Raw genomic sequence first — 72,089 nt, forward strand, 5'->3', positions numbered from 1 at the left:
GCAGCCGCGGAGCAGAAGCCAGGGGAGGTTGCAGTGACGTGCCCGTGAGCTCCGCCGGCAGCCAGCTGCGCCAGAGTGACCGAGCCCCAGGCCGAGGGCACCCCACCCCCGAAGTGGCCCGAGCGAGCCCCAGGCTCCAGGCCCCGATAAGCAGCCACCAAGGAGTGAGCCGGTGTGTACCTGGGCGCCCCCGGACACAAAGAACCACCAACGCACCGATGTCTGAGGGCGTCTGCCACTGGCAGGGGAAGTGGTGGGGGGAGATAGGCCTCCATACCTTAGAGGGCCTGAGATGTCCCCAGAGAGGTGGCATCTGATACCCAACCTGACATATAGACACAGACATACAGGCACACACAGATACAAACATCCATTCCCACCCTCATGCTCTCATATGCAATTACTCAACACTCAATCAACGTGGAGACAGACATAGAGAGACACTGTACACACAATCACACTCCCCAAGCGTACTCTAAGAACCGGGTCTAGGTACCCCGACTCCGCAGCAGCAGGGAGGCCCCACACTCCAGACCCCAGTCGAACGGCCAACTCCTCCTCCCGGCCCCCCGCTCCAGCAGGTCGCAGAGAACGGGGGTGTGAGAAGACTCCAAAACCTCCCTCCGCCCGCTCATATGTAGTGTTGATGCATATGTGTTCTAAGGTGCATTTAAAACCCAGGAGGGCATGGAGCTACCTGCCAGAGAGCAGCAGGTAAGCACCCCTCCTGATAGCCCTCAATGTCTACGTGTATTTAAAATTGAGAGGTGGGCAACAACGCCAGGGGTGAGGTGTACACCCTGATGGTCTTTTGGAGTCCGTGTACCGTGCCCACCCCCAAGATCCTATATGTATGTGTTATGAGAGTGTGAGTAATGTGAATATCTAAGTTGTGAGATAAAATTGAGGCACAAGAAGCCAGAAGGGGACAGAAGGGGGGATGCCTCCCTGCACCCTGGTGACACACCTTTACCCCAAGGCCCTGCATGTGTGGGTGATTGTGGTGGAGCGGGAAGAGGGAGGCAGCTGGAGATGGGGAGGGAAGGAAGGGAGGGGCAAGTGACCCCTCCCTGGGGCCAGCTCCCCCGCTGACCCCAGTAGGCACCCCCATACTCCACAACCCGAGGGGTTCCCCGCCAGGGAAAGGGGGCCCAGGCCCATCCGGACCGGGGCCCAGAAAGGCAGCGCCGGCCGGCCCCACAGAGCCCGGGACAGCCCACCCGACCCCACCATAGAGAAAACTGCACCCACCTCGTCATCCACTCATCTTCCAGACTACACTAGACAATAGATGCCCAGGCTGAGATCTTCCTCCACCTCTCCTGTATCTCCCCCTCCTGCAGAGTGAGTTCCTGAAGAGAGGAGAGCTCATGCAAGGTGTAACAACCCCCCCCCCACCAGGTGGCTCGATGCAGTGGCGGCACCCTGTGCCAGGGCCGGGCCCCCATACACCCACCTGCCCACAACCCCAGCAACATACCAACCAGGACCCAAGCCCCTGAGGCCCAGCCAGGGCCCCAGTCCAGAGACGGAGCACCCCCAGAACCTCACGCCCGTCCCGGACCCACCCAGGGGCAGCCAGGCTACCAGGTCAGTAACCCACGTCCGTCAGCACAGACCCTCCCCTAGCCCCGCTGCACGCAGCCACGAGGAAACCGTCACCTAAGAGCCAACAGAGCCCCTAATGGGCCATGACCGCTACCCCGGGTTGAGCCCCTCAAGGAAGATGCCCCGACGCCCTAAGCCTGTCCCTACCCCCACACCAATCACAACAGCGAAGGTGGGACCAAACTATGACCCCTCATCCCCACTAGGTGATGGAGCTAATCAAAGGAGCCCAGAGCAATTGATCTGATGTGGTGGCAGAGGCTGTATCGAGACTAATGTAATCTAATAGATAATTTCTATATTGGTTAGAATTAAGATTATTTTTATTTTTCCAGTTCACGAGGACTGTTTTCTTGGCTATGCATAGGGCAGTGAAAACCATATGGGCTATATTCTTTTCTGAAGTGACATTATCTAAGCTGCCCAACAAACACACTAAAGGGGAAGTTGGAATGTTACATTTCAGACACTTTGATAAGTCTTCACATATCTCGCGCCAAAACTTCTGAACTGGTGGACAGAACCAAAGAGCGTGGATATAATTGTCTGGTGAATTAGTTTGACAGTGTGAGCAGTTGTTGGTAGACGTAAAGCCCATCTTGAACATCCAATGACCTGTATAATGCACTCTATGTAGTATTTTGTATTGAATTAATTGAAGACTGGGATTTCTAATTAGATGAAAGGTTTTTAAGCAAATCTGAGACCAGAGGTTTAGGTCTAAGTTAACTGATAAATCCGCTTCCCATTTTGCAATAGGAAGTGATATTGATTCATCTGTTTTAGAAAGCATTCTGTATATTTTGGATAGTAATTTGGGGGTTTTAAGAGTAAGAAATTGAACCACACTTGGTGGTGTTTGTAGTTCAACTTGACCCGGTTTAAATTTCTTTTTTACTATGGATTTAATTTGTTGATATTCTAAAAATCTTTTCTTGTTGATCCCATATTGTGTAACTAGTCCGTCAAATGAAATAAATTCTGTTCCTTCTACTATATGTTCTAAATATTTGATTCCTTTACCACTCCAATCTGAAAAGTTTATCATATTATTGTTTTGTAATATGTCAGGGTTGTTCCAGATAGGTGTACGTTTGCATGGGATTAATGAAGACTCCGTCAATTTTAGAAACTCCCACCATGCTGTCAGAGAAGAGCTGATGTTGATGCTTTTAAAGCATTTATGTCGTTGGATGTTTGAGCTGATAAATGGTAGATCTGAAATCTCTAGATTATTGCAAAGTGCTTCCCATACGGTAAAAAAATACATTTTTCCTGGCCAAAATATATTTCAAATATATGGTAAATATATTTTGTATTTGTGATGCTCCAAAAAAATATATTTTTGAAATTGAAAATATATTTCTTTCAAACCAAAATACATTTCAAAACATATTTTAGGGTGAAGAAAATACATTTCCAACCTTACAGTAGAATGTATATCAAAGTATCCTTTATTTAAAATATATTTAGTGCAATAATGATGATAATGATAACAATACTAAAAGTAACATGTTTTATGCACATCTGCAAAAAACAGTTGGATTCAAACAAAACAGAGTCAAAGGTCTATCACGAATTAGGTTGTTTATTCATTTGCTTACAGTATTTCACATTACACAATATCTCACTATAATGTAGCGTTCATTGACTTTGAAATTATCTGTCAGTGATACAGTAAACAAGATACAACAACTGCTATGTACACTTTAGTTTTTGACAATATATACAATTTAGTACTTAAAGGAACACACTCCACTGTTTTGGAAATAGGCTCATTCTCCACCTCCCTCAGAGTTAAAAATGCAGCGTCTTCTTTCTAGATCCGTACGTTAATAGGGCTCTGGAGCGTGATCTTACGGGATGGGGCGTAGCCAGGATTTTTGGTCAAGGCGCCATATTAGCAGGCCAAACAAATGCTTGCTGTGTGGTCGGTTGTAATGTTAGATTGCACTACCGACAAAGGAATAAGCTTGAAAACAGGCTCTCTTTTCATTGTTTCCTCACCTGGAAACATCATGAGGGAGCTTATGTGTTGGATGTTACCAAAAGAAGGCGTCTAGCCTGGATAGCAGCTGCGAGACGAGCTGATATTCAGTTCTCTACCAGCCACAGATATCTGTTGGTGTGCTCCAGTATTTTCATTCAGGTAAGTTCTAAATAAGTTCATATTATTATTTATAGCCTGTTAATTTTATTTTCAATAGCACAAACTTAGAACAAACATGCAGAACTACCTTCTATTTATAGAGTTGCTAATTATTTGGCATTATTGCAACAAACCAGCCTATGAAATGAATGAAACAAATCCTGACTGGGTTCCAACACTACACATGGGGCACTACGAAATCCCTGCTTCAAACTACATGCTACATACCACCATGCCAATCAGATTACTTCTTCCATGTGAGGGTAAAAAGGTGACCTTCCTGGATAAGATGGCAAAGGTTTGCTGCGTTTTGGTGAACATGTGCCCCAGTGTGGTAGTAAAACCAGGGAAAAATGCTCTTGTTAAATACTTTTAAGTCTTGTGCTGTTTATGTAGTGATAAGTTTTCAAAAGAGACAGTAAATTACAGAATGCTAGTAGTGGGTGATATTATACAAATGCTGTCATGATTTTATGTGAACATTTTGTCATTTGTAAACTATACATAACATTTTTTCTACATTGTAACTGATGTGATGTTCGACAAAGTGCTTTTAATTAAAAATAGGCAAACATTTCTTTGTTTCTTTATTCAACTTTTGAACAGTGGTATTTAGTAAGTACATATTCAGTAAATGCAAAGTATTTACATGGCCCCCTAAATTAAAACATTATGGGTTATTCAGAACAGAACTATGCTTGGAAAAATATTGTCCCATCAGTTGATCCAACTCCTCCACAGTAGCAGGTGGAACCTTTCTTTTTTGAGGATGGCTTCTTTTACCTGTCACAACGAATGGTCTGTTTATGTTTTGATCAAGAACCTTTTTTTTGGGCAGCTGAAGAGGAGAAGTCTATCTTATGGCCAACCTCTGGCTGTATCTTGGTCATATTACCCAGCAAAACCCAGTATGCAGGTTCATCTGTAACAGTCCTTGTGCCACAGATCCTCACTGTTGCTTCTACTTTAAACAGAAGAGCAGTGACATGGCTGCAAGTCTCCACGACTCTAGCCATACAGCTGCAGTGGGCGGCTTCAACCTTCCCTGTGATGCTCACAATGACCTGTGGCTGCAATGCTGGTTCATTCAGTCTTTAAGAGTGCAGGACCTAAAACACACACAGACAAAGTTCATTTAAAGACAAGAACTTTAATAAGCCAAGTCCGACACAAATGTGTTTTATTTACTTTCAAATCCATTTATCATAAATGTAACAAATAAAGTGTTTTTATGTATCCATCTATAGAACGCTGCATGTTATATTCTAAATCTGCATGTTTCTTTTTAGAAACCTATCAGCAAAAAATGAATCTAAAGTATGTAATGCAAGGATGTAATCACTTTCAAGAGGGAGAAAACATAAAGTTCGACTTTAAGTGACAACTATGGACACCTAATATGACAAGCAGATTCTGCAGGTCATTAATCAATGTATAAAACTAAAACAGAATGTATTTTTAGTGACACAGGACACAAACAAGGAAGCAAGATGTGTAATTAGGATTATTTATAATAAATATGAATTAATTAGGGCAATTTCTTTAACCATAAAGAATAACTAAATCCTTCAGGACAATGTCACATCAATGCACTGAACTCACTATGTTATCCCTCTAACAGAGCCTCTACATGTTCTCACTGTAATTTCCCCCTCACGAATGAATTTTTGCTAGCACTAATTTGAATGCTGGGGGGAATCAAACGCATTTTACTCGCAGTACTCAAGCTGACTTACCTTTGCTTGAATGACGGCGTACTCACAACGTGGAGGCTTAAAAATAGCCAAATCTTGTACCCAGTCCTTGGTGAATTGGATGTGCGCCTCCAGAGATTTATAATTGCGAAATTGGTGCGCCGTGTATGCTCTGACTCCACAGACAAGGTATGAGAGTAGATCATGCTAAGTCAATAGCGGTTTGGTCTTCAGGGTTTCTACTCCACGGCTATATTTCATACGGGTCCACATTTCAACAATCAAGTACCGTCTCTTTGCATCTGGACAGAATCTGTCTCTATACCGTCATTTTCTTTTGAGCTACGTTTCAGAATGGTTCGTAGCAATCTTGTTTTGATTCGTGACCTGCCAAGATGGTGCTGTGCTCCCACAATGCATTGCGACATTACGTCAACTCCAAAGCCCTTTGCGTGCAGGAGTGTATGCGCATGCGCATTGCCACGGTGGTTTAAAAAATAAAGATATAATGAAAAGTAATTAATAAAAATTAAATATTTAAACATTCCCACAAATGTGCAATGAACGTGCAAAAACTCTCTTTAGTAGTTGTTGCTGTTTCTTTCTTTCTTTCTTTCTTCTTTTTTTTTTTGAAAAATAACGACGTCTCTGAGGCGCGAAATCTGACAGCGAGAGGAACGGCCGGATACAGGAGACGGGAAGAAACAAGCCGATTATGTTCGCGTTAATTAAGTGGTTGGAAGATGTAAAATTCTCAATTCTGCCAACTGAACATATACGAGATTTTAATGAGGATGAATAATTAGCCGGCATGGAGGAAACGGACCTTTATTTCGTGGAGTGGCGACAAGAAGCCAAGGCGGGTGGCCAGTCTAAGAAGCCTCCATCATCAAGCTAGCAGGTGCCTTTTCCCATATAATATTACTTTATTCTCGTGTATTTGGAACGGAAGCGTAGAGCTGCCACCCAGGCAAAAGAGAAATATAAGTATATCACGTTATAACGTGAAAAGTTTATCGTTCTAACAATATACTATCATGTTTGAACAACATGTTTGAACAACATTGTACGAAAAATGTACATAATTATCACGTCCGTACAATATTGTGCGAACGTGACAATTATGTATATTATAATAACGTGATATTATATTATACAAACATGAAAAGCATAATGTTAGAACAATAAACATTTCACGTCATAACGTGATACAGCTCTATTTTTCTTTTGCCTGGGTGGCAGCTCCACGCTTCCATAATTTGGTAATCAAAATATGTAACTTAATTAATTATATTGTGACGTACTTTTGCCTTTTCTTATTATTCTGCCTTCTCAATAACTATCAAAGCCTATTCACATTTAATTTGGCTTTCACAGAAATCCTACCTCTCCTTCTGGCTACAGAGTACTTACCAAGGTTAGAAACAAAGAACAGTTATGCTTTATTAATGTTCGCTAATTACAATGTTCCACATTTCCTTGCTTTTTAAGTCATTTTTAGGCTTTTTAGAGTTTTTGTTTTTTATTTTTTTAGCAGTAATGTTTCTGCCTATTTATTTCAGCCCATGAAATCGAATGCAGATCTTCCTAATGTGAGATTTACATAAATGTAAGTAATTTTGTTTGTCATTGTCATTAATGTTGTTGCTGTTGTTGTTTTTGTGCAGTTTGCAATCATATAAACCTAGCAAGCATCAGTCAGCACAGTGACTAACCTAAACAGATTCTTGCTTTATTCACATATATTATATGTAATTATATATACCTGCACATTGTACCTAGGGTTGCAGCCACTTGGCCCCACCCCATTGTTGTGACAGCCCTGATTGTACTTATACACTGCATCTGAACAGGGAACAGTCTGCCACATTAATGTATTTTTAAGTGACTTGTTTGTAATACATGAATTTGTTTTTTACAGATGTCAAAGTCTCAACCTCATGCTGCCCTCCCCCATCCTCCTAAAGTAAGTATTTGTTGTTGTAGTTTTTTATGCGGTGTCTGTGTCACATGCTAATCATAATTATTGAAATAACTGTTTTCTAACAGATTTTCCAAAACACTAGTTATGTTTGTTGTCATTCAGACCAATACTACTGCTTAGACATTGTTTAGTGGTCATGCATGTTTGACAAGCTCGTTATGATACCAAAACAGTAGGCCTATCACAATAATCGATATATCGACTTAACACACAATACATGTACATGACCTCAATAATTGTTGATGATGTAATTTATCCGCCATTATATTTACAAAAATAAAATATAATGATAACATAACAATAACATTAAATAACATTGTTTTCTATTTGTTAGAAAATTTACTATTTATTCAAGTTTTTAAGGTATCTAATATTTTGATTCCTAATTTCAATGATCTAAATACTTTAAGAATTAGATGTTGGTTTGTCAATTGAAAGTGTGTAGATCTTGCATTATTATGGTGTTATATTATGATTATACATTCAAAGACATAAAATGGTCTTAAAATGACAATGACATAACTTGTCGCAATTGTTTATGGGGCAATATACCGACCAACAAAAAGTCGCTATCGTAACAGGCCTTCAAAACAGACGGTTTTATGATTGATAAATTCAAAAAATAAATACATTTAATTTCTCTGAGATTCTCTAATATTCAGTTACAGTTCACAACACAGTTACCCGTACATGCAGTATTATACTGTAAATATAAATCTCTGCATTTAGCATCCCACTAGAAGCGTCACAGTTACTGCCTCTTTTTTTTTTTTTTTTTTTTTTTTAAATACCTGTACTATCACTAACACATTTACTGTTTTACTTTTAGCCTGTGGATACAAATGCAGATTTCCTTAATGTAAGTTGTGCATTTTAATTACATCATGTTATTTTTATTATTATTTATTTATTTATTTTATTTTACATTCAAATATTTCAAGCTTCTTGGTTAAAGAAGCTTGATTGCTAGTAGGTAAAGAATAGTTCACCTATAATTCATATTCCCAATTAATTTCTCACCTCTGATTGAATGCCTTTGTTTGTTTTCCTTTTGACTATAACAAAACATTTTTGCTGGATATATATGGTGAATTTATATGCATAGATACAGTCGTAGTGCTTGACACATGCAAACAGCAGTAGATGTACTAAAAAGGAAATAATTACAATCATGATGTTGATTGCTGATGTCAGTATATATATTTTAGAGGAATGTTTTGTTTTTCACCCAAAATGAACTATATTGCTTCAGAAGAGATTTATTACCCTATATAAACAGTATCTATATATTGTTCTGTTTTTTGTTTGTTTTTGTTATTTTCAGGTTCAATGGTGCGTGTTCTTCTAATGGCCGCCTTCCCACTGGAGGTTTTGATCCACAGCAATTTAAAAGGTAATCAGCTTTGAAAGTCAGTTCAAATGGTTAGCTAATAGTACTTTAAAAAGCCTACTTCTCTGTCACCAGTTTCTTTACCAAAAAGCATAATATTGTAGTTCAAATGTTTAGATGAACAAAGATCAGATTTTTGGAAATTTAACTAGCCAGACACTCAAATGTTAATGCTTTTTATAGGAGGACACAGCAAAACAGACATCGGCGCAGAGCGAAGAACTGCCCTTGATAAAGAAACCATGACAGCCATATATAGTAAGTGAAGACTGTGTATCTAAAATTGCATACTGCACAAGTAACTCACTTTGCAACAATAAAAATTGCACAGATAGGTGATGAAGCATTGAAGTGGTTGGACTCAGACAAAGAAGGTCAACAGATTGAATGATGGAGAGTAAGGATAGATGACCAAAAGGGGTGTTAGTATTACTGTAATGTGAACTGGATAGACTTTCCATCGAGGGGGAAAAAAAAGGTAAAATTATGTGGAAAATATATCTGTATCTCTATAAACGGAAATATCTGTTTGCTAAATGAAGCTAGCTAATTTAAATCATGTTTTTATTTTAACTCTGATAAAAGTACTAGAACTGTGACTTTTGTTTGTTACAGTGGCGGTAAGGAAGAGGTTCCCCAATGTATCCAGAGGGGCTTTGGGGATTGCAGTCAATTCAAAGCTGGGGGAACTCAGACTGTTGGAAAAGAAAAAAAAAGTTACATTTTAAATATGTTTTATGTTCGTACACACCCACATATATATATATATGTATATATATATATATATATATATATATATATATATATATATATATATGTGTGTGTGTGTGTGTGTGTGTATTCCTCTGCTTGTTATTGTTCAGTAAACATCTTTGAGTGATCACATTTTTATTGTGTTAATAGCAGTTCACATCAAATTCACAGTATCGTTACTTATAAGTGTTTGTTGCAGTTGCATTTTGTATAGTAAAATGTATGTATATATATATATGTGTGTGTGTGTGTGTGTGTGTGTGTGTGTGTGTGTATATATATATATATATATATATATATATATATATATATATATATATATATATATATAATTTTTATTTTTTAAAAATTTTACAATTTTTAAGAATGTTATGAAAATAAAGTTGTATAATGTATGTTCCTAGCTTGATTTATATGCTGTGTTTGTTTTAGATATCAAATAAAGATTTTCAGTTGTTACATGTGAATGTGTTTTCTTCGACTGAAATATATGAAGGGTAAAATATATTTTTGAAAGATTTTTAATTAATTTTCAATTATATTTTGAAATATATTTCAAAATATACAAAAATTGGCCAAAAAATATATGCGCTAAAATACATTTCAAAATATATTTATATATTTTGAAATGTATTTCAAAAAATATATTTTGAAATACATTTCAAAATATACAAAAATTGGCCAAAAAATATATGCGCTAAAATACATTTCAAAATATATAAATATATTTTGAAATGTATTTTAGCGCATATATTTTTTGGCCAATTTTTGTATATTTTGAAATATATTTCAAAATATATTTCAAAATATATTTTTTTACCGTATGGGTTGTTCTATATCTAGCCAAGGTTCATCTAAGAGGGTATGTTTTAGCCATCCTGAGATAAACTGAAGCCTGTTGGCTAAGAAGTAGTGCTGAAAGTTAGGTAGTTCTAATCCTCCTTTATCCTTGGTCTTTTGTAGTGTTTTTAAGCTTATACGTGGGTTTTTTTTTTTCCAAGGAATTTGGACATACATGAATCTAGAGATCTGAACCAATCTTGTGGTGGTTTAGTTGGGATCATTGAGAATAAATAATTTTTTATTTTGGTAAGACCATCATTTTTATAGCGGCAACCCTTCCCATGAGTGATATGGGTAGACATTTCCACCCAGCCAGATCGCCTTCTACCTTCTTTAAAAGTGGGATATGGTTTAATTTAGTTCGATCTGCAAGCTTGGGAGAAACATTAATACCTAAATATTTTATATTTCCCGATTGCAGTGGTGTAGAAGAGGAATTATGGAAGGAGCAATTAATTGGAAGGACTGTAGATTTTGACCAGTTAATTGAGTAATCTGATATTCTTGCAAAAGAGTTTATCAATTCAATCACCACAGATATATTGGTTTGTGAATTTTGGAGAAAGAGTAACACATCATCCGCATAAAGGCTGATTTTATGTTCCACATTCTTGCATTTTATGCCCTTAATTACTGAATTCTGTCTAATTGCTGCTGCTAGTGGTTCAATAAAAATTGCAAACAGTGAAGGGGAGAGTGGGCATCCCTGCCTGGTGCCCCTCAGGAGACAGAAGCTGGAGGATGTCTGGTCATGTGTTCTGACACAAGCTGTTGGGGAATTATATAATATTTTTAACCAGTTAATGAAAGAGAATCCAAAACCAAATTTGTGTAAAGTTGCAAATAGAAATTTCCAGTTAACTCTGTCAAATGATTTTTCTGCATCTAAAGAGAATATTGTAGTTTCTAGGTTTTTACTGTATGAGTAGTGTTATAGACAGTGTTGTTGTTAATGTATGTTTGGGGGCGTTGAACCCCGGAACCTTCAGAGGTTTTTCAGGGTTCTCCCTGCTGGAATGTTATGTGTGGGACAGTTTCCTGTATGTGTGCGACTAGCTGTGGTTGTTTCTAAAAGTGGTCAGTAAACGTCCTAAAACTGGCACTTGAGTTTCCGAGCATTTTTATCCTGAGGTTATAACACCTTTTTGGCGACGAGGATAAAAGCTGCAGTTTTGAGTTTTTGCTACGGATTTTGCAGTCGGACTACCGCTTCGCATCTATGGCTACGATCGGATCGCTCACGGAGTTCGCCGAGGGAGACTGCGACTGGATTGAATATGTCGAGAGGCTTGAACACTGGTCTCTGAATGCTATTGACACCCTTTTCTCAACGAGAAATCTGGGCTCGGGAGAGCCTGAGTGCCCTGGAGGGACTTTCCCTGCCGGATACACGATGGACGGGTGGCAGAACTGGAGGATCATGTGCCTGATGGGACTGTCGATCGAGGACACTGAAGATATCTATCTATTCGGAACCATGATAACAGGGTTCATGCTGATCGGAGTTGGCTTAGCCCTGGTTTATCGGAGAAATAAGAGAGCGGAACCGGCTGTTCAAACCCCCCCAAGGCTGCCTGCTGGAATCGAAATGGAACGAGGCACAACCTCTCACAACGAACGTAATATGGTCAACACCTTGGAGACGCTTGCAGCTGCTGTGAAGGCTCAAAACAACACCATTGAGCGTATGAGGGGAAACATCAGAGAGAGGCCTGCTCAAAATGAGACCCTTGAGCGACAGTTGGAAAACATCGCGGAACGGATCACTGCAGTTGTGAGGTCTCAGAATCAAAAGAACGATAACACCATGGAACAGAAGTTTGATACCATCATGGGGAGGCTCGCGACTCTCCAACGGGAGATCGAGAGGCCAGTGTCGGAGTGTTAGAGAGCAGCCTGAAAAATTCTCCTGGGCTGCTCGCATGGAAATGAACAAAACCAACATAAACATTGCGGATCCCCATCACGGCGCCAGCTGCAGGCCCAAGGCTGGAGCCGAACAATCACTCCCTGATAATGACTGTGTTACGGCTATTCTTCCCATCCCATGCAAGGACACCTGGATTGGCTGGAGGACTGTTTACTTAGCCTGATAGGCTGAAGGACACTGTCTCAGCTAAACTATGGACACGCACACACACACACTTACACTGATAAGCACTCACTCATCCCCCCTCCCTTTCCAACGCCTTCGATGCTTATGCCCTACCGGGGAAGATAGCAGTCAACTGGACCAGCACAGATGCTGCAGGACCGGATGCGCTGTCTACACCGGCTCTCTCTTACCCTTTACCCGCCCCTGTTGCTTGTCTTGTGTTTCTATGGTGTATTGATAGTCATGTGCTTTTGTGCTGAGGTGTTTTTTCTGTTATCAAACTGTTCTCCCACTCGGTGCTCAGTCTGAGTGGAGTTTTTTTTCTCCTCCTCTTACCATATGTAGTGTATTTTCGTTGTTTTTTCCTATCAGCCTACCTTTCTGACATGTCTGCCCAATGTGATGTTTGTGTAAAGTTGGTCAGAAGGTTCCTTTGTAAGTGTGCATGCGCCATTAGCATGCTGCCTGCTGTAACCCTAATTTCCCTCGGGATGAATAAAGTATTCTGATTCTGATTCTTGGCAAACGACATTTCGGACGAAGAAAAAAAAAGGTCAGTTCTTCTCAGTGCGTGTGGAGCGAGGACCTACAAGTTGATACGTAACCTGACAACGCCTCGGAAACCCGGGGACTTCAGTTTCAAAGAACTGGTGACGTTGGTGCAAAATCATCACTGCCCGAAACCCTCCATGATTGTTCAGCGGTTCAAATTCCACACTCATTCACGCAAGCCGGGAGTTTCGGTGGCTGCGTATGTGACGGAGCTGAGACAGCTATCAGAGCACTGTGAGTTTGGAGGCGTGCTGGATGACATGCTCTGCGACAGGTTGGTGTGTGGTATAAATGATGATGGCATGCAGCGTCGGTTGTTGGGGGAGCCCACACTGGACTTTAAGAAAGCTTTGGAAATTGCTCAGGCAATAGAAACGGCAGCTAATAACACTAAAGACATTCGGAAAGCTAACAACAATATGCACTCAACCGAGGTGCATCATGTATCTCGGAGTGTGAGGGGCAAACCGAGGGAGCTTTTGGAGTGTTACCGGTGTGGGGGGGCACACTTTGCCAAGGACTGTGTTTTCAAAGACAGTACCTGCCATAACTGCAAGAAAAAGGGGCACTTAGCCAAGAAATGCAGGGGCGCTAAGGAGAAATCAAAGAAGGAATGGAAGACAAAAAACAAACTAAACACGCATCACCTGCAGGGCATGGCGCCTGAAGAGGATGAGTGTGTTTTCAACATGTTTAATCTGGTTGGCTTTAATAAGTGCTGTGCGGAGCCCATCTATGCCACTATCCAGGTAAATGGGAAGGAGCTACAAATGGAGGTGGATACAGGGGCTTCAGCTTCGGTGATCAGCCAAGCCACCTACCACAGCTTGTGGCACTCGGGCGGGGCACCAGCCCTCCAAGCGACTGAGATAAGCCTTAGACAGTACACAGGTGAATGCATTCCCCTGCTTGGTGCTATAGAGGTGCATGCAGCATATCAGGGTCAAGAAGCTGCAGCAACACTGCTGGTGGTGAAAGGGGAAGGGCCTAGTCTGCTGGGTCGTGACCTTCTGCAGAAAATCCGCCTGAACTGGAGGGAAATCAGGTATGTAACGGTAATAGCAGAGTTACTGGGAAAGTATGCAGATGTGTTCAAGAATGAATTGGGCACTCTCCGGGGCACCACTGTGAAGCTGTGTGTGGACCCTTTTGCCCGGCCACGCTTTTTCAAACCACGCACTGTACCATACGCCATGAAGGCCAAGGTGGAAGCAGAGTTGGAGAGACTACAACAGATAGGGGTCATTGAGCCAATAGAGTTCTCGGACTGGGCAGCCCCGATCGTACCAGTGTTGAAAGAGGACGGAGGGGTGCGTATATGCGGTGATTACAAACTGACAGTGAACCAAGCCTCTCAGCTCGACGCCTACCCTCTGCCTCGAGTGGATGACCTGTTTGCCACACTGGCGGGTGGTCGGACATTCACAAAGTTGGATATGAGTCATGCTTACCAGCAGTTGCTGCTGGATGAGGAATCAAAAAAATATGTGACAATAAACACACACAAGGGGCTGTTCAAGTACAACCGCCTGGTGTTTGGCGTTGCATCCAGTCCGGCTATCTTTCAGTGCACCATGGACAATCTTCTGCAAAACATTCCTGGTGTTGCTGTTTACTTGGATGACATTTTAGTTACAGGTAAAACAGAAGAGGAGCATCTGCGTAACCTTGAGCAGGTGTTGAAGAAGCTCTCAGAAGCTGGGTTGCGTTTGAAGCGCAGTAAGTGTGTTTTCCAAGCCCCTAGTGTGACATACCTGGGTCATCGCATCTCTGCACAGGGCCTGTCCCCACTGGAAGAGAAAGTGAGGGCAGTAAAAGAAGCCCCGAGTCCAAAGAATGTAGCTGAACTAAGATCATTCTTGGGCTTAGTGAACTATTATGGGAAGTTTTTGACCTCTCCAGCATGCTTGCTCCCCTGTATGGGCTGCTGCACAAAGACAGTCAGTGGAGGTGGTCCCAAGCACAGGAGAAGGCCTTCAGACAGGTAAAAGAACTGTTACAATCGGCACCACTCCTGGTGCATTTTGATCCGGAGAAGGAGGTGGTCCTGTCCAGTGATGCCTCCCCGTATGGCATAGGAGCTGTTCTTTCCCATCGCATGGAAGAGGGGGAAGAGAAACCGGTCGGATATGCGTCACGCACGCTCACAGCAGCAGAAAAGGGCTATTCACAGCTTGAGAAGGAAGGCTTAGCAATAGTTTTTGCTGTGAAACGATTTCATCAGTACCTGTATGGCCGCCCATTTACTATTGTTACAGACCATAAGCCCCTCCTGAGTCTCTTTAGTGAAGCAAAAGGCATCCCACCCATGGCTTCAGCCGGGGTTCAGCGCTGGGCATTAACACTGTCGGCATACCAGTATCGCATTGTTTATAAGGCGGGACCTGAAAATGCGAATGCAGATGCTTTCAGCCGCCTCCCCCTCCCGGAGGTCCCCGACCAGTCGAACTTGCCCCCAGAAACTGTGTTTTTGCTGGACAAGTTGGCGAACTCTCCGGTCTGTGCTAAAAACATCAAAGCATGGACTGAACGGGATCCAGAGTTATCTCGGGTTAAACAGTGGCTGTTGCAGGGCTGGCCAGCAACAGTGGAGCAAGATCAGCTCAAACCGTATGCCAAGCGTCAGCAGGAGCTCAGTGTTCAAGATGGCTGCATCCTGTGGGGTTCCCGAGTCATTGTTCCGCCTCCAGGTCGGTCACAGATCATTGAAGTGTTGCATGAGGCTCATCCAGGGATTTCTCGGATGAAAAGTCTGGCAAGGTCATTCGTGTGGTGGCCGGGAATGGACAGTGCCTTGGAAGACAAGGTAAAAGCCTGTTCTCAATGTCAGTCAAACCAAAAAATACCACCACCTGCCCCACTCCACCCATGGGAGTGGCCTGGCCGTCCATGGTCCAGGCTTCATCTAGATTTTGCCGGCCCCTTTTTGGGCCACATGTTCCTGGTGTTGGTGGATGTGCATTCAAAATGGCTGGATGCCCACATAATGCCGACCATCACAGCCCCAGTCGTCACAGACACACTCCGGAGAATCTTTGCAACACATGGATTACCAGAGGCAGTGGTCACGGACAATGGGCCCACGTTCACAAGTGGGGTCTTCCAAGAATTTATGGAGATAAATGGGATCCGACATATCCGCACAGCACCCTACCACTCTGCCTCCAATGGCTTAGCGGAGCGCGCCGTGGAGACACTGAAAGACGGTCTAAAAAAAATGCCAGGTCTTTCCATAGAAAAGAGGCTCTGCCGTTTCCTGCTTCAGTATCGCATCACGCCTCATACAACCACAAGCTTGTCCCCAGCGGAGTTGCTGATGGGGAGGAAGCCCAGATCTCATCTGGACCTTCTTCGCCCAGATGTGGGAGCCAGAGTCACCCAGTCACAAGGTGGGCAGAAGGTGAGTCATGATCTACATGCCAGAGGCTGTGTTTTCAAGCAGGGAGACTGTGTGTATATCAAAAACTTTACGGGTGGCTCACGGTGGCTGCCTGGCGTCATTCACCACAGTTCAGGGCCAGTATCTTTTGTGGTGGAGTTGTTGGATGGCAGACAAGTTCGCAGGCACAAGGATCATGTGAGAGCCCGCACAGATGGAGCTGAGAAGAGGGCTCAGAGTGGTTCGCACGCACATGGTGGAGACAGGGCTGTGGACATTGTGGGGCCTCAGAGTGGTTCACCCGAAGGGGAAGTCGTGTCAGCAACCCCTGAGATCGGGATTGGTTCTTCAGTATCACCAGAAGGGCTGGTGGAGCAATCTAAGTCACCTGAGCCGAACCCGGCCACAGGAGCTCAGCAGGCTCCTAGCCTAGAGAACCCAGCAGCAGGACTGAGAAGGTCAAAGAGGCAGCACAAGCCCCCTGATAGACTGAATTGTTAAAATAATGTGGTGTTGAATTCTCCCTCTCTTTTCGTACTTATACATAATTGCTATGTTGTGGGTTTTTGCTTAAGGGGGGGGGGGAAGTGTTATAGACAGTGTTGTTGTTAATGTATGTTTGGGGGCGTTGAACCCCGGAACCTTCAGAGGTTTTTCAGGGTTCTCCCTGCCGGAATGTTATGTGTGGGACAGTTTCCTGTATGTGTGCGACTAGCTGTGGTTGTTTCTAAAAGTGGTCAGTAAACGTCCTAAAACTGGCACTTGAGTTTCCGAGCATTTTTATCCTGAGATTATAACAAGTAGTCTATCAAATTAAGTAATCTACGTGTATTTGTTGATGAGTGCTTACCTTTTATGAAACCAGTTTGGTCAGGATGAATTAAGAAGGGGGTTATTTTCTCCAGTCTCTTTGAGAGAGCTTTGCAGATTATTTTAAGGTCTACATTTATAAGGGATATTGGACGATAGCTTGAGGGATATACAGGGTCTTTGCCTGGTTTTAGCAGGAGATTAATGTTTGCAGAATTCATATTTGATGGAAGTCTGCCCTTTTCTTTGATTTCCAACACCGTTCTGTAGAAAACTGGTGCTAGAATCGTCCAGAATTCTTTGTAGAATTCTGCAGGAAAGCCGTCTGGACCTGGAGCCTTATTATTGGGCATACTTATCAGGGCTTCCTGGAGTTCACCTGGTGTTAGTGGTGAATCCAGTGCCATTGCTACTGCTTGAGTGTCTAATAATTTTGGAAGAGTTATGTTGTCCAAAAACTGATCAATTTCCTTTTTAGATGGGTTTATTTGTGGTGAATACAACGTTTTATAGAAATCCCTGAAAATGTTGTTTATTTGTTTCGGTTCATATATTGTGTTCCCAGATGGATCTTGAACAGCACATATAGTTGTTTTTTCTTTATTTATTTTTAGCTGATTGGTTGAAATTGACCGGATTTATTACCATGTTCATAATTTTGTAAGCGTAGTCTTTGTACTAAGAATTTTGTTTTTTTTATTAATTATCTCATTTAATTCTAGTTTTGCTTTGCGTATTTTGTTCAATGTTTCCTGATCTTGGTGGGACGCGTAGGCTTCTTCTAGTGATTTGATGGTTTTTTCTAACTCCTGAATATTTTTGTTTTCTTTTTTCTTTTTATGTGATGAGAAAGAAATTATTTTACCTCTCATCACAGCTTTCCCTGCTTCCCATAGAACAGAAGCTGATGTTCTGGGAGTGTCATTATAGTCTAAATATGAAGTCCACTCTTTTTAAAAATATTTAATGAAGTCTTCATCTTTAAGTAGTGATGTATTAAATCTCCAGTTTTTACTTGGTGTAGTATTATTCTTGTGCATTAGTGTTAAAGATACAGGACCATGATCGCTGACAGCTATAGGGTGAATCTCAGTGTCTGAAATGTCGCTCAGCAGTGAGCTGCTGACCACAAAATAATCTAGACGAGAGTAGGAGTGATGGACATGTGAGAAAAAAGTATATTCCTTACTGGTGGGGTGAAGGGAGCGCCATGCATTGCAAAGACCAAAGTCACTAATATACTGTTTGATTATATTTGTGGACTGCCAATTACGCTGAGTTCCTGCTGTATTGAGCCTATCCATTTCTTCATTTAGTCCAAGGTTGAGGTCGCCTCCAAGAACAAGTGTGCCATCTAAGTGTTCAGAGAGTGCACTGAAAAAACCGTGAAAGAATGAGGGATCATCAACATTTGGACCATATACACTTGCAATACATAGCTTTTTATCAAGTATAGATAGTTTAATGATTAAGAATCTGCCCTCTGGATCTATGACTGTATCGAGTACTGTGAAATTAATATTTTTATGTATTAAAATTGCTACTCCCCTTTGTCTAGAATTATAACAAGCTGAGAACACATTAGGAAACTCAGGTGTTTTAAGTTCATTCGAACCTCTAATGCTGGGCTTACACTGTGCGATTTTTGGCCCATTTTGAGCCGATTTTTGAGTCGTGCGACCGTTTTGGCGATCGGCCCGATTTTGGCCTTCATCGTGCGTCGTGTAGTATACGTGGGGTAATGAGAAGCGATTAACACCTCACGACCAGCTCCCGATCATCAATCGCTTGGTCGTGAGGATTTCAAACCAGTTTGAAATCCTCGCGACCGTCGTGAGGGTGTCACTGCAGTTTCTCACACTGCGCATGCGCAAACACAAATGTCAGCGAAAAAGACGGCACAGCACGGCACTGCAGCGTGTGATCTGGACACAAGCGATGGAGGCACAACTTGTAGAACTTTGGAAAGCTCATCCGAGCCTTTTCGATGTGGCCTCACAAAATTATCACGACCACAACAACCGTGAAAATAGTTGGATTTACACTGCTGCTCAATCACAGCTGCCTGATCAATGTTTTTCATTAGCAATTTAGCAAAGTTGATGGTGGTGGTGTGCGTGTCTGTGTGAGTGAAAGACAGAGAGGGAGAGCGAGCGACAGAATTTCTGTTATAACCTTCATTTTATGTACGCACAGTGTGAGCACTCAGGTCGCATCAGAGCATTGGGCCGTATAGTGTGAGACCCTGCATCGTGACCTATGAACTTCTAACCCCTGCGAGTCAACTGTACAGTTTGAGCAGGAGCTGAATCGCGCGACTGAAAAAATCGCACAGTGTCTGCCCAGCATAAGAGGTCTGTGGGTCTCTTGTAAAAGGACAACATCTGCCTGTAGTTTTTTGAGTTGGTTAAATATTTTTAACCTCTTGTCTCTGGAGCCAGCTCCATTTATATTCCATGTAATGAACCTCAGTGTACCCATAGATGTTTGTGTATAACTAGGGATGTATGCTGTGTATGCCTTAGACAGGTGGAGAGAATACATCACTTGTTCATAAATAAAGAGAAGGAGAGAGAGAAAAAATGTGTGGTGAGATGCTCCCTGAGTCTGACTATGTGTGTGCATACTTACTAATATGAGTAGGCTTGAATTAAGTGTGTGTATCCTATACGATTGTGTGCGCTGTCTGACTGATGTAAATGTGCTGCCGTTGAGCGCATGACTGTGCGTGATCGTGCGGTGCGTATGTGTCGAAATAAAGGATGTTGTTTGTGGATGAGTGTGGAAGCAGGTGATTGAAGCAGTGAAAGAAATAAAGAAAGGAACCAAGGACAAGGGTGAGCAGCATAAAAACAAGAGGGGGAAAAAGAGAAAACAAAAACGAGAAGAATAAAAACCCGGAAACATTCCAATTAAATCACTGACGGAGAATGGCGGTGTTAATTCTGCTATGAAATGTATTGTATTGTATTGTATCTTTATTTATTTCAGACATAATAAAACAAACAACCAAAAAACAAAAAAAACAATATATACTCGTCTACATGTACTTTCGTTTACGGATACGAATATATGTGTAGATATACACACACACACGTATTTGTACAGACAAGCAAAAAAGAAATATAATAAAATAAAACACATTCGTCTAACATGAAATAACAATTGTTTGGTCTGAAAAGGAGTAGGAAGAAGTATACACATACTTATTAACTCCTACCCCTGCTCAACATCTTATTAATCCCACATATTTACCTAATTCTCCTCATCACATATTCCACACAATACACAAGAAACTTATATCAACAAGGCTGGCACGATATTTATAATTTCAATACGAGTTGACATATTTATACATACAATGGGTGATTGTTTTTTTCAATATCATATCCTTCCAAAAGTAATTTTCGAAGTGTCTTTATGAACTTGCCAATTCCTGAGCATTGCTGTAATTCTGCAGTAAAGCTATTCCACAGTTTTACTCCATAAATAGTTACACAAAAAGTTTTAACATTTGACCGTGCTTTAAGGATCTTCAGATTTAACTTACCCCTTAGTTCATAGGGGGGGCGATCGTGGCTCAAGAGTTGGGAGTTCGCCTTGTAATCGGAAGGTTGCCGGTTCGAGCCCCGGCTTGGACAGCCTTGGTCGTTGTGTCCTTGGGCAAGACACTTCACCCGTTGCCTACTGGTGGTGGTCAGAGGGCGCCAGTGTCCGGCAGCCTCGCCTCTGTCAGTGCGCCCCAGGGTGGCTGTGGCTACAATGTAGCTTGCCATCACCAGTGTGTGAATGTGTGTGTGAATGGGTGGATGACTGGATATGTAAAGCGCTTTGGGGTCCTTAGAGACTAGTAAAGCGCTATATAAATACAGGCCATTTACCATAGTCTCCTTCTCTGTCATAGAACATCCTCTGTATATTTCCTGGTAACATATTATATCTAGCTTTATACATAATTTTTGCTGTTTTGTATTTTATAAGATCCATAAACTTCAATATTTTTAATTTCAAAAACATGGTGTTAGTATGGTCTCTAACACCATGAGTAGTATGGAAATCACACTTAAGATGCGATTTGATACCGATAAGTTAAACAGATGTTAATGCAAGTTAGTGTGAGTGGATAGTGAAATGGTGTAGCTGATTCTTATCTGGTGTGAGGTTAATACAGCCACGGAGTGATGTTGGGGTCGCGGTGGAGCTGTCCGTCCACGTACAGCCGGTCCACAGCGATGACAGCGCGGGAGCCCTTCTGGATGAAGCCGCGTCGGATTGGGAAGAGGACCCTGCGTCGTTCCAAGATCTCTTTGGGGAACTGGTCGTTCACGCTTAAGTCCGTTCCTTATAATTCCCTGCCGCGGCTTTTCACATGTTCCTTTTGTTTGAAGTGGCCGAATTTGGCCACAATAGGACGTGGTCTCCTGGTCGCAGCTCGCATGGGGCCGAAGCGATGTGCCCTATCAAAGACGATGTTCTTCACCGTGTCCTCTGGCAGCTTCAGGTGGGTTTTGATGAAGCTTTTTACTGTAGTCTCCGCGTCCTCTCCAGCGGCTTCTGGAATACCAGAAAATACCAGATTATCACGCATGCTATGAGCTTGTAGATCAATAACTGTTTCTTTTATTTTTTTATTTTCTCTATTTAGCTGAGTAACATTGTCTGTGAGAGATTTCACCGACTCCCTTAGCGTGGCATTTTCAGCAGCGAGCGTTTCCACCTGCTGCTGGCTGAACTCCAGGGATTCTCGCAAGGATTTAAATTTCCGGTGAAGAATCTCCACCAAGGACAGCCTTGCATCGAAACTGGACAATCGTTTGTCAATTGACTCCAGTATGTCGACAATATCTTTGCCAGCTGGCGATGTTGAGCCGGGGGAATCTGCCGGGCGTTGTCTTTTCGACGACGGCGTCTCAGATTTGGCCGGGGAAGCTGCACTCTGGGCCTTCTTCATCACGAGATCCTGGAAGCACTGGTCAATGTAATCTTGGAGAGCCTCTAAACTCTCCCCGTTGTTCTCCAGGGTGTTGGAGATGATTAAGCAAATGTTGTTAGTTATAAGACAATTGATAAGTGTATTTGGTAATACTGAAGCTTAAATGAATTTGTTCAAATCTAAACTACCATTTGCTTTAATTTTCCACCAAAATCTCCGGCGTCTGACGTCAGTTACAACATGAGTCGCTTACCTTGTCCGTCACTTCCGTCACTTACCAGTCCTTACGCTAACCTTCCCTCAGTCATTCAGTCATTTCCATTCTATGAACAAATTATGTATAGCTAAAAGAAAACTTAAAATGCTAACATCAACTTTAGCACTTAAAAGTTAACACTGAAAATGTTTATGGCTACATTAGCTAGCAATTTCAGGTAGACTGGAATAAGCTAAATAAAACATGTACGTTACAAGCAGCTACCATATGAGTATGCTGCACACACCTAGATAAATATTTGATGTGCTTAAACAGGGGCGATTCTAGGATCAGACCTTTAGGGGTGCTGAGCACCCAGAGAGCTGCCCAGCCAGGCAAGATAAACGTGTCACGATGAGACTTCTTCCCTGTCTCTGTCAGTCCCTGCATCCTTAAATGTCTCCAGTTGTCCCGAGTTCTCTATGACTGTCTCCTTGGTGCATTTAAACCCCTGTTCCTCTCTGTCCTCATCGTCTGTTGTATTCATCTCCATTATCAGTCATCATAATTTTACCATCTCTGTACAAGTCTGCAAATTTCTTTATTAAATCATAAGATTCTTAAATTCATCTAGTCTCTCTGTGCCTGGGTCCTCATCTCAAAACATGACATCACTGTTTTGTACATTTTAACACAATTTAATCCCCACATTTGTGAAAGAAAAGCAAAACATTTTTTTCAAGTCTGTAACAAAACCATCAAATCAGATAATGGTTATTTAAATGCTGCAAACAAAGAATGGATTTGAATAGAAAAAAATACATATCCTAACCTTAATTACTGGGGGAAAATGATGAATGATGATCATAGTGAGTAAGAAATAAACTCAGTGCACTTTTTGGACAGAAATTCACTTTTAATGTGTATGTATAATACAATACAGATATATAAAAATACACTCCAAAAATAGAGTCCTTGAAATATCGATAAAAAAATTATAAAAATGGAGGCAGCTTTGCCTATGTTACAATGTATACTATGTATGAAAAGATCTTTACTGCAGATACTACTATGGCTCTGCAGAGTTTTTTCTTTTATTTTAACCTATGTTGCCTCACCTTGGCAAATCACTTTTGGTGGTCAACTCTCTCAAGCAGTTTAACAGTTTCTGCTGTTCCCTGTCTGTTTTCTTACCTGTTTCTTCCTGACCTTGTACTTTCTCCTGCCCTTTCTCTCTCCCTCTTTGGACTGACAATCATACACAAATAGATTGTATTCAATTAGATGAAAAACTTACATTAATATGAAAAAAAATATTATTAAGATCACTAATAAAAAAAGTCCTCTCTCAGTGTACTTTCAACCAAAAGGCAAATAACCAAACCACATGAACATCTAATAAAAGATCCACTGATACACTGATCCAACATCATCCTTTATTGATGGATCATTTGCTCTTACACTTTTACCTGAATGTGGCTCCTTTTTTTGAAAAAACTTCCTCATATCTATTATGAACCTGGCTGTCTCTCTGCACACACACACACACACACACACACACACACACACACACACACACACACACACACACACACACACACACACAAGGGTTATGAGGTTAATGGGCATCCAGTCAGTTAGCTAGTTAGTACCTTGGATTCAATATCGGCACATGCACGTATGACAAAATAACAGCTTCTCTCATTCCATTTTAAACAGGACAACAACAGTAGGCTACGGACGATTTTAAGTTTTAGATTTTAAATAGGCTATATAAATTTCAATGGGAGCAACAGGACGGTCAAATGTTGCTGATTTTACTACAGAGCAGGACGGATTGTAGGGTAGCAAACATAGTCGGGAAACACTTTTTTAACACTGCAGATTACCTGGGTGTAATGTTTTTCAGCTAAAAAGAAACATGGTCTGACTCCTACCTAACAATATAAAGAGTAACTGAAGGTTAAATGCAGCTAATATGTCCTGTTTTAAGCCAGGCACCGCCGCTCCGCTGCGTCTCAGCCACCATCGCTCTAGCAGCAACGGAGCTAGAGCCAGAGTAGGGGAGAGGCGAGCTGGAACAAACCATTTTGGGGGAGTGTGGGGGGTGGGGTGGGGGAATTCTATACTTTTGTTGTTAAAATGTTACGTCTTAATCAAGTACTGTATGCTTTTTATACTTTTAGTAGTGTGTCACACAGACAGCAAATATTGTCAATGTCATGATCCTGGGCCATGTTGGCCCAGCATTCTTAGTTTCATGTATTTTTGTATTTTGTTCCTTATTTGACTTCCCCTTCTGACTTTTACCCCCTGTGTGCCCCTCTGTGTATCTGTGAGCCCTCGTTTCCCCTTGTGTTTTATTCCATGTTTTCCCCAGCCCGTTATGTCTGTGCTCTCCCCGTGCTCCCTCTCTCCTCCTGTCTGCGCCACTGTGTACTTCCTGTTTTACTTTGACAGTCTCCCGTCAGTATGCGTCATGTTGTGTTGCTCCTGCCCTGTCTAGTTACGATTATCTGTGTCAGCTGTGTTCCCCGTGTGCTCCCACCTCCCTCGTTAAATCTGTGTATTTATGTCCACGTCTCCCTCTCTCAGTGTCGCATTCTCCCTCATTCATGGCCGTGTGTTTCTCTGTGTGCTAGTGTATGGCTTCCTAGTGTAGTTTCTTTTCAGTTTGTTTCGCCGTTTGCCTCCAGCAATAAAGCTCTGTTTTGAGTTCATTCCTGCCTCTGTAAGCTTGCGTTTGGGTCCACTTCCTGCCTGCCACACAGCCGAATCATGACAGTCAAAAAAAGTAAGAAAGCTGAAGCACCCCCAAAAATGGGCTAAAATCAACCCTGTGCCTAAATAATCTATAGTACTTTGATTAATATGGACATTAGCTATTTTGTTGCTACAGTAAGCTGGTCTAGCATATTACCTACAGCTAAAAAACCCCATTTGATATCTTACATCAACACATATAGTTTAACTTAATAATACTGATAACATTCACTGTGCTAAAGCTAATTGCCTGATAAACACTTTGCTGTGCTTCAACACCTAGAGATAGCTAATAATAGCTTGCTACATACAGCTACACTCACTTCATCTACATATAATTATATATGTAGCAAACTGCAATCGGCATCATCTAGCTGGATAACTACAGTGATAATTACCTCCCAGGGTTGGCTAGATTCAACAGCTAATAAATATTTACTGCTATAATGTCTAGCTAGATATAGCTTGAACAGTAATTGGATATACTTTTGTAGCTTTTGTGCTAGGTTAAACATATAGCTAGTCTTCTATAATTAGCTACATACAATCAAACTGCAATAATGTACTCATTAACAATGATCCCTGAGCAAATACTGCTGCTCAGACTGCTCAGTGTGGACTATGTTCGCTGCCTGTGTGGCCTCCTCCTCTTTGGTTGTGTATCCGGTTGTTCAGTGATGACGCGACGAATCCTACTTCCGGGCCTAAAGTAGTCTGCGTTTAATATGACTTTTGTGTTGTTAACATGTTTAATGTTATGTATTTTCTTCTATTTGATCTCAAAAAGCTCCTAAAACAGTCAGTGATCACTGTTGACCTCCCTCGGCTTTTATTACCGCTAATCATTTATTTAAGCTCAGTTTTTAAAACCTTAGGATGTAGCTACAGCCCATCCCATGCAGCAGTATATGAATGACTAACCTCGTATTGTGGATGGATTATCTCAGTTGTTCTCCTGGCTGAAGTTTGGTTCTTTTACAGCATCCTGCCATGCGATTACATTTGTTCCTGACCACCGAGAACACTCACGTTAACTTTTATCGAGTGAAAAAAAAAGTTAGCTTGTTTATATTATGCTAACATAGCTGTGTCGCTAGCGGTCACGTAGCACATCATTATATACCAGCTAGCCCAACTTCAGTAACCCTACAAACGTCACTGCTGTTTAGTTTTCTGTCTTCATTTATGTTGGAAGTGATAACCAGTGTTGGGTAAGTTACTTTAAAATAGTAACTTAGTTCCATTACTAGTTACTTCTCTCAAAAGTAACTCAGTTACTTCAAGTTACTCGTTACTTTCAAAGTAACTAGTTACTAGGGAAAGTAACTTTGGTTTTACTCAGAATTCTCTTGTTAATGTGTTGCTTCCATTACTTTGCCAGTCTTCTAGCTTGCTTACTTGCCACAAGTGCACTGTGCCACCTACCAATAGAAAGGAAAAGATAATGTGCATATTTCCACGAGAGAAATCCCACGCCTGGACCGTCATTGACTGCTGCCATGATTCTAGCCTACGTCACAGAGTCATGTGCGCCTTTTACATCCAACACAACAACTGCAGTCGTGGTGCTTTCGATTGTACTCAAAACTCAGAAATTCTGCCTTCTGAATAGGAAGATGTAGGCAACACCAGACTGCAGATGAGCTGCATACAGGGCTGGACTGGGACAGAAAATTGGCCCGGGCATTTTGACTAGAGACTGGCCCACCATTATAGGAAAAATCATAAAGCCTTTGAATGAAAACAAACGCTGTTGTGACAGTGATGTACACTGTTTTGATGGTATATATGCATCAATCTATCAATCGTTTGTTGTAAGATTCAGATAATTATTTTTTTAAAAGCTAGACATTTTAAATGAGAATAAGAAAGAAAAGTATTTCTTTGTGCCCCCCATTCCCTGTTAATGCCCTACATGCCCCCCTGGCAACACTTTGCTAGATCCGCACCTGCACAGTTACCAGCTGTCAGCTACTTAGAAAAGGATCCCGGTGTTATTAGTCTCTCAGAAACAGTTCATAACTTCCCTTCAACTCATTCATGTCACCTAAAAGGTAAACCTGTTTCTCCATCACCTGTTCAACTCTGATGATCCAGTAAGGACATCTCCTGGTTTCATCTTCATGTTTCCCTCTCACCAGATAACCAAACCATATCATGACCAGCAGCTTTTTTGCAGCTGTGGCTCCAGCAAACATCAGCTGATACTAGAAATTAATATTAAATAAATTCTAACAACAGCTGATCAAGCTTAAACGTGCTGCTGTTGTTTACCGCGACATCCGCTGGTTTCCTCTTTCGGCGCAAAGTGAGCGATAAACAAACAAGAGAGCCGATCAGCTGATCATTGATCAGTTTTCATGACTGAAGTAGAAACGGGAGAGGGAGGGGGGAGAATGAAAGAAGAAAAGGCAGCTGTGCAGCAAAGACACAGAATAACTCCAGCTTTGTGCCTTTTTCATTGTAGCTGAATTACGGCACAAACTGTTCCTTTTCACCTCAATAATATGGGCTCAAAATGTGGTCATAAATATTTTGTACTTGTAAAAAAGATTTGTATGTGTAAAAAAAATTTGTATGTGTAAAAAGGTCCTTGAAGGGTGATACAGTTTGAAGCTGGAGGATCGCTATATAAATATCCGATAGCAGCTCGGTCCCCTAACTTTCAGTAGCTGTTGAAAGGAAAAAGTTGTGGTATATCAGTGGTTAGAAATACCATTATTACTTTAGGATTAGTTTAACACAACGTCAGGGCTGACCCGGGACCATTGCTGTGAGTCACAGTGCGCAGCATAAAAGTCCTTTCACATCGGACGCAGGATGTGCTGCTAATGCTAACTGCTAACTAAAAGCAAAGGATCCAGAATTTGTTACGCTGGCTGCTGTGCTCTGTGGTTTTTTGCAGCAGCTCTACCTGTACTAGATGCACCTGCTCCTTGTCTTTTCTATCTCTGACTTTATGTCCTCTACAAGAGTTTGTTTTTTTGCTGGTTCTTCAAATGTTCAATAAAAACATGTATGCTAATTCATAACGAAGAAAGCTTTGTAATGAAGACTGTCATTTCCAAAACACTGCCCGCCCCCACCCCGCGGTCCGCAGCGCTGTTGAAAAGGCTGTGGAAGTCCCTGTATTAAACACGTAGACCTGTGACACAAAAATCACCAAACTCGGACGACCACAGACTGTTTTCCTTCATGGTGATGAATGAAAACGCTGGGTTGGCATGTAAAAGGGCATTTATTCCCTTCAAAGACCTGCAGTTCAAAAAAAGCGCCCCTCGACAGCCAAACCCATCTGTACTCTGATTGGATTGTTACATTTGTGATTGACATGACATTGACCAATCAGATGAAAGGAAGAAAAATAAGGTCAAAATCCGTACTTGTAACTTGCAGGGTTTTTTTTTCTAAGTCCACACACAAATCTTTTTTACGCACACACAAATCTTTTTTACACGTACAATTTTTTTTACACACACACAAATTCTTCTTACGCATACAAATCTTTTTTACGCACACACAAATCTTTTTTACGCACACACAAATCTTTTTTACACATACAAATCTTTTTTACGCACACACAAATTCTTTTTACACATACAAATCTTTTTTACGCACACACAAATCTTTTTTACGCACACACAAATCTTTTTTACGCACACACAAATCTTTTTTACGCACACACAAATCTTTTTTACACATACAAATCTTTTTTACGCACACACAAATTCTTTTTACACATACAAATCTTTTTTACGCACACACAAATCTTTTTTACACATACAAATCTTTTTTACAAGTACAAAATATTTATGACCACATTTTGAGCCCATACTATAAGAAACGCGTAATATTTTCTCTGAATACCAGACGGGACGGTTGGCAACTCTAATAACTTATGAACAAAATAAAGTTCAACATCATTAACTTCATAGCACCACCCAGCTGTATAGAAACTCCGTCATGCTAGCTAGCACGCAGTACAGAAAAAGTCAGAATAACGAAAATAAACTCCACCTAAACTTGGTTTATATCTGACCCAGATAGACTGCAGATCATAACTTCTTACCTGAAGTTCAGTTCACACTTGGACCGGTGGCCGCCTCGGGTCTCTTTTCCTTCTGCGTCCCCTTTCCTTCATCCACCTGCTGGCCTCCACCACTTGCTAATGTTACTGAATCTGTGGAAGCTCCGCGATAGCCACCACACGAAGTAACGAGTAACGACCCTATCTAAATCCCAGTAACGACTAACGCGTTCCTGATTTTGGCATAATAACTAGTTACCGTGCTCGTTACCACAATAATAACGTAGTTACTGTAACGCGTTACTTAATAACGCGTTAGTCCCAACACTGGTGATAACAGAGCTGTACGTTTTAATTTGTTTCCAAAACCCCGCAGTCAGCACATGCTATATTGTATTTAGATAGAAGCTAGCGAGCTAACTTCCTGCTAACTTCTAACTCGGTTAAATGTCATAAATTCCATTTTCATGGATGCCTGGATGTTAAACTCAATTGTTACACCTGGTAGAGCAGAACACTGATCATTTTATTAAAGATTTAAGACTTTAGACAGTTTTTCAACTCTCAGTAATGCCATAGTGATCGTTTGATATATGGACCTGCAGCGGAGTTTAGGTCCAGACACGGCTAGTGACGTCAGACTGAACAATCGGATAGCCGTGAGACCAGTTTTCCCGTGCTTCACTCATGTACGTTAGTTTGAAGAGGAAAAAGAACTCCACGGGACTCCGATGTGAAAAGATGTAACAAAAAAAATAATTCCACAGTTTGCTGGTCATCTTACAGGAGCAGTCAGGTTTAGGGATGGGTATTGATAAGATTTTAACGATTCCGATTCCATTTTCGATTCTGTTTAACGATTCGATTCCTTATCGATTCTCTTATCAATTCTTTTTTTTTTTAAAAGGAGAACACTAAAGTCGATTAGCTTAGAACTGTGTTTTATATCTTCTCTTTGAACAAGATAGAAATTTAGGAGTAACATGGCCTTACAAACCCAACAGTGAGATCTTAAGAGATCCAGCCTACGGCTCTTCAATGGGGTGTCACAGGGTCCCCAGGAAAAAAAATGTATATGTAAAATAATAAAATAAATATTCTTCTGTAGCAATAACAAAGTATAACATAAATTATTCTGTAGCAATTACTGTCACGGCTGCCGAGGCGAGCCGTGTGGATATAGAAGGAGGACCCAAGATGCAGGCAGTGGATGAGATACCGGTGGTTTTATTTACAGAGGTGTAGTGGCAAACAAACAGTGGGGCATAACAAACAACTAAAGACAGCTAAACTGGGAGAACTAAAATAACAGACCTGGGAGCATATGACAACGGATGATGAATAGCAGAGAGACGCAGACGAGGAACAGGACACCGTGGAACACAGGGTAACAGACTGACACAGAGTTACACAGACTGACACGGAGGAACACAGACGAACCGGCAACAGGCAGGAGAACACACAGGGCTTAAATACACACACCAGTAATCAGGGGATGAGAGACAGGAGGGCAACACAGCTGGGAGGAATCTGGGCTGACGGGACAGGGGAAACGTAAACTGATCACACTCACATATGACACGGACCTTCACAATAAAACAGGAAACTCAGATACATGGAACCAGACAAGACATTGAACTAAACAGACAGATTCACAAACAGATGGGGAGACACCATAGACAGACAGATACAGACGCAGACTCAGAGGCAGATCGAAAATAACACAGAACTTAAACAATCATCATCTAGAAAATGATAACAAACTAAAAGCGCTGGGTCACCGACCCAGGACCATGACAGTACCCCCCCCTCAAGGGCTGGCACCAGACAGCCCAGCAGAAACGAAAAAATGGACCAAAACAAAACAGAAAACAACCCGACCAGGGCGGGCGGAGGGGGCCCAGGACGGAGGGACAGAGTCCAAAAAGGCCCAGATGGTCAAGTTCAGGAAGCCGACCATGCGAATGGCAACGGGGCAGGTCCGGATGCCGGCCACGCAGTAGGCAGTGGCGTGGAAACAGTTCTGGGGGCCGACCGTGCGGACGGCAACAGCGGCGTGGAAACAGTTCTGGGGGCCGACCGTGCGGACGGCAACAGCGGCGTGGAAACAAGTCCGGAGGCCGGCCACGTGGAAGGCAGTGGCGGCGTTCAGGAGGGCGTCCACGGTGGCGGAGATGCCCAACAGGCGGCCAGGCAGATGACCGACGATGTGGAGGTGGTAGTAGGGGACCTGAAGGCTGCGTGGCCCCTGCAGCCCCAGGTGAAGCGGAGGCTGGACCAGACGAGGCGGAAGCTGAAGCGGAGGCTGGACCAGACGAGGCGGACGCTGAAGCGGAGGCTGAAGCCGGGCCAGGCGACGAGGCGGACGCTGATGAGGAGGCTGAAGCCGGGCCAGGCGACAAGGCGGACGCTGATGAGGAGGCTGAAGCCGGGCCAGGCGACGAGGCGGACGCTGATGAGGAGGCTGAAGCCGGGCCAGGCGACGAGGCGGACGCTGATGAGGAGGCTGAAGCCGGGCCAGGCGACGCTGCTGATGAGGAGGCTGAAGCCGGGCCAGGCGACGCTGCTGATGAGGAGGCTGAAGCCGGGCCAGGCGACGCTGCTGATGAGGAGGCTGAAGCCGGACCAGACGAGGATGCAGAGGCTGGACCAGACGAGGCTGAAGCAGAAGCGGAGGCCGGACCAGGCAAAGCAGCTGATGAGGATGCTGAAGCTGGACCAGGCAAAGCAGCTGATGAGGATGCTGAAGCTGGACCAGGCAAAGCAGCTGATGAGGAAGCTGAAGCTGGACCAGGCAAAGCAGCTGATGAGGAAGCTGAAGAGGAGGCCACTGCAGGTGATGCGGAGGCTGGACCAGGCGAGGATGAAGACACGGAGGCTGGACCAGGCGAGGATGAAGACACGGAGGCTGGACCAGGCGAGGATGAAGCAGTGGCTGGACCAGGCGAGGATGAAGCAGTGGCTGGACCAGGTGAAGCGGATGAAGCCGAAGCATGCGCTGGACCAGGCGACGCTGAGGATGCTGAATCCGGACCAGGCGACGGCGTGGAGGATGCAGCAGAGGCCGGGCCAGGCAACGGCGTGGAGGATGCAGACGGAGGCGCTGCAGCAGGTGGCGGCATGGATGAAACTGCTGCTGCAAGCGTGGATGAGGCTGCTGGTGGAGCAGCTGGTGGCTGGACGGGCTCCTCGGGCCCCCCAGCTAACGAGGCAGAAGGCTGGACGGGCTCCTCGGGCCCCCCAGCAAAAACAGTCTCAGAACCAGCAGGCGCGGAGACCTCTGGCAGGAACGCAACAGAACCAGCAGGCACACGGGCCTCTGGCAGGAACGCAACAGAACCAGCAGGCACACGGGCCTCTGGCAGGGACAGAACAGGACCAGCAGGCACACGGGCCTCTGGCAGGGACAGAACAGGACCAGCAGGCACACGGGCCTCTGGCAAACACATAGCGGCCTGCAGCTGCGCAGAGCATTGACCCTGCTCAGGCAGCGACAGCTCTGTGCAGTCCTCAGCTGGCTTCTTAAACTCCAGGGGTCCAGAGTCTAATGGGGGCTGAAACCCAGCCTCTGGGGAGGCCCTGGAGTGCATCTCAGTCTCAGAACTGGCCAGCCTTTGAGGAATGTTGACATTGTTCTTGGGTTTGTCTCTCTGCTTAGAGTACGGAGTTGTTGAACTGTCCGTTATGGGTTGGGCTGACATGGCTTGCTGTACAGGAGGAGTAGGTGAAGGTGATGGCTGAACAGGTAGTGGAGCAACTGACACAGGATGCAGGGCTGGTGACTGCTGAACTGAGGATAAAGCTAATGATTCTTCTGCTAACCGGGCTACTGACTGGGCCATGGATTGTAACAGGGTTTGTAATAAGTCTGGCTGTGACTGTAATTGAGCTATTGATTGTGAGGCTGAATGTGGCGGAGGTGGCGACTGGGCTTCTGGCCGGGCGGCTAACTGAGCTTCTGGCCGGGCGGCTAACTGAGCTTCTGGCCGGGCGGCTAACTGAGCTTCTGGCCGGGCGGCTAACTGAGCTTCTGGCGATAAACAGTTTTTGTCCAGTGCCGTACAGAACATCACCCCTGAGTAAACGGTCCCACAGTTCAGACCAACAATACTGTCCTGTCCACTCACCACAGCTGGCTGCTCGGAAATCCCCAGGTCCGACTGTGGCGAGGAGCGTCGGCAGCGTGAGCGCCGTTTCCCCCTCGAAGGCTGGGTTGACGGGCCGGGCAGAACATCCTCTGTCGGACTGGGCAGTGAAGCATGAGCTGCAGGGTGGGTGGTAGCAGCCGGGGGGTGAAGACGGAGTCCATTCAGAATGAAATTCTGTGCGAGCGGGTGAAGTGAGCTGAGCAGCCAGGGGAGACCAGAAACCAAGCGCTGTAGCCGATTAGCCACGGCTTGGCGAAATTCTCTCCCCTCGTGCTCCAGCCACGCGTTGATTAATTTGTCCACGGAGTAAACAATGTCCTCCCGGAGCTCCTTGGGCGGGTTGAATGCTGCTGGGTCCATAGTGGCCGGTTCGTACTGTCACGGCTGCCGAGGCGAGCCGTGTGGATATAGAAGGAGGACCCAAGATGCAGGCAGTGGATGAGATACCGGTGGTTTTATTTACAGAGGTGTAGTGGCAAACAAACAGTGGGGCATAACAAACAACTAAAGACAGCTAAACTGGGAGAACTAAAATAACAGACCTGGGAGCATATGACAACGGATGATGAATAGCAGAGAGACGCAGACGAGGAACAGGACACCGTGGAACACAGGGTAACAGACTGACACAGAGTTACACAGACTGACACGGAGGAACACAGACGAACCGGCAACAGGCAGGAGAACACACAGGGCTTAAATACACACACCAGTAATCAGGGGATGAGAGACAGGAGGGCAACACAGCTGGGAGGAATCTGGGCTGACGGGACAGGGGAAACGTAAACTGATCACACTCACATATGACACGGACCTTCACAATAAAACAGGAAACTCAGATACATGGAACCAGACAAGACATTGAACTAAACAGACAGATTCACAAACAGATGGGGAGACACCATAGACAGACAGATACAGACGCAGACTCAGAGGCAGATCGAAAATAACACAGAACTTAAACAATCATCATCTAGAAAATGATAACAAACTAAAAGCGCTGGGTCACCGACCCAGGACCATGACAATTACACAAAAATATCCAGTAATGTCCCTGCCTACAATTAAACACATTCACTTACCAAAGTGAAATCGGGGGCATCTGCTGTGGCAAATGGGTGCAAGCCTTTGACCACAAACTTAGACACTGCTGGGTGACATTCGTCTATCCTGGCCTGAAAGGAGACGCTACCGGTAGACTGCAGCGAGAACTGCCAGCATCTGAGCCAGCCAGACTCTGTCTCTCTCATCATGGTTATCTAAATGCAACGCACAGTAATAGTAGGTTTTGTAATAAGGTAAATCGCGCTAACATAATATGCAATGCTAATTGATTAGTTACCTGCAGTATTAACGGGAGAGGACGTTGAAACGCTACCGCTGCTGCTGGGTTGAGCTTCGCTAGTCCGGAGCGGATCAAAAACACGACATACGTTGAAAGCAATCGCGTGTTTTTTGAGCAAATGCTTTTGCATATTCGTAGTGTTTCCTCCCTTTGATGAAATCTCTACTTTGCAAGTATTGCACGTTGCCCTGTTGTCATCCTTTCTCATAAAGTGTAACCAAACTTTTGAGCGTTTGTGCCGCTCAGGCGCTGTGTTTCCTACTGGGTAAAAGACGCTACTCAACGTGATGACGTCATTCGGGGCAACTGGAATCGATAAGGGAATCGTTTTTAAAAGTGGCAAACGATTCCAAGGAATTGAAACAGTGGGAACCGGTTCTCAACAAGAACCGGTTTTCGATACCCATCCCTAGTCAGGTTTAACTTATCCTCAACAAAAAAAACCCTACTACGCTAGGAAAACCGTGTGGCTCTGTTCTCCCCGGCTGCCACGTATTGCTTATGCCGTATTAACTCCTTTTCTCTCTCTCCCTGCTCCCGCACCGCATGCGCTCATTTGCATACATCCATGATGCCTGGATTTAACTATAAACAAAAGCCTTTAAGACACGTGTATTCATGGTACTACGTAACCAAGCCAACACAGCAATAAAATAATTTAAGTTCCACCATAAACATGCATTTACTTCTTAAATTATTAATTGCACAAACAAGTTTAACAACAGCGAAATATAAATACTAAGATATATGAACTATATTAACTTGGCTCCCACAGGTTGGGTTATTTACTCAGACTCTTCTTAGCTTTAAATGTGAATCATCTCTGTTAGAGTTTGCTTCGGAATCATTCTCATGATGCTTTGAGGCTCTTTTATCGCTTTGCTGCTTCACTGGCCTTCATTCATTGTGAGAATTTGATGAACTCCAGAGTCCTAAATAAACCTTGAAGGTTTGAAAAGCAAACCTTAAGAGAATGAGAGCTTCATCTGCGTTTGTGTCCAACGCAGCAGAAATTGTTTGCATTATAAGGAGTGTGCCCTCTTTGACTCCACCATGTGGATGGTGACACAGGCAGCTGTAGCTGCTAGCTACATGGTCCAGAGACCCTGAACTGGACCTCTTGTTTGTGCTGTTGGAGGCTTTTGGAGTATTTTTAATGACATTATGTGACCAATAATATGGCTGCTGTGTGCTTAAGTGTTGTAACAAGCATAAGTTAATGAGCTCTTGGGCTTTGTTGCCTGCCTCCCGTCCAGTGTGCAGCATGCAGGAGCAGTAGGTGGTGTTTCTCTGGTGTCTGACGTGGGTTTTATGGCACAGCTCCTCTGCATCGTGTTTCTATCCTGCAGAGCTAATGATGACACTGAGTGATTGTTTGGAAACTCCCGCCTCAGCCTGACTTCAGAGTCTAAAAACAGCTCAATGTTATGACAAAAATAGACTTGAGTCTTCAAACTGGAGATACACGCCCAAAGAAAACACTGATAACATCCCCGCTGAAGAGTTTCCACTTGATGAGACGAGTCAGGGTGAATTCCCCGATCTGCATGGAGCTCCTGCACAGCCCATTAGCTGCTACCTGAACCCTCTGAGGGAAACATGAGGCTCCATGAAGGCCATAAATCTGGATCCACCCTCATTTCAACAGGCTCTGGATTACAGTTTTTTCTGAATGCTTAAACCCTAACTGTGATTCCTGTAGCACAATCTCTAAAACTATTCAGACTTATAGCAAAACCACTCACTGAGTTTGCAAAACTAAAAGCACAAAAACTGCTTTGCACTCAGTTTGCAATTTTGTAACACACACTTTGCAAAACTGTAGGCACAATTCACTGCACAACACTCAATTACCAAATTTCCAACACACTCCTAGCAAAAGTATACACATGTATAGCTATCATTAACACTAATTTGCCAACTGTCTGGCACACTTTCACATGTGAAAACTTTTTTAGATAATTAGTTCACTTTGCAATCAGCCTAAGCACTATAATACAGGTAAGCTGTGTGTGCGGAGTACAATGGAGGGAGCAGAAAGAGTGAGAAGTAGAGGAGGCTGAGGAAGAGGACGTGGAGGTGAAGAAGTAGGATGAAGAGGACGACAAGGACAAGCAGGAGCAAGAGGAAAACGAGGAGGGGGGAGAGGAAGATGAGGAGGGGGGAGAGGAAGGGTAGGAAGAGCAAGAAATAGAATTGACATCAGAGCTACAATAGTGGACCATGTAATCAACCGTGGAATGACCCTGAGGGTAGCTGGCCAACGGGTCCAGCCTAACTCGAGCCGCTACACTGTAGCAAGTACCATAAGGACATCTTGAAATGAGAATCGGTTAGTACAGTCACTTCGCACAAAGATTTGTAGCACTGCCATATGCCAATGAGAAACACACCAATACCATTGATGTAAAATTACTGAAATTGTTACTTTACAGAATTGCTAGGTGACCAGATGCTGGGGCAGAGGAAGCATGTTCACTGCAGACCAAGTAACCCATATAGTCATTATGGCGATTGCAAATAATCCTATACTTGGAAATAAACACTTGTGTTTGTTTTGATGTGTTTGAATAAACACCAGTACTTGAAGTTTGGATCCCTCTATGCTTATGGATCTATGACAGAAGTATGAGCTCAAACTGACATAGCCTACCTTGTGCACAGAGACAGCAAAAGCCAGATGTGTTTTGTATTCATACCATCAGTGTGCAGTTGGCGCATTGTGTGCTTAGTAGATGATGGCTTGTGTGTACTGTTTGATACGGAAACACCATTTTTACGAAGGTGTGAAGAGTTAACCTAGCTGTGTTCGCGTTTGCAAGAGAACTACAATGTTTTGATTATTGGGTGACAGGTTTTCTTATTTGTGTGAAGAGTTTTGCAAAATTAGCCAATAGTTACAAAAAATGTGCTTAAGCAATCAGAAAAAACTGTAATACAAGTTCAGTGTGAGCAAACTCAGACTGAAGGTGGTAACAGCAGAGAGGGTTCAAAATTAAGACAAGAGCAGTGAAATGGTGACACTTCAGAGTCATTTAAAGCAGCTTGTTTCAGAAAGAGGAGGCCCAGTGTGGAATAAAGAAGGATCATTATGAACTGTGAATCATGCAAAAATAAAAAAATTACCCCTCACATGCATCAGGTATTTATTGTTTAAAGGCTATTACTATTGTTGTAGTTTTTCTGAACTAATTCAAGTCCTGATGGTTATATGGAAACTCAGTTATTCCAAAATAGTTTTAAAAAGGGATGTAATTAATTAATTAATTTTTAGAGTAGAGACTACTCCACACTGAAAGGAGCCACTTAAGGTGGTTTGGATATCAAAGCAGGATGCTTCTTCGTTATTTCTCAGTAAGATTCTAAAAGCTGGCCAGTCGGAATAATTATAATGAACTTTTTTATAACTTTTCCCTTTTAATTGTGATGACCCCATAGGAATGCTTGCTGATAGGAGGTCATCTCATTGTTTTCTTTTTATATTGTAGGGTCTTTATCTTACAATATAAAGCACCTTGAGGCAACTGTTTTTGTGATTTGGCGCTATATTAAAAAAACTAAAAGGAATTGAAATAATTGAAAAAATTATCCTGTTTAATTCACTCCTGTATTTCTGTCACATTTAGCTGAATATAGCAGTTCCTGGCTCACCTGCACAAAGTGAACACAGGTAACATTAAACTGCACTAAATAAATGAAGTGGAATGGGAGGTCTGGTGCTTGTGGTGATATTTTAAAGGAACTCTGATCTGAGTGCTTCACAGATAAACATTAACAACTGTCCTCTGTGTTTGGTCAGTGAGGTCAGACAGAGTAGATGCAGAGGTCTTTTTAGAAACGCTGAAATGTTCCCATGATATTCATGCTTATAAGGACTGAGTCTTTCAGGGTCTGGAATACTTTAGAGCCTTAAACCCTTTTGGCTCAGAGCCAGAGCTGGAACATGGAGCAGGAACACAGAGCGCAGTGATCATGATGAATGATGATCCACGGATCAATCAGTGGCTCTGATACCAGGAAAGGGATTTATACGCTCCTCTGGCAGCGACAGAGAGGCGAAGGATTAGGATGTATCCCGAAATTACACATTCCATTATTTCAGTGCTTAGATAACCTCCTTCACAGAACTGTCCGCTGGATCCTTTCTGCAGAGAAGAGCTCATGGCCTGGATAAGCTCTGCGTTGCGTTTAAGGTTGTTTTCATCTGTTTGGATGTTCACAGTGACCCAGCACTGTGATTTATCCAGGAACCCTTCCAAGGCACTCAGATTTACACCTACAGCCAATTTAACCCTTCTTAATGTCTTCCACCTCTCTGCGCTGTGGTGTAAAGACTGTTTCAAGCTCTGGGATTCTTTTGACTTCAGACTTTTTACAAAAGTTAAAATGCTTTAAATGCAAATAAACTACAAACTGGGTCAGGGTGCAGCTAAAATAGCTTTGATGTTCTCGTCGGTGCTTCTTCCTGTTTTTTATTGGCTGTTTTCACCTCGAAGCAGTTTGTGCCTCTTGTAGTTTTTTCATAAGAGGCGTTGCTGTGTCTCGGCTCCCCTTTTACGACCATGAGGAGAGCTGTTCGTCTACCTTTAGCACTAAAAGACAAAGATGTGATGACATGACAACCTGGAGGATGAATTGACTTACAAAACCACAGAGCGCCTCAGAGATGTTAAATATTTCTGTTGCATAAAATTTCACATGACAAACATCAATTAATCACCATTTAAGAGCTGTTTCTGTGTCATTAGTTCAAATTAAAATATTTTGCACAAGTCCTGTTTTACTGTGGAAGCTCAGCTATGTTGATAACATAAAACTGGGATGGGACTTTTTTCTATTTAAACATTTAAAACATTTACTTAAGGGTCTAATCTTCAGGGCTTCGTTGTTTCCTTCTATATTTAAGGTATTTATTATCACTGTAAATGTTCCATTTAAGCTTTCTAAAATTCTTAAAAAACAAAAAAAACAAAACAAAAAACAATCAAAGACCAGTTGAGTGAGGTGATTTTATTGGTATTTTGGCTCCAAATAAACGAACAAAGCTAAAATCAATTAATTTTTATGCCTCATTTATGCGTTTTTTAGGTGCTTTTATACTGTTATTTATGTTGACCTTTTTCAATCATTTGAATATTTGAATTTTAAGTAGATTTTTTCCCATACAGTTGCAAATTGTATATATGTGTAATCTTACTGTGTCTTGTCTGAACACAGTCAATAAAGATGAGGACTTCCAGTTAGAATCTATGTAGTTTACTTATTTGGCACTAATTGACTTCCATACAGATATTTAAACTTATGTACACACATGAGGTTGTTTAGTTTTGAAGAGTGGTGTTTGAAGACAGCAAGTCAAAATATGTGTTGGAGTTAATTCTTTTTTAAAATTTTAATTTATTTAATTGTCCTGGCATAAAATGGGCCTCTGGGCTTACCTAATGCATTGTAATGGTATTTTTTTCATTGTGGAGTTGCTTTAAACTAAAATAAGCATTTATTTGTTTGAACATCTCTCGTGTTTACGTTCAACTAACAGGCCACAAATGTGGTAAGATTTTAACTTTAGCTGAAGGACTACAAACACAGATTTGTGGTTTGTAATCCTATTTGACCACAGCGGCCGGACCCACAGGGCCGTGGCGGTCGTCCAAATCCAGCCCAGCTCACTGGGAGCTGTGGGAATTTGGAAGGAGTTTCCCAGCGAAATGCGTCAGGCCGTGGGCCGGAGAGGGCACACCCTTCTGCAGCGACGGTTGCATCACGGCTGCAACATCAAACAAGACGCTGCCTGCATTCCGCTGCAGGCGTGGGCGGTGGCCCACTGCATGACACATCCAAAATATCTACTCCGACTCATTCCAGCTCCGGAAATAACACGGTGCACGCCACATGGGGCTCCACAGGCCACAAACCAAACAAAGCTTTTACATTTTTACATTTCTTACGCATTGTTTCAGCCCGGAGGAAAGAAAGAGCACTGTATATTTAAAGCTGGAGCATTAAAAATAGATGTGTGGCCTTCAGCTGAAGTCCTATTTTCTCCACAAAAACACCAAAATACTGCGTCAGTCGCAAAGGAAACCCTGCAGCTCCAGAGGCCCACACAGGAAAGTGTTGTGATGTTCACCTCTGTATCCCCATCAAATACACCACCCCCACCACAGAGCTCTGACAGCAGCCTGCAGTGGCTGATGGGATACCTGCTGGCTGCAGGAGTTCTGTGAGAGACAAGCGACCGCAAAGTAATGGGCATTCCTGCAAGCTGAGCACAGAGCGAGGCTTTGAAGAGGCTCAAACCACAACAGACTAGACCTGCGGGCCTAATCCAATCATGGTGGTAAAATCTTCCAAATCTCCCAGCACATAACAGAAAAACACCTCCTGAACAGCTCAGCCTGATTATCCAGCTCGGAAACTCACCAAGCAGGAGGCCAAAATGCAAATTAAGTTAAATATGATGAGGTTTTTCGTTATGGAGTCATCTGGTCAACTGGTCCACACTTAACTATTAAAGACAGCGGGGAAAAATGAGAAGGGGTGTAATTGGACAACTGTGGTGCTGCCAAACATGTCAGAATGCCTGTTAAAGTGCCAGATTGCTGCGTTTTGATCCGGATTCATGTGCCTAAACCTTCCCTGGTTGTCTCAGAGGCTGGCCAAGGTGTTTTCCGACCTGCCGGCCTGAATCTTATTCATCCAACAGAATCCGTCCTTTTACTTTCTGTTTGTCTGATCCCTCACAGGCCTGCTGCTGATACTGCAGCAGGTGTCTAATACAAATCCCGAATAAAGAGCATTTTTACTTTTTGGTTTGTAACTTAGTGGGACTTTCATATGACAGAGGGTCAGGGGTCACATCCTCTTACAAGTTTCAGTGAATCTAGCTGTGCAGGTAAAAAGAGAAAATCATAGGTATAACTTACAAATCTGAAAATAAATACAGTGAAGAGTAGGGATGGGTATCGAAACCCGGTTCTTGTTGAGAACCGGTTCCCACTGTTTCAATTCCTTGGAATTGTTTGCCATTTTTGCAAATGATTCCCTTATCGATTCCAGTCACCCTGAATGACGTCACCACTTTGTGGAGCGTCATTTACCTGGCAGGAAACATGGCAGCTCAAACGCTCAAAAGTTTGGTTATACTTTACGAGAACAGATGACAACAGGGCAACTTGCAGTGCATCTTGCACCCATTTGCCACAGCAGATGCCCCCGATTTTCGGTAAGTGAATGTGTTTAATTGTAGGCAGGGACATTACTGGATATTCTTGTGTAATTGCTACAGTGTCTTGTGAAGTTTTTGCATAATAAAGCCATGATAGTGCACAGATGTGCAGCCTGAAAATTGTGCCCAGTGTTTTCTACATTGATTTTATTTCTAATGAAAACCCTGCAAAGGACATCAAAGCTGACTGATGTAGGTGTACAGGGAATGAGCAGCACTGGGAGGAGGTCAGGGTGCATGGTTGGGTCAATAAAACCCTACAGTTTTTTTCTGTTGCTTCCCTCCTGGTTCAAACTGACAGTCAGCATTGTTTAATTTACCTTTAACTGCCTCATTAGTATGATAATAATAACTCCTGATCCAAACCCCAAAAGACTGGCGTTGGAGAAAAGATTGTGGTAGGTGAATGGGTCAGCAAAAACTTGGATTAAGATTTTAAACTGCTGGTTCCTGGTTCGAATTTACCTTTAATGTGACATTCAAACTTACAAAATCATTATTGTAAAATTCCAAATGGAATCCCTCAAGACATCGTTTCTGAGCGAGGGCCCCAGTTCACATCCCAAGTGTGGAGGGAGTTCTGCTCCGAACTCCGGGGCCAGGTGAGTCTGTCCTCAGGTTTTCACTCTCAGACCACTGGACAAGTGGAGAGCACCAACCAAGACCTGGAAGCAGCTGACTCCTCGAAACAGACTATGTGGAGTGACCAGCTGGTCTGGGTGGAGTACGCCCACAACTCCAGCACCTCGACAGCCACCGGAGTTTCACCGTTCAAGGTTTCCCTGAGCTACCAACCCCCACGTCTCTCTATTATGGAAGGTGAGTTGGTGGTGCCGTCCGTCCAGCATCACATGAGGCGCTGTCAGCAAGCTTGGTGAGCCACTAGATCGGCGGTCCTAGGGACTGCAGACCAGAACAAACGGTGGGCCGATTGTCGGCCGTAGTCAATGAACTGTATATATTCTTCATATTATTCACTGTAAATAAATTCACTGTTTTTTTTTCTTGGAAGAGTCGAGCATTTGGGTCCGTTTTCCCCACCAATTCATGACAGAAACAATCAAAGGAGATTGGGGTGTAGGTATGGGTCAACAAAACTCTGACTGCTGACTCTTTTCTGGTTAAAATGTAAAAAGCACAATGTTTTAAAATGAATTTCAACCATTTTATTGTAACCTGGATCTTTCCCTAAAGGTGTTTGCAGCTGAACTGGACAAGTATTTTAAAAATAACAAAAAAAAAAAAGTGTCACCATCAATTGTCATCTGGAGCTCTAGCTATTTTTTCTAAAAAAATCTCATTTACTTCTGGAATGAAAACACATAAAACTCAAAAAATAAGCATTTTGTTCCTGCTGTCAGAATGAACTGACTGCCATCATCAGTCATTCATTGTGAGTGTGATTATAACGGGGGCGAGAAAAAAGTCACACCCTCGATGACTGTGAAATATTACATAAAGTAAATATTACAGAAGAGAATGTGTTGGAGAGCACGAGCACACTGAAGGGTAAACTGGTAAAGTCTGACGACATCCTGATCTTTTTTATGAGCTTGTGTACTCTGGAGCTTTGTGTTCCTCTTTTATCTTTGGCTTTTTTAGTGGGTGTATTTTCTGTAAAGTCTCAGGGCGTCACCGCTGCTTTCATTCACCCTGTTGATCAAACACAAGCACAAAGAGCCAAATGAAAAGAAAGAAAGAAAGAAAGCCACCTTCTGCTTTGTCATTTGCCCTCCCAATTTGTTTTGAGGCCGCTAAGGCATGTCTTTGGTTTGCCTCAGTGAAGCTGTTAACACATAGCAGATTTTTACATGCTGCCATTAAAAGCCACACTCTTTAAAAAGGCCCGTTTTTATTTTTAGCATGTCTCAGCTGAAAAAGAAAAAAAGTGGATTTGGACAGCCTGAAACCTTTAAAGGACTGCCAGAGGTCCTCTTTTATAGCCGAGGAGCCAAATCCTGCACTGAGCAGGACAATATCCAATTTCTTTCATGCCAGTTTAGTATTGGACCTTGCAACGATGCCCACCCACCTTCCCCAGTTTTACCCCCAACCTACAAACTCTACAGCCCTACATGGCGAGACAATGTAATTAGGAGAAAAATGCTCGCTAAAACTTAAAGCAGACGGGAAATTTTTTCATCAGCTGGCGGCGCTTCGAGCTTAGACCCAGATCCACCAGCCAACCAACCACTAAACAAAAATTCCCCAATCCTCCACCCAGGACCATCATCAGACACCCAGACCCAATCCAGTGCCGTGAAAGCAGCGTCAGTCTAACATGTGGTCAATGAGAATGTGTGTTTGACCACAGAATGTGTGCACCGACATATTTCTGCCTTTAACATCTGACACCAGAAGATAAACAGCTGACAGCCATCGAATAAACTTCCCACATAAATGTGTCCCCAGTGGGCCATTCGCAGTGTCTTTGTCATCGGTTTTAAAATGTGTCAAAAAGATTTTCTCTGGAGTTTTACGATTCTCATAAGGGCTGAAAATGCTAATATCTAAAATATATACAGCATACATACGCACTGACCTGAAACTGAAATACACTTTTGATTTTCAAGGTTTGATCATCCAACATGTCACTAGTTACAGAGTAGCTAGGGTTGTATTTTGTTTTGTTCACATCCTAATATTTGAAAAGAAAAAAAGTTTTCAAAAGATTATCATACATACACAGTGGTTACAGTAGTGATGAACAATTTATACAAAAAGCAAAAAACAAACAAACAAACAAAACAAAGAGGACCCAGAGTGGATCTCTGAGGAACTGCAAACCTCAGCTTAACTAATGAATAGTATCATACATTTTTTCTGTTAGAAGATTTTCTATTTTCCTAAATGGAGATAAATGTAAGGAAAATAACAGCAAAATAAAACAGATGGACCTTAAAATCCACCAGTTCATTGATAACCCATGTAGGGTTAAGTATGGGGTAGGGTTTTATTTGGTTAGGAGGTTCATCAAGTTTGAAGCTGTCTGACATTTCTCAAACTATCTAATGTGTTCTGGTGCCCACAGAGATTAAAAATATTTTAATATGTATTTTTTATTTGTATCAGTAATGAGTTCTACAGAGTGTTACGGATTTAACCATTTAAGGTTTAACCACGGGTCTAACTTTAACTCTTTGGAGAAAAAAAAAGAAAATTTATTTGTGTTTGTCAGTTTCGATGACGCAGTTTGCTGTCTGCTCGTTGCCAAAACTTACAACAACTACCAAAATCAAAAAGTTAATATTCTGATTGCTTAGGTTAATATACCAACACATCACTGCTAAGGAGCACACATTCTACACCATATTTCGGCTGATATATGCAGTAGTGCAAAAAACTAAAAGGTCAGAAAACAAAATATTCTCAGGGGATTAAATTATTAAATTTGACCAAAAATGTTGCCAGAGACCATTAAGTTGTGTTATGGAAGTAGCACAGGGCAGTGTAGACTATCCCCTCCCTAAGGTTTTGCTTTATCATCCTCTATGACTTTAATGGTTCCATAACTTAAGAAAATGAGAATCTGCCAAATGTGCTTTATTCAATAAGACACTAAACTCATCAGAGATTATTACCAAGCGCAGAGATCAGGGGAGATATAGCATCAGTGTCTCATAGACTTCCACGCAGTCAGACTTTGTTTTACAACCAGTGGAGTTGTGCCCTGCTGAACATTAGAGAGAAAGCAAAACTCTTCAGCAATGGCCTCACTTTCCAGATGCAGAAGGTATTTTCATTTTTTATATAAACAGTCTTCATTTTGAATGAGTCTCAAAGGTAATTCAGAAGTGTTTCTGTAGTTTAACACATGAGCTGGAATGACAGCATAAATATCCATAATCACCAATTTTCAGGACACTTCCAGAATAATGATAAATGATGCCCTAATAACACTCAGCATTAACTTTGATTCATGGAGCAATCAGATCAGATCTGGCTAATATTAGCGAATACTAGTGTGTCTGTTAATATGGTGGAAGACTGTCTCACACAGAAAAATGCTGTCTTTATTGTTGGGGCTTTCTCTACTTTCTCTGTCTTTAACCTTTAACTGGTAAAGCGGCTTCAGGCAACTGTTGCTGTGATTTGGTGCTATATAAATAAAAGTGAACTGACCAAATTCAGAGGATGATTTCACAATGTATTCCAAACTTATCTAATAACCAATAACCAAGCTAATTAGCTTGTCTAATATAAACATACACAAAGTACATTTTTTCTGCTTTGTAACCAGACACATACACACTTGTGCGGCACAGCGTCCAAGCGCTGCATGCACTTATGGGTTAATCTCTAAAATAACTCATAAAAGCAGCTGTCAAATAAATGTAATATTGTAAAAAGTACAGTACTGTCTCTGTGCTGCAGGAAAGGATTAAGCTACAATAAATGGCACCCACCCAGCTTTGACTTTTGAAATTGCCTGTGAAAACACTATTTCAGAGGACAAATGTAATATTTATAGCAGTGTTCCTGTTTAAAAGTAAAAATTAAAATACGACACCACACTAAATCCCACGGTGTCCGGAGACAATAGGCCATTTATTGATGAGAAAACCATAAACAAGGAGTCTGTCTGTAATAATACTTTGGGCCTGGATCGCAGCAGAGAACACTTTGAGTGACTCATGGAAATAGCCTGGGAATGGATGGGAAAAATAACACACAACAAAGGGAGTAATTCACAATAGAAAATGGAGGAAAAATGCTGAGAAAACGCACAACAGATGGAGGCTGTGATCAATGCTGAAGCTGTATGGGATCAGAACGATGCCACCTTGGAATGAAACCGAAAAAAATATTGAAACCGAAAAGAAATATTGTAACTGAAATAAATGTACTGAAAAATCTTGTATTGAAACTGAAAAAAAAATTGATAGTGAAAAACAATTAATTGAAACTGTAATTTTTTTGTTTTCGCTTACAATTTTTTTTTCTGTTTCAATCCATTTTTCAGTTTCACTCTGCTGGCACTGTTTGGCGTCCGGGGGCGTGCTGGGGGGGCGGGGATTCCAACCCGCATGTATTTGCATATATTATAATGCTGACCAATGACTGGAGAACACACTGACGTCACGGCTGCGGCATGTGTCTGTTCGGGAATGGCAGATGCTGAGAGGTCCAGCGTTTACATTACCGACTATTTCAAAGTGACAGCCTGAGGTGTTCTTCAGTAAATTGGACTACCGGACAGGAGGACCTGAGGCCCCACCGCATTATTTTTGGTAAGTTAAATGTGTTTGTAAACTAATCTGTAATTTAGGTCCTTAGCTAGCTACCTAGCTAAGATGAGCACTCGGCTGTCGGGGAAACTTGTTTTGTAAAGTTCGTTTAGCTAACCCGTGGCAGGTGAATGAATTTACCCTGACTAAAGAAATCAAGTGAAATGCACCGGGCTGCTCAGTGACTAACCACGGTTACTGTACTTTTATTATGAGTATTATACTGTAAGAGCAACAGGCTGGACTCTGCTTCTGCTCCTGTGCAGAGCTGATTATTAAATATGTGCAAACAGCAGCATGTTTTCTGTCGCTTTCCACATGTGGAAGGACATTAACGCCAACTTTTAAAAATCTGGCACTTCAGTAACCCCTCATCAGTCAATAGCTACGGATTAAATAGCAAAGCCCGATACTTATGTACTGAAACCAACTACTTCCGCTTGGCAGCTTAAGTTAAATGTTAAATTTTTCCTCTGATTATTTTTTTTTAGCATTTTTATTTTACTGAGTTTGTTACAAATATTCAGGTTAAAAAACTGTCTGAATTATTTTTAATGAGTTATGTTCACAAAGTCACATGTGCATGCTGTACAGCTTGCATCCTTTAGGACAAATAATTTGAAGCATTAATATTTCTTGTTCAATACCACTGCTGATCAGAGATGGGCAGTAACGCGTTACTTGTAACGTTACTGTAATCTGATTACTTTTTTCAAGTAACTAGTAAAGTAAGGGATTACTATTGCAAAAACGGTAATTAGATTACCGTTACTTTCCCGTAGGAACGCTGCGTTACTGCGTTACTAAAACCGTGATTTTTTTTGCGAGAATGTCTCATGACCGTGACGTAAGCGAGTGCGACATTCGTGGCAACAGCTGTGTGCAGATTAACAATGGATAATATATCGAGTGCTGCAGAGAGTATGAGCGTGCAGCGTTTAAAGCGTGGAAGTACTGACCTTACTTTAAGTTTGATTCCATAAAAAGTGACAAAAACATTAGTGTCCGTTGTGTGTGGGAAGAAAACTTCTTTTTACAGCGAAAAAACCCCCCCAAAAACAAGCACCGAGTGCGCAACGACGTAATGGGAAATTCACAGAGAAACTCGCGGATTCTTCAACTGACCGCTGCCGCACACCTGCACCAGGATAAACCTCCGCCTACGCCACTATTTACGTCACTCACAGGTGAAAATAGAGCAACAGGACCGCTAGTCTTTGACTTTATTTATTTTCTGCTGTGTTTTACTTGCATCTATTTGAAAGACTGAGTGTAAACACAAAAAATATTTTATTTTATGTGCTGGAATGTGCAGAAAATAGGTTTAAATGTTAAACTCATTTATTCAAGTCAGAGAATGGTGCATATAATTTTATTTTTGCTTGATGCATAAAGTTAAAAGATTAAAACTGATAAAACAAGTTAAAAAAAAAGATACTTTTCCATTTGATTACATTTTGTACGATGAATTGTGCAGAAAAAGTAGAACTGGGCTGAAAAATCTATCGCTTTATCACCTCTTCAGGTTGTAAATCGTGTTTTTAAAAAGTAACTAAGTAACTAAATAATTAATTACCTTTGAAAATAAGTAATCAGTAAAGTAACGGGATTACTTTTTTGGGGAAGTAATCAGTAATTAGTTACTGATTACTTTTTTCAAGTAACTTGACCACCACTGCTGCTGATAACACCTCCGTATGTTGTGACCAGGATGCAGCAGCAGACTGAACCTTGACTGAAACCTGCCCCATCATCTCATCTTTGCAGATGTCCATTTATAAAGCATCAACAACTCAAAGGTAAACATGATATTAGAAAATGTGTTAGTATATAATGCCTTTAAAAAAAAAAAATAAATAAACAGCTCATATGTCAGCTGTCGGCAGAACTGTAGGACTGAACAACTTCAGATCCCGAGTGTGTGAGGACAGAGAAGGATCTGCTCTATTTCAGATTTGAGAGATAAACTTTATATTTCAGTTTGTGATGATTCTGTTCTGTTTGTGATTACAGGAGCCGTCCTCAGATTCAGACCTAGGCACCACCCAGTGACAGCAGACAGATCATCTTATATCTTCAATCTTTGTAGTAACTCCAAAATGAACTGAAGAAAATAGTACAAAGGTTAAAGTACCGCATGTGTTGTCAGTGAAAGCTGCAGCTGTTTTATTGATAAATTTAAAGACAAAAAGTCAAAAGGATTAATCACCCCTGTAACTGTGTCACTATACATCAGCATTAACAGTACCTCAGTTTTGTGTTTCAGAAAACTGCTGATCTCAGACCTGCACAACTTCTGTTTTAAACACTGAATGTACTCAGCTACATGAAGAGCACATGATGTTTTCTCTGACACAATTAAATAAAACCTGATTAAAGTCAAAGGTCGTCACTTGTATTTTGAACTAAAAACTTGTGATCTGGAATTCTTTCACTGTTTTTTGACAATAGTGTGTTATTTATCATAAAGTAATTCAGAGTCATTCATACCAGAGTAACCGGAGAGCACAACATACAGGGAGTGCAGAATTATTAGGCAAGTTGTATTTTTGAGGAATAATTTTATTATTGAACAACAACCATGTTCTCAATGAACCCAAAAAACTCAGTAATATCAAAGCTGAATGTTTTTGGAAGTAGTTTTTAGTTTGTTTTTAGTTTTAGCTATTTTAGGGGGATATCTGTGTGTGCAGGTGACTATTACTGTGCATAATTATTAGGCAACTTAACAAAAAACAAATATATACCCATTTCAATTATTTATTTTTACCAGTGACACCAATATAGCATCTCCACATTCACAAATATACATTTCTGACATTCAAAAATCATTCAAAAGCTCATCTTTGCAGCAATCTCGAATAGAAAACTATTCCGCGCGTATATAAAACAGGTCAGCTGCTCCAAACCGTAGTAAAGGGACCTCTGGCTAATACGTCGGGTTCGTGTCGGGCTCGTAGCTGAAAACTAGCTTTACTTTGTTGTCTGGGTCAACTTTGCTAGTGTCTTTGTAAGACACCAGTCATCTGTTCAAAGCACCACAGGTGATTTCTTTTGCTTTCATGTGACCATTCACATCTCCATAAAGCACCACAAACCTTAAATATGTTTCCTACCATGAATCTACTTCTCCTGCAGCTTTGCAGCTATTTTAGTATTCACAAATATATGTTTGGAAGTTTTTTGTTTTTTTTTACCAGCTTTGATTGTATTATTTTCCAGTTCTGAAACCTCCATTGTGAAGTATTCTGTTTGTGTTTTGTGGTGACCCTCACCTGCTGGTGATGACAGATCAGCCAGAGTAGTTCAACAAACCTGCTGATTTCAGGGTTTGTGGCCCCAAATCCTCTTTCCCCTCATACTGATCAATAATAACTGATTAATAATAATATTGAGGTATAATTCATAATTAATTTAAAATCTCCCTCCCCCCCAACAGTTGTTAAGAATGACGGAAACGATCCATAGAGACCAAACAGTTTGTGTATCAAGCTGTAAACATGTTTATTTCTGCTGTAAAGTTTTAACATGGGAGTCTATGGGGGCTGACTCACTGCTGGAGCCTCTGCTGGACCTCAGGGGAACTGAGGAAGTTTTATTCGGTCGACTGAACTCTGGAACTGGTAGCTGTCAGTGGTTTTAATTTATGTAACTGGATGTCGGTTTAATAGTGATTCCTAAATTGAATATGGGCGCAGTGTGCAAATATTTCTGCACATTTTACGGTGAACTGTGATTTCACTGTTATAATTTGAAACCGCTGTGAATTTTTTTTAAACCCCCGGGTGTTGAAGCTGCTGGGCTGTTTGAACCATCAGTGCCCTCCAGCCTTTGCCTAATGACTTCCAACCTCAGTGTTTGGCTTCTCTAGTGTCTGGGGGACATATGGAGAATCACTGAACAAGCTTCCTTCCTCTTCTTTCCTCCATGAGACGTCCTTCAGTGCTTTCACCGACCATCCGCAAGACATTTTAAAACAATTTACAACCACAGAGTCACAACAACAAAGTACATAACTGCACTCACATATCTATAACAGTGCACACATTATGGTATTACCATTAGGACCAGAGTGGCCCTGACACAACCTTCACCACACTTCCTGCAAACAGTGCTAACCCACGTGAAGAAAACCAGCAAACACTACAGGTCCATAAAGATGTAAAAGCAGGATGGAATGAACAGCTCCTCCAAATAAGGCTGAGATAACCGACACCGAATCTGAAGAAGAATCCACTCTCTCTTCTGCAAACGTGGAGAATATTCTGGAATATTCTGCTCAAAATCCAATTAGGAAGAAATGGGAGGAGTTTTCTTGCCGCCCTCCCCGATAGAACAAATCGCAGAGCTCAGAATAAATCTCCGAGATTGCACTAATTCACTGTCCTGGAACTTCAGGGAAAATAAAATTTTCTCATCCACAGCGTTTGACGTTTAGTAAAGACCCTGGATTCATGATTCATGATTTACTGTGTATAACTGAGGAGACATAACATGCAAACAGCTTGACTCCGTTGGTGGGAACCCAGTCCTGTGTTAGGCATTTTACTGCATGTATGGGCAGTGCACTATTTGCTTCAAACAGGTATGGGAAACCCCCATTATTCAACAACACTAGTCAGATGCTCTACATCCCCTTTCTTTAACTTATGGCTGTATAAACAACTAACATCATCTTCAGCATAATGCATTAACAATAGATTCTTATCCATAACATTCTACCATTATATTCACTTCAAACCTGGAACTGTTTCACTGGTAAGAACATACTCAACATTTCACCTTTTCACCTTTTCAACATCAAGTTACATGTAGTTTACAAGAATAGCAAAAACAAACCAAGAAAAAAAATATAGGCTTGTCTTAACAACAGTATTGCTTTTGGGTCTGGGAACTAACAGATGTTTACACACAGGTAGGATAGTGCATGTCTACCTTGACATCAGCCTCTCAGCTTAATCTCATGGCACATTGCGGAGATTGATTAGGCTGAGGAAGACATCTGGTGTCTCTCTCTTTGACCTTTTCATCAACTGCTTTACACTATAAACAGCATGTTTAGCCATTGGGGGGAGGGGGGGGGGGTATGAAAAGGGGAATAAAAAAAAAAAGCTTGGACACTGCTAGCACGGGGCGCCCACACAGATGCAAAGCAGGAGATGAAGCATAGCTGAATAAGTTTCCAAACCAACTTCATTCTAAGCCAAAGACTAGAAAATATGAAAATATGGTGACGCATATCTTCCCTTTGGCTTTACCTGCACAAGTGCCAAGGTAGGTCTCCCCTGCAGAATTGGTTTTCCGTTCGTCGGGAGCAGCGTTGGGCTCTTCAAATCACGGACAAACAGTATCCCACATTCTTGATTTTTAGTTCACAAACACTTGTTGAAATGACTAACTACTCCTGACATTTTGGAGATGTTAGCTCTTTATACAGTAAAGTTACAGTGGGATACAAATAATATCAGGCTAATCCTGCCACGATTTGTTCCCCCTGTCTAAATCCCGGACAAACAGTATCCCACAGTTGTTTATGTTTTTGGACCCATTTTGCACAGAGAGGGTTAGGGAACATTTTTCTTGTAAATATAAAGGGGGGCCTAGCAAAAAAAGTTTGGGAACCACTGAGCTAGTCCATTGGCCTGTGGGTATTCTGGGCTACTTGTCACATGAACCAAGTCCTAGGCCAGAGCAAAGTCTGTGAAGGGTTGGCTAGTGAACTGGGTGGCATTGTCTGATATTACTTTGTGCGGGTAGCCATGGACTGAAAAGTGTCTTTTGAGCTTTGTAATGATGGTGTTAAGTCACGAAGCAAGTGTACCTCAAACCAACCTGAGTAGGAATCAACTACAACCAGGTGATGTTGGCCATTCCATCATTCCACTGGATATGCAGTTGTTTCCTGCTCTATATCTTCAATTATTGTGGGCCAGAACATGCTACCACGGGCCCTGCATTTAGTAGATCCTGTGCCTGGGTGCCCTCTGTGGAGGATAGCAATATAATCCTTTTGTAAAGACTGGGATCACTGTCTTCAGGCCTTTCATGACAATGCCATCTTTAATTGGTGAGTTCATCTCGATACGGGTAGTATTGACGAATCTCTGTGGACAGCTAAGTTTGTCTGTAAGGCCAGCCCTTCATGATGACAGAGCTTACAGGGAGTGCAGAATTATTAGGCAAGTTGTATGTTTGAGGAGTAATTTTATTATTGAACAACAACCATGTTCTCAATGAACCCAAAAAACTCAGTAATATCAAAGCTGAATGTTTTTGGAAGTAGTTTTTAGTTTGTTTTTAGTTTTAGCTATTTTAGGGGAACATCTGTGTGTGCAGGTGACTATTATTAGGCAACTTAACAAAAAACAAATATATACCCATTTCAATTATTTACTTTTACCAGTGACACCAATATAACATCTCCACATTCACAAATATACATTTCTGACATTCAAAAACAAAACAAAAACCAATCAGCGACCAATATAGCCACCTTTCTTTGCAAGGACACTCAAAAGCCTGCCATCCATGGATTCTGTCAGTGTTTTGATCTGTTCACCATCAACATTGCGTGCAGCAGCAACCACAGCCTCCCAGACACTGTTCAGAGAGGTGTACTGTTTTCCCTCCTTGTAAATCTCACATTTGATGATGGACCACAGGTTCTCAATGGGGTTCAGATCAGGTGAACAAGGAGGCCATGTCATTAGTTTTTCTTCTTTTATACCCTTTCTTGCCAGCCACGCTGTGGAGTACTTGGACGCGTGTGATGGAGCATTGTCCTGCATGAAAATCATGTTTTTCTTGAAGGATGCAGACTTCTTCCTGTACCACTGCTTGAAGAGGGTGTCTTCCAGAAACTGGCAGTAGGACTGGGAGTTGAGCTTGACTCCATCCTCAACCCGAAAAAGCCCCACAAGCTCATCTTTGATGATACCAGCCCAAACCAGTACTCCACCTCCACCTTGCTGGCGTCTGAGTCGGACTGGAGCTCTCTGCCCTTTACCAATCCAGCCACGGGCCCATCCATCTGGTCCATCAAGACTCACTCTCATTTCATCAGTCCATAAAACCTTAGAAAAATCAGTCTTGAGATATTTCTTGGCCCAGTCTTGACGTTTCAGCTTGTGTGTCTTGTTCAGTGGTGGTCGTCTTTCAGCCTTTCTTACCTTGGCCATGTCTCTGAGTATTGCACACCTTGTGCTTTTGGGCACTCCAGTGATGTTGCAGCTCTGAAATATGGCCAAACTGGTGGCAAGTGGCATCTTGGCAGCTGCACGCTTGACTTTTCTCAGTTCATGGGCAGTTATTTTGCGCCTTGGTTTTTCCACACGCTTCTTGCGACCCTGTTGACTATTTTGAATGAAACGCTTGATTGTTCGATGATCACGCTTCAGAAGCTTTGCAATTTTGAGACTGCTGCATCCCTCTGCAGGATATCTCACTATTTTTGACTTTTCTGAGCCTGTCAAGTCCTTCTTTTGACCCGTTTTGCCAAAGGAAACGTTGCCTAATAATTATGCACATCTGATATAGGGTGTTGATGTCATTAGACCACACCCCTTCTCATTACAGAGTTGCACATCACCTAATATGCTTAATTGGTAGTAGGCTTTCGAGCCTATACAGCTTGGAGTAAGACAACATGCATGAAGAGGATGATGTGGACAAAATACTCATTTGCCTAATAATTCTGCACTCCCTGTAGTTTCTGTAGATCTGGATCAGAGGCAGTTTGTTCCCTCAGTTCGGTCAGCCTAGAGAAAGAGATGTATTGGACTGACATGATCTCGTAGTCTGCCCTTTCATTACTGTGTCGCTCTGCCCAAGTTGTGGGACTATGGGACAAAATGTCAGCATGTCAGCATCTGTGAGCCTTCTTTGTATACTATCTGGAAGTTGCACTTTTGCAGTCTCAGCATCATGCGCTGCAATCTGGCTGGAGCTGTGTGTATACATTTGTTTAGGATTGTGACTAATGGCTGATGATCAATTTTGATGAATTCGGAACATGTGAAGACAACACCAAGAAGCTCTTCCTTGATCTGCGCATAGCGCATCTCAGTCTGTGCCAGAGTACGAGAGGAGTAGGCGATTGGGACACCTTCCTGAAGGCATGCAGCTCCAAGTCCCATCACTTGCATGTGATGGGTTTCTGGACGTCACAGTACGGACTTGGAGCTGAGAGTGGATGGACTGGTTAGGCTGGTTTTTTTTGGTTTTTTTTAAAGCAAATGCATCTTGAAGCTGCTTTAGCCAGTGCCACTGTATGTATTTTCATGTTAGCTCACAAAGTGGGATTGAGGGCTCACTGAAATTGGGAATGAACTTTCCCAAATAATTAATCATCCATAAGAAGCGTTGGGGGGCTGTGACGTTTTCTGGTGTGGGTATCTCATTAATTGCTTTGGTCTTAGCGGAATCGCGCTTTAAGCCCTTTCTTGTGAATAAATGTCCAACATAACAGACTTCTTTGAGGTGGAATTTGCACTTTAGGGGGTTAAGTCTCAGTTTGACTTCCCTCACACGGTCAAGTACCTTTCTGAGATTATGTTCATGCTCTTTCATATCTCTTCCACCAATGATTATGTCATCGATGATAACAGCATAGGGGTATCCTGCAAAGACCTGCTCCATTGCACGCTGGAACACCTCGCTGGCTGAGTTGATTTCATATGCCATTCTGCCAAATGGAGAGCTGAAAGTTGTGTGCATGGATAACATGTGGTCAAGTGTTATCTGCCAAAAGGAGCATTTCACATCCAGGACAGAAAAGACTGTGGAGTTAGGCATTTGTGCAGCTACCTCCTCCATGGTACATATAGGTTGTTGCGGGCATTTCAGAGCTTTATTTAGATCACTTGGATCTATGCAGAAGTTTTCTTGTGGGTTGCCACCATAGATAACTGTCATGGTTCGGCTGTGTGGCAGGCAGGAGAAGGACCCAAACGTAAACTCACGGAGACGAAACGTAAACTCAAAAACACAGCTTTAATGCTGGCATAAAGTGAAACACAAAAAACAGTACTAAACTTAAACTGGGGAGACTAAAGCACGAGGAGCCACAGGGAAAAATCACACAGCTATGAGGGAGACTACGACACTGACAAAGAGAAACACAGAGCTTAAATACACAGAGGGATAACGAGGGAATGAGACACAGAAGGAGAGCACAGCTGGGAGTAATCAGGCTGGACGAGACAGAGACGCAAAACTAGAAACACTTACATGAGGCATGGACCTTCAAAGTAAAACAGGAAGTATCACACAGAGACACGAACTAGACACAGTGGAGACAGCAACTAAGAAACAGAGACAAACCATAAGGCAGAGGTCTAAGAACCAAAATACACAGAGGGAAATACTCAGCTTTGAACACAAGAGACTAGACTAGAGGGAGTAACAAAAGACCAACCATGAGAACATAATGCACAATGCAGGGTGACAAAACAAGAAACTCAAACATGCAAAGACACACAATAAACAGAACAGAGGGGGCACAGAGAGACATGAAGGGCAGGGGAGACTTAACATGGGTTGAAACACAAGGGGGAACTAATAAGCAAATGAACATAGGAGGCCTAATGAGCTAAACATACTATAAACATCAAAATGAACTAGAACTCAAAACACTGGGTCCTAAGACCCAGGATCGTGACAGATAACACCCTTTCTGTTGGCCAGTGACAGGACCGATCACGCGGAGATTGATCATCTAGATTAATTCTGCTTTAACCTTGCATTACGCCCCCCTCGAGGGCAGGAGGTAACACAGTGTAACACTAATGTGTCTCCAAACGCTAAGATCAAAATGTACCTCACCCAAATTTGATGCAAAAGGGCTCACGGCATTGGACTAGTAGGTTCGGCTGTGTACAGGAAAGGCAAACTGAATGAGACTCAAGGCAACTGTGAGTTTTGAAAATGCCAGCTTATGTATTTTTACTCATTCAGAAAAAAAAGAAAATTAATGACAAACATACAAAAACATTTCAAATGAAAGTATCCCTTTTTGGTACCAGTTTTTCCTCAATGAGAACCATGTGGTACAATCACAGTAATCACCGTCCGTAAGTCCAGGGGGATGTGTGTGAAGAAGGGGAATAGTAGGTTCAAAGTGGTGGTTTTTTTTTTGTTGCAGCTGGCCTACCACACTCTGCCATGCAGCACAGGAAAAAGTCAATTGGTCAACAGGATTGGCTCACCATCGATTACAGGATCCGTTGCAATGCATTGAAAGGAAGAACATTAAGGAAAAAAACCTGACCTGTCAACGACAGTGTTATAGGACATTAAATTCCCATATAATCACAGTTCACAATTCGCTATCACCTAAGATGTACTATTTGTAACGTTACCCATGTTACAAATTGAAAATAAACAGTAAAACAGATAATAATCTGTGCATCAGTTTTAAATGCTTTTTTTTTTTTCCAGTAAATAATATAAAGTTTTCCACAAAACACTGTAAACAATTTCCCAATAAATACCAGAACATTTTGCTTACAATGAACTCATGAAAAGTGCAGATAAGCGATTAACAATTAAAACACTTGGCTCACCTCAAAAAAAGAATAGCGCAGGAGTGCGAGATGGCGCAGGAACAATGAAATGGCGCCGTCTCCAATTCCTGACCTTCCTCGACCAAACAATGTAAAAGAAACCAAACTAGTTACTCGTCTTAGCAGTACACATGCAATAAAACAATTTTTCATAAGCAGCGAGTACTCCCATATGGAAAAGAAATAGTAAAAACTTATATGTGATTACTCATGAAAGTGGCCACTTTCATGAGTAAATCATATAAGGCTTACATGATTTACTCATGAAAGTGGCCACTTTTTCATTACTTTCATATATTGTTTTAGTAAGTATCCAAAACATACAAGTTTCATTATATAATTTTTCAAGGGATCTTATGTGTTTTCACTCTTATATGCTTTTCATACAAGTTTCACACAAGACAGATACAAACTTTATAAGATTTATATATATCTTTTCCATATGGGCTAACTCTTATGTTTATATCACTTTTTTTTTTTAAATGTACCTCGTTTCAGTGAATCTCCATCTCCTTTTCCTCGCTAGCGTGCTCATGGGGGATTCACGAGAGAGGAGGAAAAGCCTGTGCTCTCTCAGATGGAGATGAAAGGCGGGGCACTGCACCACATTGCAGCAGCTCATTGGCTAAGAGCAACCCACGTTTACTTCAGAACAGTTAACTCTTTCACTGCTGAACCTATGGCTTATTCACTATAAACTTAGTATAAATGCTAAGATTAATATATATATTTTTAATGTTTTGGTACATATTATCCAAGCTATACTTCAATATGGGTTACAACAACTCCAGAAACTCAGTACAAGTGTTATATGCTGAGACAAGTTTAATAGCAGCTTTCTCACAAAAACAATTACACAAATTCATACAAAAAAATGTGGGCGAGAAAGGGACAGTTAGGTTGTTCCAAAAAAAACCCCAACAAAACACAAAAAAAAGACCAAACCAAAACTTAGCTGAGCTCTTACCCTAGAAAAACAAGAAGGGAAAAAAAAGCCCTAATCCTTAACTCAAAACAAGCTCAAAAATTACAATGGGTGGCACCAACCCACTTACCTAATGTTTCTAACAGAATAGATTCTACGTGAGTAAGTGTATGAGGTCCCCAGACTCACCTAGTCCTCCTACCACAACCTTCAAACAAACAAAATGCACCAGTGGAGCTCTACATGTGTGCCAAACAATTCCAAGGAAGAGAGAGATACACCCAGCCACAGGTGAGTTTCCTTATCGGGGTGTGCACTCCTGGTTTGCCCAATCAAAGCCTCCTTTCTCTAATTGATCCCAAATTGACTGCAGTCTGTGTACCTGGCAAAGGGAGAGGGAAAGAAAACATGCGGCCTGCAGACTAGTAACACCTTGTCTTGCATTGGTACTGGTATTTTGCGGACAGAGAGAGGCGTTGAAAGGCTGCTCCAACGGAACTTATTGTTTTGGAGGAAAACACAAACACGGTGTACAGTCGAGTCTTAATAGCTTACTTACAACTGGGCTCGTCAGGCACTCTTTTTGGCTGCAGTGGTTATTATTATATTTACATGCTTCCAGCTCCCGTTTCTGCTCAATGACAACTCGTACCTTTCCACTCCCCTTTTTCTCCCTCCTCGCGCTCACAGACACATAACGGGTATGGCAGTCCATTCTCCCAGCAGCACGGACTACACTGCCCACATTCTTTAGGGCTATGCCTGTAGCATTCTGCCTATTAGCTTAGCACAACAACAACAACAACAACAACAAAAAGGCCTCTCTCTCACCCAGGAAACACACAGTCGCAGAGAGGGCAAGCGTCACCCTGTAACCATGGCAACCGTAACGCTGCCTCCTGGAACAACAGAACATCACAGCTGTCAAACAAAACCCAAACAGTCCTGACCCGCCACAATATGAAACAGGAAAATACTGCTGTGTATTCCATTTATTTCAACAAAGTAACTGTATTCTAAATACCACCTTTTTAAACGGTAACTGTAACGGAATACAGTTACTCATATTTTGTATTTTAAATACGTAACGGCGATACATGTATTCCGTTACTCCCCAACACTGTTCATGGAATAGGTGACCGGAAGCTCACACAGCAAATCCAGCATGTCCAAATTAACACTGTCAGATTTGATTTCAACACTATTAAAGTGTCTATATGGGTCCACACCAGAGAGTGTTAATTTAACTCTTTTTGGAGAGTTGGTACGTTAACTCTGATTTAGTGTTAAACACCAAATCTGTCTGGAGTTGATAATTTAACACTTGGTGTTAAGAGTTTATATATTAACTCTCAAAGTGTCACGGTCTGCAGAGACAGGCCGTGCGGTGGTGTGTGTAATGGACCCAGGTGCGTACACAAGTGAGCAGACGGGAGTGAGCTTAACAGAAGGCGAGCCTTTAATATGGCTGAAAACAAGGTGTACAAACACAGCAGGGATAGCGTGGCTAAACAGAAACCTAAACTGGGAACAAACTATGGTGAGGCTAAGGCTTGGAAGACAACAGACCGGGCATGGAAACACGGAGGGTGGGAACACAGACGACGCGACACAGACTGTAAGAAACACAGAGACTAAATACACATGAGGGATGATCAGGGGAAGTGGCCACACATGGGAACACAGCTGACACACATGAACTTAACGACAGGACAGGAGGAGTGAGACTGAATACACTGACAGTGAATGCAGGCCTTCAAAGTAAAACAGGAAACATGGAGATTAGACATGACACATGAACCGGGGAGGCGTAGTACAGGGCAGACGCGACAGCATGAACTTGACAATACAAGACACACAGACATAAACACACGAAGAGCAAGGGAGGCTTGATACGAGGGTAACATATACAACTGGCTGGACTACCTAGTGAACCTAAACAAACAATAAATGATAATCATCAAAATAGGTTAAACACAAAACACTGGGTCGCATGACCCAGGACCATGACACAAAGAGTATTTTAGTTTAACTACGTAAGAGTTATCTTCTAATTCATTCTAAAAAGCGGGAATTTTACTGTTCTGAACTTCTAGAAATTTCTTTTGGAAATAAACATTTACTAAAAAGATGCAATGGTTTTTGAAAAACATTTATTCTGAACTGTGCACCACAATTTCAAAACATTTTCTGAAAGATGTAACAGTATACATGTTCTCACTTTCATTAGAATTTTGTTTATCAAAAGGTCTGACATGGTAAATGCAAATAACAGCATTCTCATCACTTATTTCTTCAATACAATATGCATGTCCTTCATTCATCACTTTGTGGAACTTCAACGCACTTCTGCTCTCCCCCATATTCCATCTTCACAAGCATATCCTGTGCGGAGATTGAATAAAAATTAGTTGACACTAATTAATGGCACAAATAATCCAGTAAACAATTGCAGCACAGTAAAAAAAAAAAGAAATCCTCTTTGAGCCATTACTTGTGTAAAGTATTTTCCCAAAAGACAAAGACACAGGCAACAGGTAATACTGAACTAAATGTAAAACCTCAACCTTTTTCATTTTTACCTAAACCGTGTGCACAAAACTCTGGAGGGATCTATGCTAACGTAGAATCCAGTCAGGACGTCTGCTACTGCTGTTTGCTCGTTTTTTTTATGGGCGATCGTTTTCAGGCTTCAAGTAGCACCATTATACCAACATTTCACATTCTAGACATTGTTTTAGGTGTATTTGACCAAAAGTTTGACTGAAAATTCACATGCAAGCTTTTTTTCAAGGCTGTGGTATTTGCCTGCAAACAATACCTTTCAGCTAGCTAAAACAGAATATTATGCTATCAGTGAGCAACATGGCTAATGCCTTTCACACAGCTTTGTCTCAACTCCAAAGAGCCACAGAAGTAAAAGCTCATAATAATAATTGAAACAATCTTTGAAAAAATGACTTACCAAGCATGGCAAAAACTCAAATATGTAGAGCAAAATGTTCTGAAACGGCTTCACTTCAGCTTCGATTGGAGCCGTGCTGGGGGCGGAGTCTGTGAATTTACTCTATTGGTGTCATAGCCCCTGTAGGAGTTCAGAGTTAAGAGGTCAAGAGTTAATGTTTCCATTGTAACACCTCCAGGTTTGACAGAGAAACACTCATTTTTAACACTCGATTTTAACTACTATCATTTTACACCTCAGAGTTACATTAAAAGAATGTGACTCTGCTTAGAGTAAAATTAACTCTACTTTTGCAAGAAGACTATTAACACCAAAACATTTAACACTTTTGAATTTGCTGTGTACCAAGTTTATCTTCGAAGAGATCAGAATACTTGAGAAGATCTGTTCTAAAAAGTTATTTTCCTCATCTATGGCTACATGGTGGATTTCTTTGTTCAATAGGATTAAGTCTAAGCGGAGACAGTCTGGTAGGCTGAGTAGAGGTTGTACGTCTCGTTTCACTACAAAGAATTGTAGGAGGTATTTCTTGCCTGCAGACTGGCCCAAGAATGTACTGTAGCTGTGCCAGCTGTTTGACTTTTCTCACCTCCATATGTCACCAGTTTGGTTTTCTGTGATAGCAGGAGTTTTCCATCTTGTTTCAGTTGTGCAAAAAGGTCAGCTGGCGTGACATTACATTTAGTGCCGGTATCCACTTTGAGCACAATTGGTTTTCCATTGACATGCACAGTAGTGAATATGTAATTCCTATGCAGAAAACAGGGATTTACAGTGTCCAGACTAACCACAATCACAAAGAACACTTCCTCATCGCTGCTGGGCACTTGCATCTCAATGGGTTTAAGAATCTCTTTTTAAATCCCCTTGTTTGTGATGACTCACCGCATTTCTGGAAGTGATTTCATTTTTAGCATTTATGCCATTGCTTAACATATGCTGGGCATTTATCTCTTTTTGCCTCATGGCTGCCGCCACTGTTGTTGCAATTAGTTATTGCATGTGCAGGACTCTGTTCTGATTGTGTTGCACACTGTCCATTGCCTGACTTTGTCTTGAATTTCTTTAGTTGTCTTTTCTTCATTTTGTGATGCAAATGATCCATCTTTGCTGTTGTTTGTTTTGGAGCTGCTAGAGCTTTTGTTTGTTGATCAGTTTGCTTGAATATTTGGCACATTTCAATTGCTTTGCTTTTGAGTTAAGTAAAGACGCTGGATTTGTGTTTCCTTGTAAGCTTTTACTGTATGTTACTTGAGGAGACATTACAAGCAAGCAGCTTGACCCCTGGGATGGGAACTGAGTCCTGTGCATGGGCAGTACTCTATTATTCAACAATAGTCAGATGTTCTACACACATGATCAGTAGAGCTAAATACTCAGACTAATCAAAAGTGCAGCACATTCACAGAGTTAGAAGCCTGCATGTTTTAAGTCAACAGCACATCTCAAAGAAGTGCACGAGATATTTTTACAAGACAACAAAACATCTGATGGTAATTTACAGATGAACAACAGACGAATGTACAGATGTACTGTTGTATACATACGTACAGATATACAGATGATCTGTTTAGCATACAGATGTTCTATATTGCTATACAGATGGGCAGATATACAGATCTACTGTGAACAAATATACAGATGTGCTAAATATATACACATGTGCTAAATATATACAAGATGGATATCTTTTAACCCTTTAATCCTTTAAGACCTACCATAGAACCAAGTCCGCCAGAGCTTATATTATATTTTTACATGTTGTAGTGCCATTTTTGGGAGCATTTCAAGTTGATATACATCAATACAACCATTATAGCCCAAATTTTAATAATATGCATGCATTAAGTGCACAGTAATTACATAAATTGCAAAAAAGTGCAATAAACTACAAAAAAATTGAAAATCGTTTTTGTTTTTTTAACATATATTTCTAGTTAGAGAAATTTAAGAGGCTTATCCCTCAAAACTGTAAATACAAAAAAGTTCCACAAAATAGTTTCCCACCACAGGAAATTTATTTTGAGTGGCTTCATATTTTTATTTTTGAAATGCACCAATTTATATATAGTGCAGGAAAAACGAAAATAAATATTATAATGCAAATTTGCAAAAATAACAGCATATGCATCAAAATAAACTATTTCCAGCAGTGCAATATGAGTCCTAAGCATCCCAGAAACTATTCAGAAAGTCATAAAGTCAAACATAACTTTTAAAAACACCAGTATAAGCTCATAAGGCCCTGATGGTAAAAAAAACAAAACACCCCTACATTTCTGCAAAATGACGTCACTTCCGGTTTCGGGCAGGACATGGCGGACATGCGATAGTTCGCGCTGATGGACGTAGGAAGTGTTACAAAGCGTGTTTCTGGAATATTATGTTTTTGTTGCTGCAATTGCTTTTTATGCATTTTTTGCAAAGCTATATGGAAGGAAACTGTGACCTAGGACAAGCTGATGGCATAAGATGTAAGTACAACTCCTCCGGTTTCATATGCAAAAAAAAATTATTGCGCTAGCTTATGTGGTTGCAGGATTTAAAAATAGTTATGCAAAATGGAGTGGGCACGGCTGGTTGGTTGTATTGATGTATATCAACTTGAAATGCTCCTAAAAATGGCACTACAGCATGTAAACATATAATATAAGTTCTGGCGGACTTGGTTCTATGGTAGGTCTTAAAGGGTTAAAGCATCAGCATCAGCTTTTTGGAAAATGGAATGTTGTTTTTTTGGAGAAATGACGATATTTGGACAAGAGGGGACTGCTAAATTATCTTTTAATGCTAGCTAGCATAGTTAGCAAGCTATACGGGTACCTCACAAGGACACAGATACCTGCTACTTAACATCCAAATGAAATCCTTAAATTTCACCAAAACTGGAGCTCAGCCTTCTTGGAGGGTCTGTTAGTACAGTAATCTCACAGCAGCCATAGTCCAGTAATGCTGCACTAATGAATTAGACTAACTATTCACTTTAGCTAAAGTTATTAAGTTAGCTAAAGAGTTGGGATGCTGTGTAAGACATAAAGCTAAAATACAAAGGTTTGGGCACCGTTTTGCATGTTTCCCTACTGTAGGGGTCTCTGCAAGCATACAGAGGGGGTACTCTGAGAGGGTCCAACATGACAACTTTGGAATTCTACTAGAAACAGTCGATCATTTTTGTTGTCAAAGCTGAATTCAGGGCAAACTACGCTAAATTAGCGTTTTTAGCTAGCAGCTGCAATAAGCATAAAAGTTACCTTACGGCTGTCATTTGTTAACATGACGCTTGTTCTTATACATGTAGTATATTTATTACCAACCTGAGAGTTTATCCGCTGGTCATTCGACATGACGAATGACTTCTGAAGTCTTAATTCAGCTCAAGACGCTGTAGATTCCCGTCAGTAACACTTTCGGTCCGATAGTAAAACGTAGTTCTATTAATCTGCGCTTGAACCGGAACCGGATGTAAGTTCCAAAAAACTGAATTTTGGAACTGAAATTGAATTGTAGAACTGAAACTGAATGGTGAGAAGTGAAACTGAAATTATTCAAGAGCTGAATTTTTAAAGGATAAAATGCAGTTTCAAAGCAAATCAATTCATTTTCAAAATATAAAATTCAATTTCAATTTAGTGATGATCATTTTCAAACCATAAATTCAATTTCAAATTAGACTAATTCAAATTCAGTTTTCAAAAGCATTTATTCAAGTTACAATTCAGATTCAATCTGAGCAATTCAAATTCAAATTGAACTTATTCAAATTCAGTTTCTGATGGCACAGATTTCTGCCCATACTTCACCATGAGCTCCGTGTAATTGTTTTTCAGTTGGTTTTCATCAAAAAGTTTGTCACTTCCACATTCAGAACTTTCCAACATAAGATCGATAATGTTGTCTAATGTCTTTACTTTAAAACAGAGATGGGCAACTCCAGGCCTCGAGGGCTGGTGACCCGCAGGTTTTAGATATCATATCATATTATATTTAGATATGGGTCAACACACCTGAATCACATGATTAGTTCATTACCAGGCCTCTGGAGAACTTTAAGACATGTTGAGGAGGTCATTTAGCCATTCAAATGAGCTGTGTTGGTTCAAGGACACATCTAAAACCTGCAGGACACCAGGCCTTGAGGCCTGGAGTTGCCCACCCCTGCTTTAGAATGACAGCGTAGAATATAAAAGGACAGTGGTGCAAACACAGAAGAACTAAATGTCTAAGAGTGATTTTAATGCAGAAGCCTGGGTTTGAATCCTCTCTGGCTTTTTATTGCGTATGCTGCTCCTTCTCCCAGCTCTCCTCACTTCTCTTTACTGTCCTTTCCCAGTAAAGGCTAAAAAGCCCCCCTAAAATATATATTTATATAAAAAATTATCTTAATGCGAGTTAAGCAGATTCCAGAAAATAAAGATTTTAGTGGTTTACTGATGATCGTTGGAGTGGGCGAAGAGTTTACGTTTTAATGTATTTGTGATTGAATTTTCCAGTTAAACATTAAATATCCTTTAAGGAGGCTACTGATGTTTCCCAGCACTGACACACTCAGCTTCCAGCTATGAGCGAGTCTCCGATCTGCCTCGTGGAGGCTGCAGGCCAGCGATCGTCAATAATCGGGTTTGTTATCCGGCCGATCTCCTGGCTGACGGAGTGAGGAGGGAAAAAGGAGGACGGTGCATCAGTAAATCCTCACTAAGCTCCTTTCTTCGAGGCATCCACTTCTGGAGAAAATCTGACACAGAGCTTCCATTACGATGCTGGCAGATGGAGCTGCCAGCGAAGAAGGAAGTGAGACCAATTATTTCCTGAGTGGGATTCAAACTTTTCTCCACGGGGCTCAAAGCTCAGGGAAAACACCCACCTGAGCTGACCCACACCGCCTGCCATCCACCCATTGCAGGTAGACCCCCTGTGCATGTGTGTGTGTGTGTGTGTGTGTATGTGTGTGTGCGTGGTGGTGGGAGCGGGTGCTGGTGTCCATTTCTGCCCACTCATCTCCTCTCTGAGCACCGCAGGAAACCAGAACATCCTGCATCCCAAAGCCAGGTCTGCAGCGAATTACAGGTCTGATTCAGAGACAGCAACGAGGCGTGTCGGCGAGAGGTCATCAACAAAAACGAGTGAAGAAAGGAGAGGTAACAAGGAGGCAAGAAGAGGAAGAAGAGAAGGACGCAATGCCAGGAAGAAACGAAAGAAAAATATTTGAAATGAGCGAAACTAAAACAACAGAGGAAGGAAGCTGATGAGCAACTAATGACCCAGAAATACATGAAACCAAGAGTTTATTAATGCTCACGCCTGCTGTCATTTCTCGGTGAAGGTGAAAACCGAGGCTGCACAGATAACATCAAACTGAACTTCATTATGAAACGAGTTTAAACCGCAAAGAGAGGATCTGTTAAATGTTGCTGCATGTTCTTTAACTTTGGTGGAGGACGCATCTTTGCAGCTGAGGCTGTCACATGGACCTCACATTTGAAATATTTAAAATGCATTAAAATATCTTCAGTTCGGTCCCAGTGTCACTTTACTTCCTGTTGTATTTTGAAGATTGAAGATGGGTGTTTCTGTTTTCACTGCCTTCCTTTATTGAGTTCACCTGGTCCTGTCATGGTCCATGTGTCTGCCTAGTCGGCCTAGCGAGGCTACATATGGTTTTGTTTGTGTTTTGCCCTCCTTTTCTCTCTCTCTCTCTCTCTCTCTCTCTTGTCTTCGCTCTGCTTGGTTAGGGCTCACAGTGGCCTCCTGCCTTTAGCCCATGCACCTGCAAGTAATCATACACCTGTGGCTTAACATCCTGTTTTCCCTGGCCACTACTTAAGACAGTAGTTCAGAGTTTCTTGTTGCCGTCTTCTCTTGTGTTTTCCTGGTTTTGATATTTCCATGTCTGTTTGTATATAGATGTCCTGGACCTGTCCTGTAACCCTCCTTCCTGGATATCTGAGTGTCTGGCAGTGTGGCGTGGTGTGTTATTGCGAAGTGAATCCGATCACAGAGTGAAGTGCGCAAGTGCGCTTAGAGTGGAGCGAACGGAGCATGGTTTGGCGAGCAAGTGTGGAGCACCTTTTTCCCCCTACCTGCCCATGGATCCCCGGAGCCCCTGAATTTATGCTTCATATTTGTGACAGACTCTTAACTAATATTAAGTTTATATTTTACACTCTGTTGTGTATTAAAAAGTCTAAATGTTAAACTTTTGTGTAAAGGTTAGGTTAACATTAAGTTGCATTTTAGCCACATGCTAAACAAGATGCTTTTTTTCAAACCAAGTCGTGCAGTAGCAATGTTTCCTTCTAAGTTTGTCAGATGGGAGAAAATTGGTCATAAAGAGCGTGCTGCACCAAAATCCTCCTTGTGGTTGATTGGCTAACTAGCAGATTTCTGTGACTGCCTGTAGTTTGCAAGGAAGACCAAAACTGGTCTGCAGCCTTTCGCCAACCAGTCGCTAAGCAGGAGCTTCAAAAAAGGGTACACAAACGGATGTCTGCACCAAAACAACAGGACAATGTCTGTATGTATTCATGTTGTTTTTCTAGTTCTTTTCATTGTTAGCACTTTTGTGTCTTTTTTAAAGCTGCTAAATAAATAATAAAGTATCTTAATTATCTTTTATTCTAAAGCAGAAACAGACACCATTCCTGCTTTTTGGGGGGTTTTGTACTATGGTAGTGATGAAGGCATCTTCGTTGTGACAAATTTAACCCAGCATGATCCAGTAATTCGCTAACAGGAATGATGTTTTTCAGTTCAGTTAACTCTAAAATGTTACATTTTCTTTATGTGTAGGCCCGCTGCATTTAAACTATAATCTGGTGCACATGTGGACATGATTTAAAGCTTTTAATAATTCAGATTTTAGGCAGAGTGTAAAGAATCTGTAGCTGATTAATTTATTCGTAAGACGAAGCGCTCTTGGTAAAGTTTAAGCCTTTAAATGGAGGTGCTGCAATGTTTACGTGACAAGTTATTAATCTTTAAATAGAGGAAAAGTTTCTGTCCAGTGCACCTAATTAAAATCAACATATAAAGAGCTGAAAGCGTTGTTTCAGAGCTGTTTTGACCCAAATTTAAACAGTGATCATTCATTCTCTTGCAGAGGTATTATTTCAGAGAAACCAGAAACAGTGAGTCTGTCCTGGAGTCTTTTAAGAAGGAAGCTGAGCGTGAAGCCGAACGGCTGCAGGTCTCAGAAGAGGACGAAGCTTGTACTCTTCCTCTCCCCCTCTGAGAGCCTTTTTACAGGATTTTCCCTGCATGCATTGCCCTCATGAGGAGTTGAGGGGATTTCTGTGTGTTTGGCTGCCGAGGCCGCCTGTCAACGCGTCCCGTCAACAAATCCCGGTTTCCATAGAGACGCCCAAATACCAGAAATAAGAAAAAGTTCGAGGCCAAATTGCATTTTCTTCTTTTCTCCAGTCAATTGGTATGAACAAGGGAGTTAGCTTAGAGGAGCTGATACTTTAAACATGCCACGGGGAGTTAGAGATGGAGCCCAGCGGGGATTTGACGCTGGCTGACAGAGTCAGGCCTTCTCTGAGGAAAAGTGCCCTAAAAAAATAAAAATAATAATAATAAAAATCAACAAGTGGAAATATAAATCGCTCCTGCACAGATTTTAGTGCCATCATTTTAATCACATCGAGAATCAAACCCTGAGCGAGGAGGTCTCATAAATTCACATAACAGTGACATGAGTGACATTTTTATCTATTTACATACAAAAACGTGACATTTTAAAGAGGCTGTTGGTGCGGTTCTTTTGGTGTGCACCTAAAGGTGAATGTGATATCTTATGTTGTACTCTATAAGAAACGCACCAGTGAACCAGCCCAGGTTTGTTTTTAGAGTTCTGTCTCTCAACGTTCTGTTAGAAAGCATTGGCTTTAATTACATCGCGTTTTGGAGCCAGAAGTTGCCATATTTGGGCAACGGGGTGAACGGTGGTGCAACTTTCATTTCCCTTTATTTTAACTGTCAAGGTAAAGAATCATTTTCAGTATAAGACTCTTGGTAAAGAAACCTGGAGGAACATATGAGGGTCAGGGGCTGGAGTTCATGCTGCTCCCCCTTCAGAACTTCAGATCTTAAGGATCTGAAATTGGGGAAGCACCACAGTGGGCAGGTCCACTCGGAAGAAAGTGCCTAATGAAGTGTGAGAGTAGCAGCACTCTATAAGAAACTCACCAGTGAACCAGCCCTGGTTTGTTTTAAGAGTTCTGTCTCTGAATGTGTTGCTGTTAGATGCTGTTAGAAAGCATCGGCTTTAATTACATCGCACCCCCTTGAACCTTAACCCCCACCTCCCAAATAAACCCAGACCCTCTGTGCTCTCCACCCGCTTTCATCCTGCCTCTTTTCCCCCCCTCAGCCCGGAGCTGAAGCTTCTGCTGCAGAGACATTCAAAGACTGTAAAGTCGAAGCGACAGATTGAGGCCACACAGACTTCTCATTTCCCACTTTTCATAGTCACGTTAGAAAGTTTATAGATGGTTGCGTTTAAATAGAAGCCAGAAGCAATCGAGTCAGCCACTTCAGAAACTCTGAATAAATGAGCTCAGATTTACAACATTTCTTCCCGAACGACTCAGCTTCTCCATGTTGAAGTTTTTCTAATGAACTCTTCCAAGGAAGTCTGTTTGTGCTTGGCAGGTTATCGCAGAGTTTACTCAATTATTCAAAGTAATTATCACATTTGAAAGAATCAACTCTGAATTCCATAGAATAGCTTGTTTTTCTTCTCAGAAGGTCTTTTCTGTGCCACCGTTTGTTTGTACATCAGGTTGGATGGAGTTAGTTTCATTATTGATTAAACAGTAAAACAATGAAGAATACCCACAGCTGTAATTTCACCAGCAGTCCCAAACCACCAAATGATGATTGATCTGCTGCAAGAAAACCAGAAAACCCTCAAATCTGAGAAATGCAACAATCCAGGTTTTTTTACTTTTCAACATTTACTCACACTATTGAGTTCAGGTCGTGGGGGCAGCAGTCTCAGAGCAGAGAGGCCAAAACGTCCTTCGCAGAGGTGGGACCAAGTCATTGTTTTGCAAGTCTCAAGTAAGTCTCAAGTCTTTATCCTCAAGTCTCAAGTCAAGTCTCAAGTAATGTCAGGCAAGTCAGAGTCGAGTCTCAAGTCACTGGTGTAAAAGTCCGAGTCAAGTCACAAGTCTGAAACTTTGAATTTCAAGTCCTTTCGAGTCTTTAAAAAAAACAAACGAAAAAATAATGTTGCAGTTATATGCTAAATGTAAATATTAGACCATGTAATTTTAAAATCTGTGTTTTTCTCAACACATACAAAATAGTGAACTTAGAAAATATACACAAATTGTGAAATTGCACCTCTTTAAAATGCAGCTCAATTAAACTTAGCTCCAAGAATAATTTTCACCGACAGTTCTGAGATACGCTGCATGTTATTCTTGGATGCGGTTGTAGGACCAGCTTTAAAATCGCATGACAAAAATATCATACACATTAAAAAAAACTGTATCACCAACGTAGCCTGGAAAACATTTGCTAGTTAGATGAAGTCAGCTATCTCATCTTAGCATATTTATATGCATATTTATAATTATACGGTTCTTGGAGTGAGTGCATACACTCATGAAGTTTAGTAACTTCAGGTCACTGCAACAAGCCCAGGTACAGTTTACCGACGGATGGGTGCAGGACCTTGAAATGCACCGTGTAGAACGAAAGACCATCGTACGTATCATAAGTTTACCAGTCTCACAAATCGTCTTCATAAATACACATTCGTTAACCGTTTATTAATATAACCTTTGAGCTCAACGGTAATTAATTAGTAGTGGAAATAATTTCTGGTAGCATCACAGAAATGTAGCAGTGACAATAATATTGTATGCTGTAATCGTACTGGGCAATTAGTGATACAAAACAACTGTTTTATCCTGTGAATAAAAGTATGTTTTTGTCAATGTACCATAATAACAGAAGCGAAACACAATATTGTGTCAGGACAATTCACTATTTATGCACAATAAACAAAGGAGCATAGCGCGACAATTTCTGTTCAGCGTCAGACTTGCTTGTAACCTATATCACCAATTATGTTATGAAAATGACGCATTAACTACAACAGAAGACTGACCTTTGTGGAAATGCTTGGAGCAGACTAACATGTGAGCTGGAGTGTTCTGGGACGTTATATTTGGTCTTTGAATGGCTGCAATCCAGTCGCCTCTTTGTTACTTCGGAAACATGGCTCGAACAATTTCTCTTCCACGACGTAATCCGATAACAACCGATCTCTTTACCCGTCGGCTTCCCGTGGCTGTCATGCGACCGGCTATTGCAGTTAATAATACAACAGCTTCTTGACATTTTTGTGTTTCTTTTTATCGCTGTGTGACCGATTTTAATTGAAAGCCTGCGTGCGCTAGTACCGCTTGCCACGAGTTCCCAGAATCCTTTGCGGTTCTACCCGTGAATGACGTCACATTTTCAATCTCTATATAATATGCATGTTAAATTTTATATTTGGGG

At 41.8% G+C, this 72,089-nt stretch overlaps 3 long non-coding RNA genes across 6 annotated transcripts; 2 read left to right on the plus strand and 1 right to left on the minus strand.

Annotated features, from left to right (window-relative positions):
- The first annotated feature begins 5,896 nt into the window (after positions 1 to 5,896).
- Positions 5,897 to 9,580, plus strand: LOC147309959 (uncharacterized). Of its 4 annotated transcripts, XR_015125754.1 has the most exons (5): positions 5,902 to 7,417; positions 8,265 to 8,294; positions 8,760 to 8,828; positions 9,009 to 9,083; positions 9,441 to 9,580. It is a non-coding gene; the product is annotated as an uncharacterized LOC147309959 (long non-coding RNA). The 4 variants fall into 4 exon arrangements; XR_015125755.1 differs by having other exon boundaries at positions 5,897 to 6,352; positions 6,829 to 8,828; XR_015125753.1 differs by having other exon boundaries at positions 5,904 to 8,294.
- A 37,423-nt stretch (positions 9,581 to 47,003) lies between these two features.
- Positions 47,004 to 49,491, plus strand: LOC147309960 (uncharacterized). Its single transcript, XR_015125864.1, has 3 exons — positions 47,004 to 47,128; positions 48,836 to 48,924; positions 49,139 to 49,491. It is a non-coding gene; the product is annotated as an uncharacterized LOC147309960 (long non-coding RNA).
- Positions 49,492 to 56,785: 7,294 nt separating this feature from the next.
- LOC147309961 (uncharacterized) lies at positions 56,786 to 58,303 on the minus strand. The gene is made up of 3 exons (XR_015125875.1): positions 58,176 to 58,303; positions 57,688 to 57,760; positions 56,786 to 57,392 (listed from the first exon to the last, which is right to left on the minus strand). It is a non-coding gene; the product is annotated as an uncharacterized LOC147309961 (long non-coding RNA).
- Positions 58,304 to 72,089: the final 13,786 nt, after the last annotated feature.

The sequence above is a fragment of the Aulonocara sp. 'chitande type north' Nkhata Bay genome, linkage group LG17 (assembly GCF_057382095.1).
Source record: "Aulonocara sp. 'chitande type north' Nkhata Bay isolate Kocher_YH1m ecotype deep benthic linkage group LG17, A_spYH_male_GT1.1, whole genome shotgun sequence".
Taxonomy (NCBI): domain Eukaryota; kingdom Metazoa; phylum Chordata; class Actinopteri; order Cichliformes; family Cichlidae; genus Aulonocara; species Aulonocara sp. 'chitande type north' Nkhata Bay.